General features: G+C 34.6%; 1 pseudogene; it reads left to right on the top strand.

Annotated features, from left to right (window-relative positions):
* Window positions 1-39,063: 39,063 nt before the first annotated feature.
* LOC120622461 (uncharacterized) lies at window positions 39,064-39,182 on the top strand (annotated as a pseudogene).
* Window positions 39,183-72,089: the final 32,907 nt, after the last annotated feature.

Below are 72,089 nucleotides of genomic sequence, written 5' to 3'. Positions count from 1 at the left end.
CATCTGTACTATGTGCAAAGCTTTGTTCCAGGCACTGCAGACACAAAGGTAAATAAAAGAACGAGATCCCTGATTTCTTGAAGGTGGCATTCAAGTAGGGCACAAATATAATAAACATGTAAATACATGTAATACAAATTAATTATTGATTGTGTTAAGTGCCATGAAGTTAACAGAGTGACAAGTAGAGTAACTAGGGCAAATCACGTTAGATAAGGTCAATAAGAAGGCCTCTCAGAGGAAGAGCCATTTAATCCGAGATCAGAAGGATGTGAATAAGCTGAAAAAGAGGATTCCAAGCAGAGAAAGTAAGTGCAGCATCTCAAAGCTTTAAGTGTGCCTGGCATGTCTGGGAAACAGAGGGGAATGGCACCCCTCAAGTGCAGTGAGCCAGAAAGTGGAGTATGAAGTGGAAGTGAGGCGGTCGGCAGAAGACAGGCAAGGCCAGGCACCCGGGCTGCGGGAAGGATGTCAGCTATTTTTCTAAGAGCAGTGGGATGCCATAGAGGGATTTTAAGCATGGCGGCAATATACTTAGTTTCAACATTTTTAAAGATCGTATTTGCTTTTTTGTAGAGAATGACTTCCTCAAGTTTTTAGGTTATACTCCTTTGGACCCAATCATTTACAGAGATTTTAGTAAAACAGTTCTTACAATTATTCAAGCTTTTATACTTTAGGTAAAAAGAGGACTGAGCAAATTTCACATAAACCTAATACAGAAAAAAGAGACAATAAAACAAATTTTATGATAGTTTATGTATGTGTTCAAGAAGCTTTCTCTGACAGAACATCTCTTTTTTTCCAAAGGGCGAGAGCAGAGGGGCACGGTAACTTTAGCAAGATCAAGGAGTATCTTCAACTCAGTTTCAGTTTCTGAATTGGGTTGAGAACTACTAAATTTCATTAGTGTCTTACAATGCTAAAGGTCAGCATTAGACTTCCTGAAATTTAGAAGCACTGTGTCTCATACCTTGAGCTTCAGTTTTGCATGGTGCTTCCTTAGTGCCTGAGTCTTAAGGGACTCCAGCTTCACCTAACTGTGATAGTGGCCCCAGTGCAACTAGGGTCACTCAGCAGAGAATACATCTTCTCCCTTCCTTCCCCCACCCCACCATACACAAGTGTACACACACAGCTATCTATTTTTTATCCCCCAAATTTTGAAAGCCGAACAAAGTTTTTACCAACCCTTCAGGTTTACTACTCCCACTTTCCCCAGACTCCACAATTCCCCTCTAGTTGCTTCTAGATACCCTGCAGAGATGAAGATTTTTTTTCTCCCTTTACTAGCCTGAAGTTAGATCTTTTCTACTATATTTTAGACATGTTCCTATTAGTTTTACTGATCGGTATTTGACAAATATTAAGTGTTAGAAACAATTTTCCACTGGGTCCTTCTAAAGTTATGAAATGAATCAATGGACAAAATTTGATTAGCAACATTTCTATTTGCAATTTTATTGCACCTGGCAATTGGTAATAATTACTACTATTTTAATATCATTTAATCTCAAGCTTAGAACATTTTATCTGAGATAAATTGGTGATGTTTCAAATCTTAACATTTCACAGATTTTAAAACAGGACTATTTAAATGAATTTTCCAAGGCCACGGGTGTGTTTTTTGGAGAGCCCAGGCCCCTTGGTGTTAGTGCCGTTCTCTTGTGACCACACTCCACAAAGTAAAACTGATTCTAAATTGGTTTTCTTCTCATTTAGAGGTTCAGAGTGTCTGGGACTTAGGGAAATTATTATTTATCTCACATTCTGACAGCTCGTTGTTGCCATTCTTATGATTTACTATGGAATGGAGAAAACATTGCCAACCAAGCATGTCAAAGCCACATCTTATTATACATTCCATTTGCTCTCCTAGTGTGTATGTACATGTGCAATTTCTATTGTAGCAATAAAATAAAATAAGCCAGCCTGGCTCTTTTACCTATTGAAAGCTTTTAAATATATGTGACCTCTGGGATACATCAAATGCTTCCCTGGACATCTGGACTATAGATATTTTTTGGATTACATGACCCTCGGATAGCGACAAGGAAATAAAGAAATACAAAATAAGAAATGGTTCCTTACTCATGCTTTATTCTCACTGTCTCTCCAGAGCCTCAGATTTACCTGATGTCTGTCTTCAGAGTTGGATTTATCTCGATTTGGGGAGAGGCTTTCTCCACTGACATGCTTAGGAGAGTATCACTAGCAGTACTGTGCCCAACCTATATGTTTTGCAAATGCAGTGCTAAGGTAGCATTGTTTTATTTTATTTTTTTATCTTCTATTCTTGTTTGGCAAAGCAATCTCAATACAGGATGCTTCTTGGAAACAATATTCCAGATTAGCAAACAATTAAAGAAGGTTATTTTTACTAATATTCTTTCCTGGCCTCGGATGTTATCTACAGATTATGAAAATAAAAGTATATTGGATATACTTATAGGCAGTTCTTCAGGGTATTTCAAAAGCCTTCTGTGTAGAGGAATTCTCAGAGAGTAAAGCTTGCAGTCACTGTGGCTTCATTTCACGCTCAGTACCCACAATTCAGCGTACAATGTTGCATTGCCTTTTGCTGTTTTATTGCTTTGCTACTGAGCATATTATGTATTAACACTTCAGCAGGGAAATTTAAAGAGTGTTATTCTATTTATTTTAAGTGTCATATAATTATAAATTGATTTACTAGCCATTGTAATGCTACAAATGATAATTAATTTATTTGCATAATATGTAGTTTCGTAGAAGTTCAATTATAATAAAGCACTTGCTAAATGTACCATGAAAATAGTATTTCCAAAGAGAGTGTGAGTCTGAAGCTGGAATCTCTTTAGTCTGTCAGTATGTGGTCTTCATCATGGGCAATCCCTTCATTTCAAGACAGAAGGGAGATTTCCTTACCCCATAGTTCACTCATCTATGTTTGTTATTTTTTATTTATTTTAAAATATAATAATCAAGATCTTTGAGATATGGTAAAAAGTAATATGAAGTTGAGGCTGTTGATTCAGTAAATAGCCAAATCCATAGAGCCGAACTGGAATAGATATACAATTACCATTTTCCCTGAGCAATGACCTAGGTCCACTCCTGGACCTTGTACCCATGTCAGCCTCCCATGGCTTGGTAACTCCCTCCTTAAGACAGGAGGTGGGGGGGATGGAAGTGGGAGACTCTAAATCCCAATTTTTGCAAGTTTTAGCTTCCTAGACAATAACTCTAAAAAAGTGAGACAAAAAGCCAGACTTTCTTGGACCAAAGTGTTTTAAGTATTCCTCCACTAAAAATGACACTTTTTCCACACTTGCCTTTGAAAAAGAAGAATTGCAAAGGGAAAAATTCCTCTCCCGGTGTAGAGGTACATTTTGTATGTCCCGCAGAGTGCCATGGCTCCAGCCTCTCTGGGAAATGTCTTAGGTTTTTTTCCCTAAAAAAAAAAGTCTATTCCTCAAACTATAGCGTGTAACACAGTGGAAAATGTCCTGAACTGTGATGAAAGACAGATTGTGATGCAGATAGGATGTATTTAGCACAATGGTAGTAGCCTCAAAGGGAACTACCTAATGTGACGATTTATGTATTATATTTATTGTTTGTCTCTACCTGATGAAAACAAAGTTCCATGGGGGCAGGCATCATTTCACTTTTTTTCATAGTGTGGTATATTGCCTTTTTATTTTCATTTCTCTCAAAGCATTTTCTAATTTTCCTAGTAATTCCTTCTTTGATTCATTGGTTGTTTAGGAGTGTATTGTTTAATCTCCACATGTTTGTGACTTGCTCAGACTTCTTTTTGTTATTAACTTTTAATATCTTTCCATTTTGTTCAGAGGACATATTGTGTATAATTTCAGTCTTTTTAAACATATTAAGACTTGTTTCACGGTCTGTCTTCAATAACATATCATGTGCACTTGAGAATATGTATTTTGCTGTCGCTGCGTGCAGTATTATATAGTCTAGTTGGTTTATAGTGTTCAAGTTGTTGATCTTCGGGCTAGTTGTTCTATCCATTATAGAAAATGAGATATTGACATGGTCAATTACTATTGTTGAATTGTCTTTTCTGTCTATAATTCTATCAGATATTGCCACATGTATTTTGAAGGTCTTTTGTTAAGTCTGTATATGTTTATAATTGTTATGTCTTCTCGATGGAATAATACTTTTACAATTAGGAAATGTTTTTCTTTTTCTCTAGTAGCATTTTTTGTCTTAAACTCTATGTTGTCTACTATTGGCATAGTCACGCCAGATCTCTCTGCTTGCTGTTTATTTGGTAAATAGTCTCCATTTTTTTTAAAGTTTTATTATTTTTTCTACATTTTTCTAATCTCTGCCTTTTATTTGGAGTGCTTATTTCATTTCCATTTAAAGATATTATTGATAAGGTATGATTTATGTCTTTCATTTTGCTATTTGTTGATTTTAATGCCTTATAAATTTTTGTTTCTGTACCCCTCTATGAATGCCTTGATTTGTGTGAAAGATGGTTTTTAAAGAACCATTTTAATTTTCTTGTTTTTCATTTGCTATATTTTAAAAATTAATTATTTCATGATTGCCCAAAGGACTATGATTGTACTTAGTATATAACAATGTAGTTTAGAGTGAAAAAGACAATATGTGTGTATTTTTTTTCCTGTCCAATTTAAAAGACAACCATATAATTCAATGATTATAAATCTCTGTTGAGAGGCACATAATTTAGGTAGATGTAATTTGTGACAATAAGAGCAAAAAAGTAAGGACACATCAGAGTAATTTAGGAACTCTGATTATTGGAGCATGCCTTCAACATTCCAGCAGGCAGTTTACAGTTCTGCCTTAGCTTTAACTTACTGCTTGCTCAAGGCTCAAGGTTAACCAGACTTGAGAGTTTAGCCTCACCTTCTTAGGTCTTTCCAAGGCATACACATAGCCCTGCCCATGTGCAAGGGTTTCTAGGGTCCCAAGTATGTATCAGATTTTTAAAGCACCTTATGGACATCTCAACCTCCAAAATATTTAAAAAAATTTTTAGCATTCTCATTGATTTTGTGGAGAGCATGTTTCCAGAGCTTTTTACCCCACCATTTCTGCTGATATCCTGACATTCAGTATTTAACCCTTTAACTGAATGACTCTGTGCCACGTAATTGCTAAGACAAGTAGCAAATTTCTCTCCCTTTCCCCCTAATGAATGTCAAAGTTACTTAAATGACTACTTCTTATAGGCCAACTAAGATACGTGCTACATCTTGACATCTAAGATCAAAGTAAATGATGGTTGGCTATATACAGGCTTTTACAGGAACATTCCTGTAAATGGAATGTAGAGTCTACATTAGGTTTGATTAGTCTTAAAGTTCCTTAATGTACCCATTTCTTGCAAAGCTCAGTTTTTAATTCTGTTCATTACAAGAGCTACTTTGCACACTTAATGACCCTGCATTTGACTTATGACTGCTTCATATGTTTCCTTAAATAAAATGTTCCAGATATGAAATGCACTCTGACTCTGAATAGTTGAATTCTGCAGACATCAGCTGAGGTTTAGTTATTCTCTGTAAATGAGATTTTTCCAATTAAATTTTCACTGTCCTCAGGAAAGACTCCATCAGTCTCTTAGCATGTAACTCTCTTCAGTGAGTTAGAAATAAAGTTTGAATGTGTTTTTATCAAAAGAAGGTATTGTGATGTTACCTTAACAATCATTTAGCCTGATCTGCTTTTTGGAAACAATGTTGTTTTGGCAAAAGACTAACCAAGCTGTCACTGCTTAATTTGTTTTGACTTGTCACCAGTAGTTTTATTTTGTGATGGGAGACAATACAGCAGAATTTATGAAGTTGCACTTCATCCCACAGCAGTAAATCTCTTTTAAGTAAATGGGATGTAGCTAATCTCTGACAAGGAAGTTAGGGAACACTTGAAAATGCATAGTTAAGGCAGCATCCTTAATAGTAGTTCATATTCTACACTGTAGTGGAAAATGAGAAGTAAATTCATTACAGCAGGTCCTTGATTCATAGTGTTTTTCAATGTTATTTTGTTATAACGTTGATGAGAAATAAAAATCGGTTCTCAGCAGGGCCACTGTCTATGTGGAGTTTGCACATTCTCCCCATGTCTGGGTGGGTTTCCTGTGGAGAGTCATTTCCTCCCATGTCCCAAAGATGTCCACATTAGGTGAATTGGTGTGTCTAAGTCATCCCAGTGCAAGTGAGTGTGGGTACCCCTTAGGTGGAAGGGCATCCTGTCCAGGGTGGATCCCTGCCTTGCGCCCTGATGTTGAGACAGGCTCCAGCCACCCACCACCCTGAACTGCAATAAGCAGATTGGAAAATACTTATCTTACTTGTTTTATTAATCTTTCTTAAATGTCTGTACAGCTCACATCTATTTCAATGGTTAATATTAGAGGTGTTCGGTTCGTTATTTAGAAGTTCGGTGTTTCTGTGACGGGAAATATGCTGTAGGAAATTAACTCTTGTTTATATTAATTAACCTGTGGTAAAGTTGGTTTGACTGTATATCATTTCACTTAAAGTCCGTTTCCATGAACCTATCAATGATATTAAGTGAGGACTTATTTTATATTGCTTCCATAAATGATAAAAAGCCTATATTTACTACAGAGTTACAATTACCCTTTATTTATGCTCCACTTGGCAACATAGTGTTACTGTTGGAGCATTTGGAGTTCCAGTAACACACACACCTCGAGGTCCTTTTCACTGCTGAAGAAATGAATTCCAATTCAGTGAATATGAGAACTATTTGCTTATTAAAAGCACATTATGAGGTAGAAGACAGGTCAAGCCTAAAAGACCAGCTAGCCACAAGGAAATGAGGTTACATACCCCTAAGGAGTGGGTATGGGCTACAGCCAAGGAAGATGGAGAGCTATAATGCTGGGGAAGGGAGAGGTCTGTGCTATATTTGGGGACAGTGATGGGGTAGTCCTAAAGACATTCCTAGGTGATAGGCAAGTGAAGTCACCTTAATTGACACCTGGCTGCTATATAACTTTGCCTAGTGCACAGGTACTTACCCAGAATTCAGTCTATTATAATTAGATTCATGAACTTCCAGACATAGTCATAAGATTATAATGATGGCATAATAAGGCTGAAGTTATGGTGCAGTACTTTCTGTGCGTACATTCGTAGCTGGTTTAGGCCAGCAGCTCTCAGGGCCTTTGTGATCTAGGATTTGGGGTAATTTATAACCCTAAAAGAGAGGTATTTCTGGGAGATGCTTAAGGAAAGTCTTCAAGGGAAGTTTCTATGGTTACAGAGCTGGGCCCCTATTCCTTTATTCCTCTGTCACTCATGTCTATCTGCCCAAAAAGTGTGGTAATAAACTTGAGCAGCAAAGACTGGACATAAAGAGTAGTGTGACTATATATACTAGTCTGCCTGAGATCATCTCAATTTACACCTATTATCCCAGTGTAATTATTAGCGGGGCCCCTGTTAAGTCTCAAAATTCTCTCAAATTGGATGATAAATTGTATATGGCTACCCTAGTTAAAAGCACAGTGTCTGAAACTGGCCTATGTGGATTTTCTGCCTGTGTGAAAAATTTAACTCTTCTATATCTCAGTTTCCTAATCTATAAAATGGGGATGGCAAGAGCATCTGCCAGGTAGGGTTGCAAAATTTAATGTATGTAAAGCTCTTAGAACAGTACTTGGCGCTCAGCATATGCTATATATTTACTATAGATTATCTTGTGGCACGTGTAATGAATGCAATTTCTAGGCCACTTCATTAAAAAGGTTTCTGTTGCCTTATGAGATTAATTTTTTTTGCAAATGAGTTTTTGAAGGGATAAATAAAGACAGGAGTAAACAGCACCAGTAAAATGCTATAAAATATAATGAATAAAGTAATAAGAGCACGATGTATTGTTTTGAGCAATACTGAACTATTATCTTCCCCTACAGGATAGCAACACTTTATATTAAAAATAAAAGTGATATCCTTGTTATTAATTCACAAATTTACAACTTTCTGGATCTGGTGCTATCAGGGTATTCCAAATTTGCCATAACATTATCTGAAAATCTGAGAAAAGGATAACGCTGTTCCATTACTTGGAAGCCTCTGAAGTTAGAGCTATGCCTTCCGGTTGGTCCCAGGAGCACACGAGTTGCATTCTACTGATTATAGTAACACCATTGTACTTAAAGCTTCCCCCTTTGGGTAAATGTAAATCTCTGTCTATTTGATTCCTTTCAGGGAGCTGTTCATTTCAATAGAAAATACAAAAACAGCCTTTTACCTAAAACACACACACTTGGAAGAGTTAACAGGAGATTTGGAAGAATGTAATACAAGAGTATTATTGCCTTGCCCGATTATAAGTGAAACAATACTAAATTGTATTTTTTATTACTTTGTGTTGGAGCGATTTTTCCTGACGTACATATTCAGCTCACGTTCTAAATATGCAGAAGTGCCCGCAACAAGGCTTCAGTAACTTCTCTTTCTAATACATCAATGCCAGTCAAGAATATGGCAGCAGGCAACAGCAAAACCACCTCTGAATTGCAAACTGACAATATCACTTGTCCCTTTAGAAGTAAAAAGGGAGCTCACCGTTCTCATTAGACACATAGCTGATATGTTCATTCAGTGAGAGGTGATTTTTAAGGTGAAATGGTAGTAGAGCTCTATCAGATTCACTAATTTACCTCAATTAAAATTCATACATGATATAGGCAATTAATGCTAGCTGCTCAGGAGAAATGAAGAAGGTAAAATTAAAACAGCTGCAGAGTGGTTTGAGTTTTATTTCCTTACCGAGTCTATTCAGGGATTCCTCAATTCCTTTTGTCAATAAGACTTAAATGTGGTACAAAAGGTAAAAGTTTTACCTTTTTTTAATCTTCATGAGTTCAGAGGAAACTGGCTACTCAACAGTAGTAAAGATGGTTGCAGCTGGCCTCGCCAGAGACATGTGTGGCAGATGGGATATGAGATGTTAATGAGTGTCCTCACTGACAGAGCTTTGGGGATTTTCTCAGGCTGTGCAGAGCCCTTGGCTCCACTCTGTACTTTGCAGCGATAGCCACAGTGACAAGAAAATGTGCCAAAGAATCTGTGTTCTAAGGAGAGTTGTAATAAAGGTATCTAGCATACTGCTTCCTAAATAAACTGCTATTTCAAACAGAAATAGTTATCTTGCATGGCTCTGAGACTTCCTGTCGAAGGAATTAAGACAGTGATTTGTAAGTTAAAGATACTTGCTAGATGTCTTGGGACAGTAATGGGCACTGGGCAAATAGGAGAATCTTAATTCTTTCCTATGAGATAATAGTAAATTTACTTTCGTCACCAATGAATTGGCTGCTGAGCTATTTACATGATTCAGTGGGCAGTGGCATTCATTGTATTTTGGAAAAGCAAAACTAATAGGGGCAGTGAGGAAAAGAACTTGGCAAAAAAACAAAACAACAAAAAAAAAACAACCACCTATACTTTGTCCTATACAACCTGCAGGACAAAAGTTATGGTCTTAGAAAAACAATTATTTCCTCTCTAATTTGAAACAATAGCCAGTCGATTGTCAGAGCAGTATGGTATTATGAATAAAAGCATGACCCCTGGATCTAGGCTGTCCATATTTACATCTCTTCTCCACCTTTAGCTGTGTGATTTTAGGCAAATGACTTAAACTCTCTGTATCTCAGGTTCCTTGCCCGTAAAATGTGGATAACCCCATTACACAGAAGTGTGAACATTTAATCTTGAGATATTAGTCCATGTGAAACACTTAGACAAGTTCTAGGCACATTATAAAATCTCCAAAAAATTATCTTTTCATGTGGTGACTAAGCTAGTTATAGAATATGCATAACCGCGATGCCTTGAGTATTACTTGTTGGTATGTACAGATAGGTCAAAATACCCAAATGTCAATGTTTCCAGTCCAACTCCTTATATCAGCAAGGTAGTATTTTCCAGTAATGTCTGTTCTAGAGAATACTGAGAGTCTTATGACATGTACAACTGTAAAACCATAACTCTACAGGTTCTTTCAGGGGTGGAAGATGGGTTGTCAGAATTCTCTTTGGGGTTCTACTACATTGAGCCCAAGCCTACTGGCCTCTGCCCATCTCTGCCTGCCTTTCCCAGACCTTTGAACTCAGTCTCTTTCCCCTGTTTCCTAAGAGTGAGCATCTGTTGACCAGCTCTTTCTAAGAAGATTCTGATAGCATAGCTGTTGAATCACAGTTCTTTCCTTTATTGCAGAGGGGTCTTCTTCCCAGAGTCCCATACCAAGGGCAAGTTAGGTGTAACCCAAGCTCATAAGGTACTTGGAACTTCCCCTGCTTCCTGATTAGCTAGGCTCTGATAATATCTGGTTCACTCCACCACACTTTTGTTCCTTCACTTCAGTCCAAGGAACTCTTGTGTATTTTCTTTCTGCCCAGTCTCCTTTGGGGTCCTGCAGTCCATCAGACTAGTTAGCACATCTCTGAAAAACATTTCCAGACCAGGCTCAGAGTCTTTCCAACTGATCTCCTAGGACCCCTGATGTCTATTTCAGTGTCCCTTAACATTTCATAAAGTTAGGAAGTAACCTGAAGATTCTAACAAGTAGGGGATTAGTTGGCCCAGAGTACACATGATACTTTTAAGTAATTGCCTGACTCCACTTGTCGGAATAATCTCACCTTTGGCCCAACCAATATATTTTGTATAAACCAATCAAAAATAGTATGTAAAAACAGTGTGTTTCGTGAGTTTTCTTAAATAGGTATATCTGCATGTTTTATGTGTTATCCAGAATGACTGAAGAGAACTGACTAGACCAGTGATCAGAAAGCCAAACACTCACAGCTAGATATGTGCTGTCTCCTGGTGCACACATGCAGCCTAAAGAGAGATGGAAGGAAGCTAGTGGTGAACACACCCTAGGCTAATGGACAGTGAGCACAAAATACAGGTGACCATTGCAAGGAAAGACCTTGAGGAGGGGTACTGAGGAATAAAAGTAAGTCCACGAGAACAAATAACTTCCAGGACCTGTACAATATCAGTGTCACTTTCTACCAGTAAAGGTACCTTTGTGCACAGTCATGTATTGATAACACTAAATGTGTGGATGCAAGAAATATGCATACTTGAGTCAGATTTTTATGAGCTTACATAGTTCATTGAAATTAATAACCGTTTAAGTTAGGATACCCTGATAATTACATTTTATCATCTTTTACTCACTTCAGTGGCTATAGCAAATGATTATCTGGATATCCTATAGGTAAACTCTAATTTATATCTGAGAAATCCCAGAGGAAATTCAAGATTTGTTTGTGCTAATGAAATTTATATAATAGCATTTTAAAAAAAATTATAAATGCCACATTGTCACACTTACTAAAAAAATGACAATGGCGATATTAATAATATGCTTTTCTAAGAACAAATAATAAACATTAATTCATGAAAAGGAAATAATTGGATAATTATTACATATTATCTACTATCCTTTTTTTCCTGGCTTTTTATGAGCCTCTCACATTTCTTTAATTCTAATGGAAACAATACCTTTGATAATTTAAGAATGTCAGTCATCCAGCTGACATCACAGAAACACGTTAGAACCAATATAGATTTCGAGAAGTATTTAGTTCTTCTCTCACGTTATAGGTAAATAAGCTGAAGGAGAATAAGAAACTTGCTTGAAGTAAGCCAGTGAGATCGTTTGTATGTTCCTCCCTCATTCCAAAAAGTAGTTCACTCATTAAGAATTAATAAAAAGGCCAGAATGCTCTTACTCATGGTCATGCACTACAAACTGATTTTTCTTTTTATCACCACCATTTCCACATTTATCCATTTTAAAAATTAACATAGTTGGAGATATCTCTACAAAGAAAATAATTCTCCCAAAAATCAAATCAGGTAAAATTTCTACTGGATATTAATACCTGAGTATTTCAGCTTTCTTAAACTTTGCATCTAGGAGAATTTAAATGTGATCAGTTCCTCCTTGATTATAGAACTTTTTTCTATGTAGTTGATTGCCAGTGATAATTAAATTACTAGTCATCACAGGGAAGGTTGGAAGTTTGCTATTCTGCTGTAATTTTGCTCTTTCCTATTCTCAAGATGTACTTTAGGACTAATGGCTTGAGTTTCTGCAATTCTCTATTATTTTACTGAAATCTAACTTTAAAATGTTAAGGGCATTGAGCCAGTCAATCAAGATTTGTGTGTACTTCTTAGCTACCAGTTTGGGGATCATCTTTGATACCTCTTTCTCTCTCCCTCCCACCATCCCTCCCTCTCTCCCTCATCTTTGATACCTTTTCTTCCCTTTTCCTCTCCCTCCCTCTCCCCCACACCCTCTCTGTCTCTCTCCCTCTTTCTCTTTTCATGTCCAGAATCCAAATACTCTCAAGGCTCCTTTTGGGAAACTCTTTTTGATAAATTTCTTCTCCGCTTCTGTTATTACCCTAGACTGGCATTTATTTTCTCTCACAACTAGTGATTTCTAAACTTGCTTATCTGATTCCCAGATACTATATCAGACTTATGAATCAGAACATCCAGGGGCTGATCCTAGTGATCTCTATTTCTGAAAACATCTTCAGGGCCTTTCTGATATTATCTGTTTAAGTAAAAGCATGTAATTATTAAAGTATTCTCCAAATTGTTTTTTTCCTCCAAGATTTACCCAAAACCAACTCATTTTTTACTTTCTATCAGAAATACTGGGAAAATCACTAGTGATCATAAACTCTTATTTGTCATGCTGCTTCTTATCCAGAAAATTTAGAATGGCTCCACAGTAGATAATCAATTACAAATTCTATAGTTAAAGGGTCTCTGTTTCTTAGCAATGTCAGGTCTTTTTGATCCACTACTCTCCAGCAAAGGCTTTTAATGTACATTACTCATACTTACCTCACACATTTTCTCAATATGTTGTCCCTACTGTGGCTTTTTACCTCTGCCACTTCTCACTTCAGTTGTGTATACATTTTGTTCTTCCAAAGAGACACAGATCATTTTTTTTTATTTTTTGAGGACAGGAACCATATTTTATACTTTTCTTTAGCCCCACCATTCTGATCGCAATGTTTATGGTGAATCACTGTTGAATGATATTAAGTATGCACACAGGACAAAAGTTTGGATACATCAATAGTGTGTGGATTTCATTAAATCATGAATCCTTTTATATTCTCAAAATTTCTCAAACACTGATTTAATTCTTCATTTGGCTTGGTACTCATCAAATCTCTATCCATCTTGGTACCCATCAAATTTTGGGTTCATCAACAGATGATCAATGAAAGCAGTGTTAATTATATAACATGATATGGAATTTTCTGTAAGTTTTGGAAAATAACCGGATATGACTTTTGGAACTAAAAGAAAACCAAAATAACCCAAATTAAGAACTCAATAGATGTATTTAATGCCAAATTAAACAGTGCTGGAAAAAAAATTTAGTGTACAGATAGATCAGAAGAAATAACCTAACCCCTGCTGCTCAAAGTATAGAATAAAAGAGGAATTATTTAAGGTAAGCATAGCTGAAAATTTTACAGAAGGCAGGAAAGACACCTTTCCATAGCTTGAAGAAGTCCAAAGAATTATAATCAAGAAAAGTAAACAAATTCATACTTAGGTATAACATAATATAGAACTGCAAAAAACTAAAGATAAGAACTAGAGTCAGAATGCCTCGGTTGAAAATCTACAACTAACTACATAACTCTGAGCCATTTACTTATTTTAAATACTAACAGTACCTTCCTCAGAGGCTTATATGATTATTAGGTAAGTCAATGCAAATAGAACATTTATTGTAATGTCTGGCATGTAGACACTACTCAATAAATGTTTAGTATTATGAGTATTATTTTGTGACATATTTTAAACAACGTCAAGTCATTTACATTTTAAAGTACATAGATTTTTATTGGTGGTTTGTTAAAAAGTGAGACATTTGTCTTTTTCAATTTGTACATTAGAATCGTATTTTGTTTATGAAGGATATAAATATTAAATGTCTCTGGTGGACATGTGAAAAATACTCTGAAAATTGCAAATCACCATGAAAATCCTAGTCGTAATTTAATTTATGCCACATAAAAATTACATAAGTAGGTACAGTTATAATCTCCATTTTACAGAGCAGGAAATTAAAGAACAGGAAGGAGTCAGTTCATGTCAGAGCTGAGAGTTACTCCATGACCACCTGGCTTGAATGTTTTTGTACTGTATCTCAGAGGAATAAACTAAGCCCTAGAGAGTGTTCCTAGGATATAGTAAATTGGGATTTGATTTCAGTGCTTTCAGTATTCCAGCAGTACTTCAGTACTCTGCTCATCTAATGGTTTATAAATGGTCACAAGGAGCCTAATTAGAACACTCAAAGAAATTACTGCATAAAATGGTACTAAAAATTAGCAATTCAAAGCATTTTAAGTTTTTATATATCTACATCTTCCTCTTTTTTTTGTATACTTATACACCTACTTTTTTCTTTTTTCTTTTTTTGTTTTAAGTATTTACTTTTGATTCCTACATTGTTTTTGTTTAAAATTTAAGTGAGTAGGCCCTGGTAAAATGTGTCTGCTTTAACAAAATCTGAAAAGTTATGAATTAGATAGGGGAGGGTTTCACAGTAATATCTGAATAGTGGAGCAACACTGCTTAAGTTTGATGAACTTTCCACTGTAAAACAATTTTAAAATACTACTTTCAAAGTAGTTTTAAGATCATTGGATAGACAACTCAGAGCGGAAACTAAAAGATTCCTTAGTCCAAGGTTTAGACACCTCTTCCCTGCATCTCTTTGCAATTATCGACTTCGCGAGGATAGGAAGTTGAATTTTTAAAAAATTAAAACAATAAGGGAGAACACGATGGAGGTGGCCAAAAGAAACTTTTACTAAATAAGAAGCATCAGGAAAGAACCCTAGAGAAGTGGCAAGAATAACACAAAAGGACAAAAAAATGAATCGTTAGATGTGTTTTATTAATGGTGCAAAATGCTACTGAAGCACTTTTCTTGCTTATGATTGCTAGCTTTACTACTCATTAAGTAAGTTCTTATTTCTGACAGAGTATGATGGTTCATTATCCTCAAATGGCAGGGATGGCATCAAGCCCGATGTGTCCTGGGCAGTGAGAAAGTTGGCAATTCTAGAAAGCTAGTTAGTCCCTCCCAGGCAGTCATTGGGCCATTAGAGAATGAGAAAAGCAATAATTTCTGCTCTACTTGGCATCTGTTTTGCTTATTCTGAAAGGAAAAATGTTAGCTAAATTATAATCTGACTTGGCCTTTATTTAACATTTGTGGGTGGAGAAGAAGAGACAGTAGTTTTAATGGTAAGCACAATTGATAGATCTGATAACTTTCTTTTTGTAGTTTTTTTCCAAGTCATTAGTGAGAGCCCTTAGGACAAAATACTAGGGTATAAATTTAAAATGGCAATGATTCATAAAATTTGTTTCTTGTAAAAAGGCCATAGTTTTGTGGAGCTCTCATTTTACTTTCATTTATGCCTAGTTGGCAATCTCTTATTGAAACATTATTTTGAAGGAGAACACAGTATCAAAACACTTTAGAATGGCAAAAAGAGAAGAGTAATGCCTTGTCTCTATTCTCTACATTTGTCGTGGAGTCTAAATTTTTAAGGCAAGAAAGAAAGGGATGAGTAACAGGCACCCTAAGGATTCACTTAACTTATAGACTCAATTTATTCACCCGTATGTATTTACCACAGTGAGCATCTGTTTTATGCTGTGTACTTTGCTGGATACTGAGTAGAAAATGACAAATGAGCCACATAGCACCTAATATTAAAAAAAACTTCACGAACAGGGAAGCTGCTGTGTAGGCAAGCAGTTGGGATGCTTGATCCAGTATGCAGTATGCACCAACAGTGATAACTCTCTAGTAGGGGAGCAGAAAGAGAAGGGAAGACTGAGAGGTGGCCCAAGAAGAATTTCTTTACATGTTTGCTCTTTCTCACCTCCCTGTAAATTGCCTAATTTTCCTTTGAAATCCCAGATCCCTCTTTCTCCCCACCCTTAATGGCATATAGACCTCAATTGCCCACTGTGTCTTCAGGCCTTAGGTTCTCATGGCACCTCCCCACCCAATACATTTTGGACATTTTCTCCTGTTAATCTGTCTCATGTTAATTTATTAGCCCAGCCAGAAGAACTTAGATGGTGGAAGGAAAGTTATTTTTTGTGCTCCCACAACTTCCTATAAGAGATATCCTCTACTGGTCCCCTGAGGGAGGATTTGGAAGGTGGTTGCTAGACAAGCAAGGTGAAGTGGGGAGACATTTGAAGCATAAAGCAAGAGCTCATAGAGTCAGGAGATAACATCTGGAGTTCAAAGCAGAGTGAGCAGTGTAGTATGGCAGTAGCAGAGAAAGTCAGGGCAAACGGTGGGCAAAGAAGTTAGAGAAATTGAAGAGGGTGAATGTAAAGACCTGTCTAATTTTGAAAAAATAGAAAGTAAACGTGTTTATTTTTAAAAGGGTGTTTGACAGAAGACTTCAGTCCAGGTAGATAATGTGATGTTTAAAAAGCTATTGTGTTTTTCTCTTAGAAAAGATTATCTTCATGCATTATCTTGAACAGCATTCTGTAAATCCTGACTTGTTCGAATCTCAGTCTGACTGTTCTTAAGGACTCTGGACCCCTAAAGTTTTTTCTGACCATCCCAGCCCATACTTTTCCTCTTTTTTCTCAACCCCTAATTGTCTAAGGCACTCCTTTGATACTTCAGAACCCTAAGACTTTTAAACAAGTCTCTTAAGTTTATGGATCAAGAAATTAAAACCCAGAGAAATAAAATCACTTGTTGAGGGTTTTTGGCACTCGCCTTACATTTTTAGTTAACATTGTATATGTATAAATCTTGTCTTCCCAACCAGATTATAAACAAGTAAAGAGCTGACTTCCATTTTGATAATTTCTACTTTCTTTTCTACAATCTTGATCTAATTGCCCAGATAACAGGTTCTCAGTATGAGTTTGCAGATTGATTAGCGTGGGCACTTACTTGCTAGAATATATTTTTCTTAAAAGGAGAGAGGGGACTCTGGGCACTCAGAAAAAATAAGTTAATATTTACTGTTTAAAAAAAATGAAACCCATCAAACTTTAGTCTGCCTTCAGAACCTCCTCTTTGTTCTTACACTTAACAGAAACCACTGTCTGGGTGGGGGGAGGGGCAGAGAGAGGAGATTTTTGTTACATCAAGCACCCACTATCTAGAAAATTATTTTTCCCTCTTCCAAAATTACTTCTACAATATATCATCAGTATCAAAAACATGACTTCAAGACCATTCATTATCCACCTGTAGATTACTGTCAGGTTTTCTATCTCTTGATTTCACATTGATTGAATTTCATTTGATCATTTCCCATCTCCAAACTGCTCAGTAACATTTTCTGAGTCTCCCATGTCACTCTCCTTGAATGAGCTCTCCTCTTTTGAAAACCTCGACTCTACATGTATGTTCTCCTCAAGAGATATCTTTTACATAAAACTAGCTCCCCCAGCCTGTTTCATCAGAGACATGAAAACATCTGTCTTGTAAGTTTTGCAAGTATAGTTGTCTCATTATTGAACTCTTTGGAGCAAGAGATGACCAAGTCCAGTGAAACCACTATATACTGGCATTCAGGGAATGATGCTCTTCAGGTCTTAACTTCGGCCCTTGTGTTATTTATTTCTAAGTCTATTTTCCTAACTAAGCTGGCTCCTAAAAGGTTAGTTAAGACATCTTCCACTCCTGCAGATATTAACCTGGAATCCACATCGTTTCTCTTGCTGAGCATTAATATTTCTTTTATTTCCTTGAACATGAACGTATGGTGCTTTCTTGATAAAGAGCTTTTATTTTGAAGAGTTAATCCTCAAATGTGAATGGATGTTTAAAAAAGTAAAACTTTAATTAAAAAGTTGTTTCCAGGAGGAACTAGGCCTCCCTTTGTTTTGCTACGTTGACCGGTCTCTGGGTTTTAGATCAACAGACCTGGAGACCTGATATTGTCATTCACTAAAAGTACCTCATATCTCAGGGGTAGACTCAAATTAAGCTCACAGACCAGTGCATAAAACCAGAATGCTTATTTATTGATTTACAATGAGAAAAAATAGCTGCTACATGGACTGGAATATTAATGTCAACTTTCTATTCCAGGAAACCATATAACTCCTGCACAGGAAGCTAAAGTGTAACACAAAGATTGCTTGGTGAGCATGGGGTCAGAACAGAACATGATTAAGACCTTTCGAGGCCATAGCATTTTAGTTTGCCTTCTTACTTCTCTCATGTTATCCAAATTATAAACCATACAAAACTATAAAAACGTGAAAAGTCAAAGTTTTGATTTTTCCCATGGTGCATACTTTTATACTTTCATTGAAATATCATATATCATATTCTTTCAAAACTAATTTTTTGTGACCTTGCTTTGTTGGCATCCAAAATACTAAATTCATCCGCTTGGCTCAAAACGAGAGGAGCTAGTTCTGGTACTTGGAGTATTGATTGCAACAAGCCTGGATGCAGGCATTCTAAAGGATACCAAACTCTCTCCTCTAAACCCTGCTTTGGTAGATGGCTGCTAATAACTGCAAAGTGACTCTTCTCTGTGCTTCCATGCCCAGATTCATTCCTGATTGACACCTTCTTTTTTTGAGTATGCATTCAGTTAGTTTACACTTAAGAAAGGCTGATCAGAGAATATTCTGTCTGAGGAGAATTTTCATATCTCTGACCTGTACATGGATTTTATATTATAGGGCTCATTCAGAGGGCAGCAAACCCCACCCCCCACACCCTATAACAGTAACTATTGAGAAGGGAGAAAAATCAACTATATCCCCCTGCCAAAGGCAAGTCCAAAGGACTTCTTCAGGATAAATATTATTATAGATGTTATGCAGGGTGGGGCCAAATTTATATCGGCCCAGACAAGGCCACAGTCAACAGCATAAGTGATCACCGGCCTGAAGGTAGAATTTAATGTAGTTTACTGAATAATTAAAAAGATACTCATTGAAAGAATAAATGAATGAATGTTAAGAAAAATGTAAAGGGCATCAAATGCTGAGAAGTTAAATAACAAGGATTTTTATGTACTGCGCATTTAATGACAAATTGTTAGATTTTAGACCCGTCCCCATAAAATATTAATTACACAGAGAATAATCATTATTGTGGAAAATTCTGGCAGATAACACTCTAACCAAGTAAAATCACCTGTCAGGAGACACATGGACATCATAGTCTTTCCGATATGATACAATGAGAAGGGCACAATATAGCTTTTGTGATACTCTTGTCAAAAATGCATAACCTTAATCTAGTCACAAAAGTACAATAGACAAACCCAATCTGTGGGGCATTCCATAGAGTGGCTGGCTCTTCAAGAGCATAGAGATCATGAAATTCAAAGAGAGAAAAGAGAACTTCATGGGAGAATTGGTGGTATTTAGATGAGATCTATAGATTAGATTTAGTGAGCTAGTGTTAATGTCCTCGTTTTGAGGCGTGTACTATGGTTACATAAGATGTTAACGTTAGAGAAACTGAGTAAAGTGTGTGTGGGAGCTCTGTGCTATTTTTGTAACTTTCCTGTAAATCTAAAATTATTTCCAGATAAGTTAGAGGAAGATGAATTTCACAGATAAACAAACACCTTTATGTATCACATAACTGAAGTAACTGTATCTAAAAAAAATTTTTTTTGGAAGTAACATCTCAATGATATTTAAAATTTGTCATATGTTAATGTCAAAAAGCTATTCCCACCCCCACCCCGCAATGCCTACAATAGCTTCTGGAAGCCTTTTCCACCTCTGCTCTTTCACAGTTGTCATATATACTTTGTTATTTTTCATGAAAAACCTTCAGCAATCTTAGATTTGTTTTAACCATGTGCATTTTAATCACAATTTGAAAAGTACATTTTTGAAAATGCATTCTCCTTACTGCAGACATACTGGTATTCAGGGAATGGTTCTCTTTAGGCCTTAACTTTGGTCATTATGTTATTTCTAAGTCTGTTTTCCTCAGTAAGCTTACTTCTAAGAGGTTCAGACTTCTTCCACCCCTGCAGATATAGACTTAGAAGCCATATTGTTTTGTCTTGCTGGGCATTAATATTCTGCTGCCTCTCAGACTTCATCTCCATACGTAATCATTTGAACTTCTGTTGCATTTGCTACAGGTAGTCCCTTCTTATCTCTAAATTGTCTTTTACAATATTTATTTTAATGCCATTTTGATGCATCTTCCCCTTTATTCTGGAGATCTCTGCACCAGGACCATTAAGCTTCCTGTTTCAGTCTGGGTCTCTAATCCTGCAGTACAACTCTCCTTCTGGGGCATCTCTCCCTAGACATCTGCATTAAACCCACTGACTCCTGAATCTCATAACATTACAGCTGAGTAATGATTTGACTTGGTTTAAAATTATAGGTTAAGGATATTTTTTCTTAGTACTTTGATGAAATAGTCCCATTATTTTCCTAGCATGCAGTATTGCAGCTTCCCGCCCTTTATTTTTTCTGCCTTCCAAGTTAAGAGAGTCCCCACTTGGGTGTCCTGAAATTTTATAGTCATGCATGTAAATGTATTAATTACTTTGGCACTTGATATAATATTTTAATTTGGAGAATAATGCCCTTTCCCTCATTATTTCTGTCTATAACTCAAAGTCAAGTATTCTGTTTTTAACTTCTGTGCTCTTTCCATCATATAACATTGACTCATCCTATAACTTCCCCACCATTTCTGGTGATCTGCCATTATCCTGTTAGCAATAATTCAGGCTATAATCTGTCATGGAGGCATAACACTGTCAAGCAAGCATTTGCTTCTAAAATTTCCAATTATGATAGAGCTTAGAGGATCAATCAAGTTCACAATTAAGTATAGAACTTGTAAAGGGTCAGCTCATCTGTTTCAAATGCCTGGTTGATACTCTGCAGATTCAATTTCTATGAACCTCTTAGCAATAATTCCCAATTCTTATTTAGAATCCCAAGTTTCAGAACATCAGATTAGGTAGAGACAGTTTAAACCTCCATATTACAGTGAAGCTCATGACTCTATGACTAAATGAAGTTGTAGGATATCTGTCTTTGCTTACAAATCTTTAGGTGCAAGTCACCATGATAAGTTTAGAATACTATCAGCAGTCACAGGTTATAATAGACAACATCATTAAATATTACCTCATTTAGGAATAAGGAGGGAATAGCATTTTCATTATAAAAATAAATCTTAACTTCCTAGATTCACAATTATAATTTGCAGATTAAAATAGAAAAATTATGGGTCTTTTTCCTATATAAAGGAAGAGCTGTCAAATAGAAGACAAATTGCATCTCTAAGTATATGGTAGAATAAGAACCAATGGGTAGAAAGAGAGGCAGATTTTGGCTCAGTACAAAGAGAAAGCCTCTCACAGCAATAAAAAAGGCTCTTAGTGAAATGGTGAGTTTATCACCACAGATGTTCTCTCAAAGGTCTTTAGAAAGACTAGGTCATAGTGTGGAAGGTTTGGTTAGACCCTCCGACTCTGTGATATTGTTTCCAATATTATTGCCTTCACACCAAGTAATCTTAATGATTGGAAACTGTTTTGCCCCTTCTATCTTCCTCTCATAATTACTGATAATAATTATATGTGAGAACAATCCTTGATATCAAAATTTTTTAAAACATCAATGGGATATGAGTGATTTTGGAGACTTTCTTCAGTGAGATTATCTTGGGGCAGGGGTTGGGGGGAGAACCAGATGTCCCTGTCTTCCATCTGTTGGTCCCTATCATCTCTCAGGGATCTCCATCTTGTCAGTCAGTCCCTGCCTCAGTCTCCACTCGGCTCTCTATCATATATATGTTATGTATACATATGTGTGTATGTGTGTATATATGTATACACACACATATATATAAAATCACGTTTTCTTGATTCTCAACTGTTAATGGACACCTAGTTTTTTATACCTGAAATATTATGAATAATGCTGCAATGAACATGCAAGTATAGATATCACTTCTTAATGTTTTTTCCCTTTAAATATATACCCAGCAGTGGAAATGCAGGGTCATATGGTAGTTCTATCTTTAATATTTTGAGGAAACTCCATATTCTTTTCCATAGTACTTACACCAATTTACAATCCCACCAACAATGCACAAGGGTTTACTTTTCTCCACATCCTCACCAGCCTTTGTTGTCTTTTCAATAATGGCCATCCTAACAGGTGTGAGGTGATATCCCCCGTGTAGTTTTGATTTGTGTTTCCATGATGATTAGTGTTGTTGAGCCACTGATTCATGTACCTGTTGGCCATTTGTCTTATTTGGAAAAATGCCTATGCGGACTCTTTTATTTGTATGAGTTTTACATATTTTAGATAGTAACTGCTTATCAAACACGTGGTTGGCGAATACTTCCTCTAATTCAAGGCTGCCTTTTCATTTTCTTGTAGTTTCAAATGCTGAGCAGAAGCTTTTTTTATTTGATATAGTCCCACTTGTTTATTTTTGCTTTTGGTGTCAACTCCAAAAATATATTGCTAAGACCCATGTCAAAGATTTACCTTATATGTCTTTCTCTAAGAGTTTTATGGTTCCAGGTCTACATTCAAGTCTTGAATTCATTTTGAGTTTACTTTTATACATAGTGTAAAATAGGGATCCAGTTTCATTCTTTTGCATGGGACTGTCTAGTTTCCCCAACACTATTTATTGACGAGACTATTCTTCCCCATTGTACACTCTTGACAACTTTGTCAAAAATCAATTGACCCTATAAGCATGGGTTTACTTCTGGGGAAAATAATTGTCTTAAAGAACTCAGTGATTTACAAAAGAATACAAATAGAGACATGAATAAAATGGGCTCAAGTAAGAGATGGGAACAAAAATTGGAGATGAAAAATACAGTAAGTGAACTACAAAATTCAATATAGGGTTTTGAAAGGAGACTTGATCAAGTGGAAGACAGAATCAATGAACTTGAGCAGAAAACCATTTGACATCTGCTTGGAGGAGCAAAAAGAATGAAAAAGTGTGAAGAAAATGTAAAGAACATGTGGGATATCAAGTGAAACATTGTATCATAAGAGAATGAGAACGGGGCAAAAAGCCTATTTAAAGAAATAATGAATGAAAACTTCCTAAATCTGGAGATGGAAATTAACATACATATTCATGAAGATCAAAGAGAATGCTTAAATTTCAACTTATACCAAGACACATTAAAATTAAATTATTAAGTCAAAGAGAAAATTCTCTTTAGTCTGAAATTTCTGTATTGAAATTGCTGAAAGTGAAAACTACTAACAAAAAGCATTACACCTAGCACAGCTGTCCTTTAGAAATGAAGGATAGACTTTTCTAGACATAAATATTAAGGAATTTTTTTTTTAACCGCTAGGAGTTCTTCGTGTAGTAACAAGAGAACACTAATTAGCAGCATGAAAACAGAGTATAAAACTCATTAGTAAATGTATAGTCAAATAGAGACTAGTTTAATACTGCAATAAATAGGCACAAAACACTTTCTTCTCTAGTATAAAAGTGAAAAATAAAATTATTAAAAGTATCTACAATAATTTGTTAATTGGTGGACACTGTAAAAGAGATGTAAATTGTGGCATCAATAACAGTGTTGGGGAAAGAACTGTAGAGATTTGGTATGTAATCAAAATTGTTTTCAGCTTAGACAGTTATAAGTAATTTCAAGTAAGCCTCATGGTAAACAGAAATAAAAATCCTGTAGCACATACACAATATACAAAGGAAAAGGAATCAAAGTATATCACTGAAAAAAAAAATTATGAAACCACAAGTGAAGACAGCAAGAGGAAGATAGTAACAAACTATAATATAGCCAGAAAGCAACTACCAAAATGGCAATGAGTCCTCATCTGTCAATAATTAAAGTGTAAATAGATTAAGTTCCCCAACCAAAATACATAGTCACTAAATAGATTAAAAAAGAAAATGAACAATCGATTATATGCTGTGTACAAGAGACTCATGTTAACTAACTTTAAGGACATATGTAGGATGAAATTGAAGGGTTGGACAAAGTTATTTCATGCAAATGATAAGCAAAAGAGAGCAGAATGACTAGTCTGATATCAGACAAAATAGACTAAGTCGAAATCTATCAATAAAAACAAAGAAGGTCATATAATGATAAAGGGATTAATTCATCAAGGGATTATAATTATAAATATGTATGCATCCAGCATTGGAGCCCCTAAGTACATAAAGCAAATGTAACCATTTATGAAAGAATAATCAAAAATACAATAATAGTAGGGGAGTTCAATACCCAACTTTCAACACTAGATAGATCATTCAGCCAGAATAGCAATCAGGAAACACTGGACTTGAAATTATGCTTTACATCAAGTGAACCCAAAAGACGTATAGTACATTCCATCCAATAGCTGTAAAACTCCCATTGTTCTTGAGTACACATAGACCATTCCCTGGCATAGATTATATGTTCAGCCAGAAAACAAGTTTTCAAAAATACAAGAGATAGAAATCCTTTCAGGTATCTTTTCAACCACAGTGATTGGAAACTGGAAATCGATATCAGGAAGACTACTAGAAAATTCACAAATATGTAGAAATTGAACAGCACACTCCTGAACAATGAATGCATCAGAGAAGAAATCAAAAGGAGAATAAAAAATATCCTGAAACAAAAATGGAAACACAAAATATCAAAACTTATGGAATACAACAAAAGCAATTAATTAAAAGAATGTGTACAGTGCTAAATTACATTAAGAAAAAAAAAGATCTCAATTAAACAACCTAACTTCACAACCTAAACTAGAAGAACAAACTAAGCCAAAGTGAAAAGAAGTAAATATAAACTAGAGCAGAAATCAAATAGAAATATGAAGGAATAGAGACTAAAAAGAGAACAGATCGATAAAATTTTTTATGAAAAGATGAAAATGACAAACTTAGAAAAAACTCAAAATGATAAATGAAGAGACCTTAGGATGATACCGAAATACAAAGGACTGTAAGAGACAGTTATTAACAACCATATGCCAATAAAGTGGATTACCTAAGAAAAAAAAAAAAAGACAAATTTCTAAAAACACAACCAGCCAAGACTGAATAGTGAAGAAACAAAAAAATCTGAACAGACCAATAATGAGTAAAGAGATCGACTTAGTATTCAAAAACCTCTCAATAGATGAAATCTCAGGAGCAGGTAGTTTTATTGGTGAATGAAATCAAACATTTAAGGAGGAATTAAAAGCCGACACTTCTTAAACTCTTCCAAAAAATTAAAAAGGAGGAAACACTTTCAAACTCATGAGGCCAGCATTACCCAGATACCAAAACCGGACAAGGGTAGTTCAAGAAAATTACAGGCCAGTGATTCTAAAAAACAGAAATATCCTCAACAAAATCCTGGTAAACCCAATTCAACAGTACATTAAAAGAATCACACAACACAATCAAGTGGGAGTTCTCCCTGAAATGCAAAGATGGCTCAATATATGCAAATCAATAGGGGTGACACATCATCTTAACAGAATGAGAAAAAATGGAATGATCATAGTAATAGATACAGGAAAATTATTTGACAAAATGCAATATCTTGTCATGATAAAGACTCTCAACAAATTATGTATAGAAAAAAAATGTCATTTACATGATACAAGCCAAATATTACAAAGCCAAAAGAAACATGATATTGAATGGTGAAAGCTGAAAGCTTCTAAGATCAGGAACAAGACAGGGTTGCCTATTCTTGCCACTTATATTCAACAAAGTACTAGGAAGTCCTAACCAGAGCAAATAGGCAGGAAAAAGAAAATCCAAATCATAAAGGAAAATGTTAAATTGTCTGTTCACAGATGACATAATTTTATATTTAGAAAACCCCAAAGATGCCACCAAAAAAACTATTAAAACTAATAATTAAATGAATTTGGTAAGTTGCAGGATACACAAACAATATGCAAAAATCTGTTGTGATTCTATAAACTATCAGAAAAAGAAGAAAAAATTTCCATTAACAATAGCACCCAAAAGAATAAAATAGGAATAAATTTAATCAAGAATGTGAAACATCTGTACTCTAAACTATGAAAATATTGATGAAACAAATTAGACAAATAAATGGAAAGATAACTCGTGTGAATAGATTAAAAATTAATATTGTTAAAATGTTCTTACCACCCAAAACAATCTATAGATTTAATGCAATCCCTTTCAGAAAGCCAATGGAATTTTTCACAAAAAAATGGAAAAAGCAATCTTAAAATTTATATGGAACCACAAAAGACCCAAAATATCCAGATGAGCACAAAGAACAAAGCTGAGGGCATCACACTGCATGATTTCAAACTATACTACAAAGCTATAATAACCAAAGCATTATAGTTATGGTGGCATAAAAACAGGCATATAGACCAGTGAAATGGAATAGAGAGCTCAGAAAAAAATGCACACATTTATAGACAACTAATATTTGATAATGGTGCCAGGAACATACAATGGGGAAAGGATTGTCTCTTCAATAAATGATGTGGAAAATTGGATATCCACATGCATGAGGAAGAAATTGCACCTGTAACTCACATTATACACAAAAATCAACTGAATTAGAGGTTTAAATGAAGATCTGAATATGTAACATAACTAGAAGGACATATAAGGAAAAAAGTTTTCTTGACATTGGTATTTTTGGATACAACCCCAAAAGCACAGGCAATGACAGCAAAAATCGGGAAAAAAAAAATAGATTGAATCAAACTAAAAAATAAAGGGAACACTCAACAGAGGGATATTAGGACTAATATCCAAAATACATAAAGAATTCAATAAGCAAAAACAAAACAAAAAACAAAATGGGCAAAGAACCTGAATAGACATTTCTCAAAAGATATACAAATGGTAAACAGGTATATGAAAAGGTACTCAACATCATTATTAGGGAAATGCAAATTATAACCACCATGAGATAAAATCTCACACTTGTTAGAATGGCTACTATCGAAAAGATAACAAATGTTGAAGATGTGGAGAAGGGAAACCTTGTGCAATATTTGGTGGAAATGTAAATTGGTGCAGCCACTATGGAAAACAGTATGGAGGTTCCTCAAAAAATTAGGACTAGAACTATCATGTTATTGCACAATCCCATATCTATATACTATACATTGAAAGAAAACAAAATCAGTATCAAAATCAGTATCTCCAAGAAATATCTGTACTCTCATGTTTATTACAGTAGTATTTATAATAGTAAAGATGTGGAAATATCCTAAATATCTGTGGACAGATGAATGGATAAAGAAAATGTGTGTGTTTGTGTATGTATGTTAAACGCACGCTATGGAAAATTATTCAGCCATACAAAAAGGGAATCTTGTCAGTTGGGACTGCATGGATGAATGTGGAAGACGTGAAATGAAACAAGCCAGACACAGAAACACAGATACTGCATGATCTTCTTACTTTTATTTGCGATTTTAAGCAGAGAGTAGAATGCTAGTTATGAATGATGGAGGTTGAGGTATATGGGAGATAATGTACCCTTTGACCAAGCTTCGGATATGTAGGATGAAGAAATTCTGGAGATCTAGTGCACGACGTGTTGACTGTAGTTAACAATATTATATTGTATACTTAACATTTGCTGAGAGATCTTAATTGTTCTCGCAAAGAAAAAGAAAAGGTAACAACATGAGGTGATGGGTATGTTAATTATTTTGATTGTGATAATCATTTCATAATGTATATGTATGTCAAAACATCAGATTGTTCACTTTACAGATAGTTTAGAGGTCAGGTATCCTACAAGAACTGAAAAAATTGCTCTAATAAAATACTGGTTTTAAAAGAGTAAATTATATTGCAAAATAATTTTTTCAAATATTTACATGTACAAAATGCTTCTGCACAGAAAAGAAAACCATCAACAAAATGAAAAGACAACCTATGGAATGGAAGAAAATATTTGCAAATTATATATTGATAAGAGGTTAATATCCAAGATATATAAAGAACTAACACAACTCAAAGAAAAAAAATATCTGATGAGAAGACAGGCAGATCTGAATAGACATTTTCCAAAACAAGACATACAGATGGTCAACAGACACTTTAAAAGATGCTTAACAACACTAATCATCAGGGAAATGCAATTCAAAACCACAGTGAAATATCACCTCGCACTTTTAAGAATGGCTATTTTTGAAAAGACAAAAAATAACAAGTGTTGGAAAAGAGGTGAAGAAAAGCGAACCCCTGTGCACTCTTGGTGGGGTCTGAATTGGTGCAACCACTATGGAAAACAAACAGTATGGAGTTTCCTCAAAAATAGTAAAGATTGAATTACCATATGACCCAGCAATTCCTCTTCTAGGTATTTATCTGAAGGTAATAAAATCACTATCTTGGAAAGGTATCTGAACTTCCATGTTTATTGAAATGTTATTTACAATAGACAAGACATGGAAATAATCTGTGTGTCTCTATGGATGAATAATTAAAGAAAATGTGATATACACACAATGGGATATTATTCGGCCATAAAAAAGAAGGATGTTCTGCCACTTGCAACAACAATGATGGACCTTGAGGGCATTATGCTAAGTAAGTAAGAAGTTAGGCTGAGAAAGGCAAATACTATATGACTTCATATGTGGCATCTTAAAAAAATTGAAATCATAGCTACAGAGAACAGAGTAGTGATTGCAAGAAGCAGATGGAGGGACAAAATAGATGAAAGGAGGTCAAAATGTACAACTTCCATTTATAAAATAAATATGTCATGGGATATAATGTATCACATGGTAACTATTAACAATACTGTATTATATATTTGAAAGTTGCTAAGAGTAGATCTAAAAATCTCTCATCACAAGAAAAAAATGTTAACTGTGTGGTGATGTATGTTAAACCTACTGTGATAATAACTTGCAATATATACATATATCAAATCATTATGTTGTACACCTCAAACTGATACAGTCATGTTTCACTTAATGATGGGGATACATTTTGAAAAATGTGACATGAGGCAGTTTCATCATAGTGCAAACATCATACAGTGTACTTACTCAAACCTAGATGGTATAACCTACGATATTCCTAGGCCGTATGACACAGCCTATTGCTCTTAAGCTACAAAACTGTACTGTATGTTATTGTACTGAATACTATAGGCAATTGTAACAATTATTTGTGTATTTAAAAATATCTAAATGTAGAAAAGATGTGGTAAAAATAAACACCATAAAAATAAAGTGTGTTTGCCCGTGTGTGTTGGGGGACAGGAAAGCTTTGGAGAGAGGCACCATCAGAGAAAGAGTAGATGTCAGGAGGAAGGGAAAGAAGGGGCGCAGAGATCAAAAGAGACCCAGAAAGATAATGCTTGAGATGAGAAATAATAACAAGAGAGAAGGGGAGAGTCAGGGAGTATTTGGGAGGGAGGAAAGAGAGAGGAAAGAGAAACACAGGGAATCTGTTTGTGCACATGAGTATGTGTGCACGGGCACGCAGGGGCGGGCTCCCGGGCTCTCCTTTTCCCCGACCTGCTCTTCTCTCTCCCTCACCAACTCCTGGCCTGTCTCCAGAGGGCACAGGATGGATGGACAGCATGCAGAGCCTTCTTGTCTATTTAAACAACCCAGAGCTACCGGTAAATTCAACATCATAGTAAAGTCCAGCCTTTTCATTCAACATCACTAACATTTTTGCTTATAATCCATTGTAAACTGCTGGGACCAGCATTCAAAAGCCATATGCGTAGCCCCATTGATGACCAAAATGTCATTATGCAGCTCATGACTGTATAATATTGTATGCCAGTTTTTAAAAAGTAAATAAATTTTCAAAAGACCTTAAGTGTTTATGCATGGAAATAAAAAATTTACATCACAAGAAAAGACATGTGGAATTTTCATTCCATTATAGCATAAAATCTATTAATATCATATTCATATTATTTATTCAAAGATGGGGAGAATATGATAGAATTACTACAAGCAAAGTTTTGAAATTTGAGAGAGTTAAACATAATTATGAGAGAAATAGAAAACAAACTGCTAGAATACTGTATATTCACTATGCTAAAACCTAAAGCAGACATGAATCTTCATGAGAAAATTTAGTGCTTTTCAATGCAGATCAACAGATAAATAGGCCCCGAGTCATTGTTTCTCATTAACATTGTTTTGGCAGACATCGTGCTCTCAGGAATATAAAATTAGTCCAGCATGTCATTTTGGAAGTCACAAGCAAATGGTTTCATTATCGGCAGATGATCTGATTGTTTACAGAGCAAATCTAAGGAAAAGTGATAAAAAACCTGTTAGAGCGGGATTTTTCAGCAAAATTATGGGGTGCAAGATCAATTTATGAAAATCACCTATTTTCAATTAATTAAAATGATTTAGCAACTATATGTCAATATTTTGAGAATAAACCTCAGAAAAGCTGTGCAAAGGAAACGTTATGAAGAAAATTATATTTCTAGAAGTCTTTAATATTAAACAAAGTAGTGAGTGACCGAAATCCATATTTGGAAAAATGTCATGAAAATATAAATTCTCCTTCAACTAATGTGTGATGCAACCTGCTCCAATCAACGTATCAATGAATTTTGGGGGGACATGACCAGACATTGAAAAGTTAACAAAAATATAAGGACAAAAATGTAGGTGAGAAAGTTGAAGAAATACAACAGAAATACCAGATACCATGATTTGTTTTAATGAAATAGTAATAAAAAAGGTGGTGATGAAATAATATTAACCCTCAGATTAATGAAACAGAATGTGTAGTCCCTAAACAGACATTCATATATAATATTGAAATATCCGAGGTGATTTTCTCATCAGTAAGGACAGTGATGGATTATTAAATAATCATGAATGGATATAACTTTAATATATCCTGACATTTAATAATTTCTATGAATAAATGCCAGATGGATCACATGACAAGCATGAAACTGGGAAATGGTCAATGAAAATTTTTAAATGAACACTTTATGATTTTAGAGCAGGGAAAGATTTATCTTTAGGAAGATAAAACATACAAACTCCTAAGGAATAGATTAAACTGATATATTAAATGCTGCCTGAAAATAGAATTTAAAATAATCTGTAAAATGGAAGGATATATTTTTGATTCTCATCACCCAGGATAAAATCGTATCAAGAATGGATTTTTAAAAATACCATTCCATAAATAAAACAAAAATAACCCACAAAAATAGAATTATGACCATAACGAATTTATAGATAAGTAATGTCAAGTGGTGGACAATATACTATAAAAACAGCATCATCAGTAGTCCAAGAAATGCAAATAAAATCAATAATAATATATCACATACATACAATTCATAAAAATGCAGACACTCCCAGCATGGGGTTGATATGGGGAAATGGGGAGTCTCCTTCAAGGTTAGAGAGAGTGAAATGGATTGAATCATTTTGAAGGACAGACGAAATGATCACATGAACATGTACAAAAATGGCGGTGCAGCAACTTCATTCTTCACATTCTGTTTGTAACAAAAAGATGTGCCCAAAAATGTATAGCAGTATCACTAGTCAAGGGAAATATTCACCAGTGTGTCTATCTGAAGAAGTTTTAAACAACAGTGAAATTCAGTGACCTAGAGATACATATGTCAACATGACAATTTTTCAGAAATAAATATTTGACTGAAAATAGAAGATATAAATGAAACAATGTATATACACGTGCACGAAATGAGCATTAACTGGGGAGAAGAGCAGAAGGTTGTGGGTGTTGTTTAGTAGTTAAGTATTCCTTCTCATCCCCACTTGGAGAAATAGGCATTTGAGGGACTTATGTCTCTACAGAGGTCTACATAATATTTTTTGGCTTTTTCTTGTACCTCAGGAAATCCAAAGATTAATGCATGAAAGAGACCGACCAGAGGCCCAAGGACATGAAACAGATATCAAGGCCATCACGTCAAACATCCCCACAGAAGCAACAGAGAGGCCAACTGCATTACAAAGGACATGAACCATATATTCTCCCTGCAAGAGTGTATCAAAGGGCTTGTTTCCACTGATTGTAACTGGACACTACAAAGGCCCTTCGAGTTTCCAATATGATAGAAAAAACAAAAAGTATCACACTGGCATTATAATTTGTTTTCCTATAACCACCATTGAAGTTGGGTGCCTCTTCATATGTAAAATGACCATTTGTATTTCTTCTACAGTGAAATTTAATTTCATATGCTCTTAAGTATTTTTATTTGGTTACTTCTATTTTTTCTCTTCCACAGCATTCTTCCAAGCCAATTTTTGTCTAGTCAATAAAAAAACTGTCAAGGACCTTGTTTTCATAAACCATCCACCCCTCAAGACACCTGCTATGAGGCTCGTCTGCCTTGCACAGCCTCTCATCAAAAGATCTGAACAGAGCTTCTTGCAATATTAATTATGGACCAGACAAAGGACAGGAAATGTATATCATTGTTACCTCACACCTTGCACCCAAGCACATGGGCCAACCCTCAAGCATCATCTTTGAGCTGACAAACAACAGGCCTAAAATCTTCTCTCATGATATTCCTCAGCCTGCCACCAAGACACTTGGTCTGGGCCATGTCCTCAACCACAAGGCACAAGCCAAGTGACCTGAAGTGAACTCAATGCAGCCCAGAGGCTGTCAAACAGATGAGTGCAGGACTCAAATCTCAGGCAGCCAGGGAAGAGATCTGCTTAGGTCTCCATCCAGACTTGCTAGAACCTCCCCCACCCCAACTTCCTACAAAAGAAAGCAAGGCTCAAGTCCTTTCCATCCTTTGGGAAGAACACTCAGAGACCTGATCTGAGGGCTTTTCCATATTCTCCATCCTCTCCCCTGTACAACTGGACTTGAACACAAACAGGCACACCAAATGACCATGAGGACACCTGCCCTAATGTCAGGCATTGACACCAAGCCTCCACCCAACTCGCCTCACCTTGAGCCCAGTCCAGCCCTGCAGTGTCTTCCAACCCCCACCATCTAGGCCGGCCCTTCAGAATTGTCTTCATGAGAAGTGACAAGGGATGGCAGAGCTCCAGGTTCAGAATAGCTCCCTCACCCCATCCTCCTAAGAAGCCTACCACTAGTAGTCAGAGGCCTCACATCTTAGAGGAGTTTGAAGTGCTACTGACTTATGTCCCAGTCCATGTCCTCTATGAGGACTTTCTGGTCTCCTCCTCTGCAGAGAGTGACCTCATTGCAGAAAAGACTCAGCCTGCAGTCTAACATGTCTTTGAGGAAACTATTAGATGGAGGAGGAGAAAGATGAAAGGAGCAAAATGTGTCTTGTAAATCAACTCTCCCTTAGATATGGTGTGTGTTAAAATTCCAGGACATCAAATAATATTTCACAGTCCATTTCAGTTATGTAAATTTAACTTATGTTTTAAATAGAACTCACCAAACTGCCAGATAATGTATTTAGTAAATTAGTAAAATTTAAACTTATTATGGTAATCATTTCACAATATACGAAGTCGAGTCATTATGCCATACTCCTTAACTGTCTACACTGCTGTATGTCAATTATATCTCAATAGAATGAAAAAAGAAAGGAAAAAATTAGTAAATTTTGTAGGAAACCAAGTTAACATGACATTGGAAAATATTAAGCTATAATGTCAGTAGGAAACATCCCCCTACCACAGTAGTGGTGCGTCAAGACTGAGGTGACTCAGACACAGTGGGGACATCCAACACCCTGGTCAACCAGGAGTCATTTTCCATAAAAATAGTGAACCCCCCACATATACACACTGCAAACCTGGAGGTTCAAGTAGTGCAGGGAAGAGAAAAGGAAAACTTATGCTATAGCATCATCTACTGGAAAACAAAAGAAAGATCTGTAATTATTAACCAGCTAAATTGTTAAAATCAAAATAGTATCTAAATAAGAAAAGAGTCTACAGACAGAGGAGCAATCCATTAAAAACCATGAACAACCAGGTAACATAGTAACACAGAAAGAAAATTCAAGTCTCTAGAAACCAGTCTCAAAGTCAATAAGACATTTAAATGACAAAGAATGCAAGACTGTAGTAATGAAAAAATGCAACGAAATACAGGAAAACTCAGAAAGGCAGTTCAGTGAGCTCAGGAATAAAATGAATAAGCAAAAGGAGCACTTTACCAGAGATTGAAACTATAAAAGCAAACCAAATAAATTCTGGAGCTGAAGTACTCAATAAATGAGATGAAGAATGCCTTAGGATTGGAAAAAGAATAGACCAAATGAAAGAGAATTAGTGAACTCAGAAATAGAAATCTAGAAATGATTCAGGTGGAACGAGAGAGGAGCAAGAGTTTAAAAAATTAAAGCATTCTACAAGAACCATCTGACTCCATTAAAAAGAGCAACATAAGGATAATGGGCATCCCAGAAGGAGATGAGAGCGAGAGCGAGAGCGAGAGCGAGAGAGAGAGAGAGAGAGAGAGAGAGAGAAACAGAGCCTATTCAGAGAAAGAATTGATGAGCACTTCCCAAACCCAGGGAAGGAGTTAGTCATTCAAGTCCAAGAAGCTAGCTGTACATCTAATTATATCAATGCAGAAAGACTTTCCCCACGACACATTGTATTAAAGTTGTCAAAGGTTAATGATGATAAAGAATTCTCAAGACAGCAGGGAGGAAAATACAGTAAACTGCAAAGGAAACCCCATCAAATTATCAGATTTCTCAGTAGAAATCTTACAGTCCAGGAGCAGGTAAAAGACTAAATTTGTATAGGCAAATTAGGATAAGATGCGATCAAAAGCAAATGGACTACATTATCTTCAAGACGTTACCACAGACCTGATGGTAACCGCAAAACAAATCCAGAGCTGAGACATGAAACATTAAAAAAAAAAGGAAACAGAAAAACATAATTGAAAACCATCAAACTAAAATAGCATGTAGAAATACAAGAGAAAAGAAATAATGGAGTCAGAGCAATCAAAAAACAAAAAATGGCTGTAGTAAGTCCACATATATCAGACTCTAAATGCAATGGACTGAACTTACTAACTGAAAGGCATAAGGTTGTTGGACATATTAAAAAATAAGACCTAACTATATGCATTCAAGAAACTCATCTCGGTTCCAAAGAAACAGGCTCAAAGTGAAGGGTGGAAGATGATAATCCAAGCAAATGGTATCCCTAGAAAAGCCGGTGTAGCCATACTTATATCAGACAAAATAGATTTCAAGGCAAAAAAAAGTAACAAGAGACAAAAGTGGACATTTTATAATGAGACAAACCAAGAAAATATGTTTATTAATATATATAAACCCAAACTAGAAGCTCTAACGTATATAAAGCAATTATTAACATACCTCAAGGGAAAAACCGATGCTAACACAATAATAATAGAGGACTCTAATACTACTAGTACATAAATGGATAGATCATCCACACAGAAAGACAACAAAAAAAATCAACCTTAAATGACACATTATATCAAATGGACTTAAATTATATTTATAGAATGTCCCTTCCCCAAACAACAATTTTTATATTCGTCTCAACTACACATGGAACATTCTCAAGGATAGACCATATGTTGGGATACAAAACAAGTCTCAATATATTTAAGAAGACTGAAATCATACCAAGCATCTTTTCCAACCACAGTGGTATGATACTAGAAATCGGCTACAAGAAAACTGAAAAAAGTTACAAATATGTATAAACAACATGCAACTGAACAACTATTGAATCAAAGAAAAAATAAAAGACAATCAAAGGATACATAGAGATAAATTAAAAATGAAAGTGCAACATACAAAAATCCATAGAGTGCAGCAAAATTAGTACTAAAAGGAAAATTTATTGCAATACAGACCTGTATCAAGAAACAAGAAAAATCTCAAATATTACACCTTAAAAAACTAGAAAAAGAACAAATGAAGCCCCAGTCAGAAGAATGGGAACAATAAAAATCAGAGCAGAAATAAATGAAATAGAGAATAAAAAGACAATAGGAAAAATTAATAAAACAGCTGGTTCTTTAAAAAGATAAAATTGACAAACCTCTAGCTAGACTCACTAAGGAAAGAAGAGAGAAGACTCAAATAAAATTATAAGGGAAAGAGAAATTATAACAGACACCTCAGAAATACAAAGTAGTATACAAGAATATTAAATAATATATGTCACCAAATTAGACAACCTAGAAGAAATGGACAAATTCTTAGAAGCAAACCTTCCTAGACTGAATCATGAAGACATAGAAAACCTGAATAGACTGATCACTAGTAAGGAAATTAAAACAGTAATCGAAAACTTCCCCAAAAACAAAAGTCCAAGACCAAATGGCTTCACTGGTGAATTATATCAGACATTCAAAGAAATGTAATATCTATTCTTCTCAAACTCTTCCCAAAACTTGAAGAGGAGGGAGTGCTTCCTAACTCATTTTATGAGGCCAACATTACCATGATATCAGAACTAGTCAAGAATATTCACACACAAAAAAAACCAAAATTATAGCCCAAGATCTCTGATGAACGTAGATACAAAAATCTTCAACAAATTATAGCAAATTGAATACAATAATACATTAAAAAGATCATACACCACAATCAAGTGGTGTTCATTCCAGGGATGCAAAGATGGTTCAACGTCTGCAAATAAATCAACACGCTATATCCACATTAACAAAATAAAAGATAAAAATTATATGATCATCTCAATAGATGCATAAAAAGTATTTGACAAGATACAACATTCATTCATGATAAAAACTTAATAAAATTGGTATAGGTGGAAAGAACCTCAACATAATAAAGGTCATATGTGACAGAGCCCCAGCTAGCATTATACTCAATGGTGGAAAACTGACAGTTTTTCCTCTATGATCAGGAACAAGACAAGGATGTCGTTTCACTGTTGTTATTTAACATAGTTCTCAAAGTCCTAGCCAGAGTAATCAGGCAAGAAAAATAAAAAGCATCCAAATTGGAAAGGGAAAAGTACAACTGTCACTATTTGTGGATGACATGATTTTATATACAGAAGACCCTAAAGACTTTACCACAAACTATTAGAAATAAACACAGAAAGTCACAGAAAAAAATTAATATACAAAAATCTTTTGCCTTTCTATATGCTAATAACAAACTATCAGAAAGAGAAATGAAAAAAATTCCTTCTTACAATTACACCAAAAAGAATAAAACACCTAGGAATAAACTTTAAAAAGTATACGATGGTAATTACAAGACATTATTGAAAGAAATTGAAGAAGACACCAAGAAAATGGAAAGATATTCTTTCTGTGTTCATGGACTGGAAGAATTAACATTGTTAAAATGATCATATTACCTAAAGCCATCTACAGAGTCAATGAAATCTCTATCAAAATCCCCATGGCATTTTTTACAGAAATAGAACAAAAAACCTTCAAATTTGTGTAGAATCACAGAAGATCCTAAATGACAAAAGCAATCCTAAGGGGAAAAAAAAGCCAGAGGGATCACACTCCACAGTTTCAAACTATACTACAAAGTTATACTAATAAAAACAGTATGGTGTATTGAAGAAGCAAAAAACAAAACAAAACAAAAAAGACACAGAGACCAATGGAACAGAATCAAGAACCCACAAATAAATCCACGCATATACGGGGAAATTGATTTACAACCACAAAAAAGCCAAGAATATGTTAATGGAGGAAAAAAAGTCTCTTCAATAAATAAATGGTGTTGGAAAAACTAGACAGGCATATGCAAAATAACGAAACTAGACCACTGTCTTACATCATATACAAAAACTAACAATATGGAATAAAGACTTGAATGTAAGATCTGAAACAATAAAATACATAGAAGAAAAGATAAGCACTAGGCTTCTAGACATTGGTCTCAGAGATGTTTTTGTGAATTTGATACACAAATAAGGAAAACAAAATCAAAAATAAATTAATGGTACTACATCAAACTAAAAACTTTCTACACAGCAAAAGAACCATCAACAAAATAAAGAGGCGGCCGATTGGGAAAAGATATATGCAACTGATACTTTTAAGGGGTTAATATCCAAAATATATTAAAAAACACATACAGCTCAACAACAACAATTTAAAAATGCGCAGAAGATGAGTAGACATTTTTTTAAAAAAAAGACGTACAAAAGGCCAACAGACACATAAAAATATGTTCAATATCACTAGTTATTAGGGAAATGGAAATCAAACTACAATGAGATATCACTTCACACATGTTAGGATGGCTGTTATCAAAAATACAAGAAATAACAAGTGTTGGAGGGGATTGGAGAAAAGGGAACCCTCATACACTGTTGGTGGAATTGTTAATTTGTGCAGCCAGTATGAAAAACGGTATGGAGGTTCTTAAAAAAATTAATAGGACTACCATATGATCCAGCAATTCCTCTTCTGTGTGTTCACCCTTCCTCCAAAATAAAAACACTAATTTGTAAAGATATATATCCACCCTATGTTTATTGCAGCATTATCTACAATAGCCAAGACATGGGAAAACCTAAGTGTCCATTGATAAAGAAGATATGATATATACATACAATAGAATATTAGCCATTAAAAAAAAGATGAAATAGTGCCATTTGCAGCAACGTGGACGGATCTTGAGGGTATTACGCTAAGTGAAATAAGTCAGATGGAAAATGGCAAAAACCATGTTATTTCACTCATGTGGAATATAAAACAAAAGAGTAACAAGCTAACAAAAACAAACTCAGTTACAGACAACAGAATGGTGGTTACCAGAGGAGAAGGTTGTTGAGGGATTGGTAAATTGGGTAAAAGGGGTCCAATATGTGGTAATGGAAGGTAATTAGACATTCAGTGATGAGCATGCCATAGAGTATACTGATATAAAATTACAATTTACCCATAGAAGGTCTGAGAAAGCCTCAGAATCACTAATCCTAGAGGGCTGATGGAAGGTATTCCTTTTCCAAAGAGAGTAAAGACAGGAGCAGATGAGTGCTACTTCAAAAGTGAGGACAGATTTACAGCCATGTTACGCTGAACTAGCCCGATCCCATCTGATCTTGGAAGCTAAGCAGGGTTGGGCCTGGTTAGTACTTGGATGGGAGACCACCTAGGAGGACCAAGTGCTGTAGGCGTAAAAATTTAAAAAATAAGGGATTGTAAGCTGACAAGGTCCTTGCAATTTGTGAGGTCAACCAAGGGTTGTCTCACCTAAAAATTTATTTAAAAAATAAATAAAAATACAAAAGTAAAGACAGAAATGTAAAACTTCAGGAACATAAAAAATAAAAGTAACATAACACCAAAGTATTAAAAGTCTTCCAGTAACCAATCTCAAAGGCTTGGAAATCTGACTGACACAATAAAGAATTCAAAATAGCTATTTTAAAGAACCTCAGTGAGCTACAAGAAAACACGAAGAAAATTTGATGAAACAAGGAAAACAATACATGAACAAAAGAAAAACAACAGAGAGAGATATAGTAATAAAAAAGATTCATGAGCTGAGGAACACAATGAATGAAATGAAAAAGATTGCATTTTTCATTTAATAACTAATAACTATAGCTACTATATCTTGTTAGCAAATATGCAGAACAAAAAGATATTGTAACATCAAAATATAAAAGAGTAAAAGGGTGGAGCCTCTATAGAGGAACAAATATAAGTTGCTATCAGCATAAAATGGTCTGTTTTATTTCTGAGATGTTCAATGTAAGCCTCCTGGTAACCACAAAGCAAAAATCTAGCGTAGAATCACAAACATAAAAAAATAAAACAGCATAGCACTGTGGAAAATCACCAATTCGCAAATGTAGGCAGAAACAGAAGGGAAAATAATAGAAATACAAAACAACTAGAAAGCAATTAATAATATAGCAGTAGTAACTCCTTACATATCAAAATGTAAATGGATTGAATTCACCAATGAAAGGCACAGAGTAGCTAGATGTATTTAAAACAAAACAAAACAAAACAAAACTATATGCTGCCTAGAAGATTTATTTCAGATTTAAAGACACACATAGGCTTAAAGTGAAGGGATGGTAGATTATATTCCATGAAGTGGAAAGCAAAGAATTTGGGGTAGCCATACTTATATCGGACAAAATAGCCTTCAGGCCAGAAATGGCAATAAGATACAAAGGTCATTATATAGTGATACAAGGGTCGATGCATCAAGAAGATATAACAATCATAAATACATATGCACTCAACATCAGAGCACCTAAATATACTAAGCAAATACTAACAGACCTGAAGGGAGATACATACATTACAATAATAGTAGGGGAGTTTAATACCCCACTTTCAGCAATGGATAGATCATCCATACAGAAAATCAATAAAGAAACACTAGAATTGAGCCATATTTTAGACCCAATGGACTTAACAGCTATATAGAACATTCAATCCAACAGCAGTAGAATATATATTCTCCTCAAGTACACATGGAACTTTCTCTAGGGTAAATCATATGTTAGGCCACAAAACAAGTCTTAGCAAGTTTAAGACGACTGAAATCATACCAACTATCTTTTCTAACCACAACAGTATAAAACTATAAATCAACAAGAGGAAATCTAGAAAATCTACAAATATATTGAAACTGAATAATACACTTCTGAACAACCAGTAAGTCAAAAGAGAAATTTGAAAAATCTTAAATGAAAACAAACAATGTAACTGATAACTACATGATGCGAAGAAAAAGTTGATAGGTATAAATGCATATGTCAAGAAATTGGATCTCAAAATAACAACTTTGCATCTCAAGGAACAAGAAAATGAAAATTAATCCAAATAGCAAAGGAAAAGAAATAATAAAGATCAGAGTGGAAATAAATGAGACAAGACACAATAGAAAAGATCAACAAAACTAAAAAATAGAAAATTTATTTCATTGCCTCCTAGTCTTTTTAATTTCTGCTCTGATCAGAATGTCCTATATAACTATAACTTCTCTTCTAATTCATTCTGGTAATGTTCCCTCCAGTATCTGTATACATTCAGGAGAAGCGCAAATGTCCAATATGTAGCTGTGCAGTCCCATGAACCCTGTTGCACGCTCTCTGGGGTGCCATTAGTTAATAGTTTAAAATCTGTAAAGGATTTTTTCTCCTTACTGACTTCTACTGGGTGTGATGCTGATGGTATCGGTTGCTTGTAGACGCTGAAATTTGAACTTAGTTTGCAGTTTCAAACTACTGAAGACTTGTTTTGCATACCTTTATTGATGGAGTGTCATAATCTAGGGACATTATTCAACATGGAGGGTGGTTATCTTAGTTTGGACTTCCCCAGTAGCAGACACTGTGACAAGGATTCTAGAACAACAGTTCATTTGGGAAGTGATTCCAGGAAGCACCATTAAGGGAGGGGATGAGTGAAATAAAACATAAGATAATATTCTTCATCCACAAAGTTACTACTGAGGACAACTGGAGTTTAACTCCCCTGGGAAGTTCTGGGGGGTGGGGAGGACAGTGCAGAACATGCCTCAAAGTTATCTCACCTAAGGGTGACAAAGCTGGAGTATTTATACACCAAATCCCCTCCTGTCATTTGTCGTGAGCTGATTCCAGACCTTAACTCTGCCACTTCTGGTTTGCCCTGTGTTTGTGGGTCTGCTCCCATAGTTGAAAAAATGCCTTCAGGCAGAGAGCCAGTTGTTCTCCGCAAGCAGGTTTCAGGCAGGTAGAAATGAGTGCCAGGGCACTTGACTGCACCTGTCTCAGTGGCCTATTCTTTGGTCTAGAAATTAGTTTAAATCAGAGATCTCATAAAGCAGAGACTGATTTGGAGTCATGATTGCACGATACTTGAGAGATGACCCATGTCTCACTGAAATGGTCTGTGGGTATGAGGAGCACTGACTGCAGTACATAGGAGCAAAAACAGATACAGTAGTCCAACAGGTTAGAAAAACACTGATTGAAACGAGCTCAAACAGCTTTAAGAACTGTGTCCTAATATACGCAGATTTTTAAAACAGCTTTTTCTAAACTTGATATGCAGCATTTCCCAAACTAATTTAACCACAGAACCCCCCTTTTTCCGGCTTATTTTGGGCTGATGTTCTATGAAACATACCTTGAAAAATGCTGATCTAGCCCAGTCCTCTCATGTCACAGGTAAGCTCAGAGCCCTTGTGACTGGTCAAGATCATGCAGATTAGTAGTAGTTAAACTGGGCCTGGCTTAGTGCTTTTCATTCTACCCTGTTTTCTCCCATTTCAATTCAGGAAGCCTCTGGTGACCCATCTCTCCTGCTTCTTGAGCTCTTTTCAGAAGGGCTTCTTAGGGGATATTGATTGTTTCTGGACGTCAAGGGTACCTATAGCCCTCCAGTAAAAACAAGTTCATGAAGCCCATTTAGTGGGCTTTTCAAGATATAGAATCATATGTGTTTGATATTGGTCAAGAGGTTTGGCATGCTTACTCCAAGATTGTTCAAAATAGTGCATTTTCTTGCCATTCTGCTCTAGGAAGAAAGACAATGATATAAAGTATCTGTTAGAATAATTCGATATGATTTGAATCTACTGGAGGTTATTCCTTTTCCCTGATGCAGCCTAAGAACAGGAACCTACTGGCAGATCCCACTGCAACCAAGATTCCTGATCTGATCAACAGCTTGCTTCAAGGTGCAGGCATGGAGGGACACCCACACCACTTGGTCTTGTCTGGGATGTACAGACCAGTAGAGGCTGTGATGTCCTCAGTATTTCCTCAGAGTGCACAATCTACCCCAGAAAGAGATTTTGATGAGATGAGATGTCACTATTCCTCTCTTCTCCTTTATTAACCTTAAGAGCTGTCATATATTTGGGGCACTTTCTTATGGTAAGGATTATACATAGCATGTTATTTTACAGAGATCATTTAATTTTCACAACAACGTGAAAAACATGCTATTTTCTTATGTGAGCAAACTAAATAGGCTTAAAAAAGCTATTTGACTTGCCCATGGCTGCCAGCATGGAGCAGGAGAACCCATTCCAGAAAGGGAAGCCTAGGAGACTGCATTCGTCTATACTCATTAGTGTCACATCCTCAATAAGAAAAAAATAAATCAAGATAAAAATGAAGCAAATCCAGTTGGTAAGCTTGATAGAAATTAATCGTGGTTAGTGATGTGAACAAGCTAGCCCTTGTCAGAGAGCCAAACATCTACTATTCCCAAAGTTATTTGATTCTACCTCTAAGAAAATCATTGCAGTTTGAATTACCAGATGAAAATTATAATGGCTGCATTGTATTCTCCTTTACAAAAGTAAATTGAACCCTTTAACTTAAGGAGAGTATATATCCTCTGCTTATTGTCCTAGGGAATAGCAATAATGGGATGCAGCTTTTTTTATAGCTGTTCTATAAAAATGAAAAACAAAACTACACCCAGACAAGCTTTAACCTGAACAGGTACAGTCAGTGTTATTAAAATATGAAGCCATATGTTTGGAGACTAGAGAAATAAGAGGACAATAAATCAGACTTTCAGGTTTGCACAGAGAGCTGAAAGATGAAGCACTGGTATCGAATGTGTGCCTCCGATGCCCTGATTGTGCTGGGTACTGTTTCAGTTGGTGAATAATAGATACTGGACACAGGGATAAAAAGTAGGGAATAGAAAATAATTTTTAAAGAGTGTAACAATTTCACAAAACTCAAGCAGAAGCAATGAGAGTTCTAAGAGGAAGGGTAAGATAAATGTCAACTTCGGGGTATTCTTAACCATAAATGATACTCTCCTGCAAAATGGGGACAGAATCAGGCTCGATAAATGCCATGACAATATATAACTTTGCTCTGGTTCTTTGGCTGCCAGGGGAGCAAATGAGTCCATGTGAGATGTTCTCTAAAGACTCCCACAGTGCCTTATGCCTAATAGATTCACTAGATGAAGCTGAAGTTTTTAATGACTGGGAACTAGGCCCCAGAGGGCTGGCTAGAATGAAGAGATATGGTTTGCCCTTTCCCCAGGACATTCATGTTTCAGAGATCAGAAGAGGGTCTCTGACTAGCAGGCAGATGGTGATGCTGTGGTAGAGTGTAGGAGGAGGAGGGAGGGCGGGTAATGGAAATGTATTATAAACCGTGATTTTGTGGGTAACTAAAAGGCCTTGCATATGGCAAATGGGCTGTACAAGGGGACCCGAGGTCATCCAGTAATAGCTGAGGAAGGAGATTTTGGACTAGAGAACAGTGGGTGAAATGGAACAGATGGAGGCTGTATTAGGCACTGAGGTCACACCAGCCCTAAGGAGAGAAGTTGGCATGAATTATGTAGCCACATTCTAAGTGCAAATATGTGATTGCTTAGCAAATTAAAGAGGTAATGAATGAAGGATGGATTGGAAGGTGACAAGTCAGAGTTGCCAGAGTTATCATATGTCATTTAATCACACTGACATTTCACGGGCAAGAAGAAAATGTGACCAAGAGACAGCATATATTAATGCAAAGAACAAATGAAGTGAGGCACAACTGACAAGTTTACTCCAATAATAACTATAGGAAATTGGGCAAATATCCCCTTTGTGTCTTTTCCCCATTATTTGTAAATGATGATCTTTGTGGCACCAAATATTACACAAAGGTTCAGAAATAGAGGATTACTCTAAACTCAATTCAGTTATCATTAAAGTAAATAATATTTATAAGCAGAAGCTGTTATTATCAAAGTGGAATTGTTTTTAATGTAAGAGAAGTGAATCATATTTGCCAGTATGTAAAATGTAATAAAAGTATATGAAAATTATACCAAGGGTGAGATTTACTGTGAAGAAAGCAGAGGTTTAAAGTCCTGAGTTTTAAATTCTGATAGATCTGTAATTGAATCCAAGTTTTTCATGACAGTGATACAATATGTATCAATAGCTACATGTATTGATGTATGTCGAACTTTTATGAGTCTTAGTTTATCTGTAAAATGAGAATGAACCAAACTCCATCAGTGTTTACATTTATATCTTTAATCCATTTTGAGTTCATTTTTGTGAGTTGTGAAATATAGGGTTCCAATTTCATTCTTTTACATGTGGATATCCAGTTTTACCAACACCATTAATTGAAGAGACTATCCTTTCCCCCATTGAATATCCCGGCTCCTTTGTCAAATATTAGTTGACCATATATGCATGGGTTTATTTCTGGGTGCTTGATTCTGTTCCATTAGTTTATGTGTTTGTTATTATGCCAGTACCACACTGATTTGATTACTCTAGCTATGTAGCGTGGTTTGAAATCAGGAAGTAAGATGCCTTCAGCTTTGTTCTTTCTCCAGATTGCTTTGGCTATTTGGGGGTCTTTCATGGTTCCACACAAATTTTAGGTGTTTTTCTATTTCTGTAAGAAATGCCACTGGAATTTTGATATGGATTGCATTGAATCTACAGATGGCTTTAGGTAATATGAACATTTTTAACGGTATTAGTTCTTTCCATCTATGAACCTGGAATATCTTTCTATTTATTTGTGTCTTCTTCAATTTCCTTCATCGAAATCTTCTAGTTTTCAGTGTACACATATTTCACCTCTTTGGTCAAATTTACTCCTAAGTATTGTATTGTTTTTGATGCTATAGTGAATAGGATTATTTCATTTTTCAGATATTTTGTTATTATTGTATAGAAACACAACTGATTTCTGTATGTTGATTTTATATCCTGCAACTTTACTAAACTTGTTAATTAGATCTAACCATTTTTTGGTGAAGTCTTTAGGATTTGCTATCTATAAAAACATATCACCTGCAAACAGAGACAATTTTACTTCCTCATTTCCAATTTGGGTACAGTTTATTTCTATTTCTTGCCTGATTGCTCTGGCTAGGACTTTCAGTACTATGTTGAATAGGAGTGGTAAGAGTGAATACCCTTGCCTTGTACTTGATTTTAGAAGAAAAGTGTTCGACCTTTCACTATTGAGTACGATGTTATTTGTGGTTTTTTCATATGGGCTTAATTATGTTGAGGTACATACCTTCTATATCCAATTTGATGAATTTTAATTTGTGAAAGGATGTTGGATTTTGTCCTTTCTGCATTTCTGCTTTTCTGCATCTATGGAGTTTATCATAAGATTTTTATCTTTCATTCTATTAATCTGGCAATTTAACATGTACTGATTCATGTTAAACTATCCTTGCATCCCAGGGATAAATCCTACTCGATCATGGTGTATGATTCTTTTAAACATGTTGTTAAATTCAGTTTACTAATAATTTGTTGAGATTTTTTTTACATATATATTCATCAAGAATATTGGCCTATAGCTTTCTTTACTTGTAGTGTTTTTATGGTTTTTATGTGGCTTTAGAATCAGGATGAGGCTGGTCTCATAAAATTAACTTAGGTATGTTCCTTCCTCTTCAATTTTTAGAAGACTTCAAGAAGGATTGGCATTAATTCTTTTAAATATTTGGTAGAATTCACCATGAAACCATCTGGTCCTGGGCTTCTCTTTGTTGGGAGAATTTTGATTACTTAATCAGCATGTACTGTGGTGAGCCAAGAGCCCAGGTTCACAGGCCTCAGCAGAGAGCCACCTAGGGCTGCAAGAGTAGTTCTGGTGCTAGGTTGGGCTGGCTCTGGGGTCTTTCAGTGAAGGTGGGTGTTGACTTCTCTCTCCTTCTGCCACAAGGAGGGGGTCTTCCTTTGCACTGAGCTGCCTGAGCTTGGCATGTAAAGCTGTAATGATGGAATAATGTGAATCTGTCTTTCCTACAGATGTTTCAACCCATCTCAATGCGTCTTTTATTTCTGTGTTTTACCCAGGTGTTATAATCTTTCACTTGCAATCCTTAGTTCTTGTAAACGTATTTTCATACGTAGATAGTTTTTCAAATTGATGTTCCCGGGGAGATGATGAGCACTAGAAACTTCTGTGCCACCACTTTGCTCTCTTTTTTAAATGCTTGCTTACTTCTTTTCATACCTTCATTAATGTATAAAAATCAGTCTCACTTTGAATTTTAATTCACAGTTATTTTACTGTTACTGAGGTTATGGCAAATCTTTCTCTGAATTATGTTTATATCTTTATCATCTATTAAATATTTACAGTTTTTATTATAGTCTTTAGAAATTCTCTATTATTCATATCAATGTATTAGAATATTTATTTTACATGATATTTAAATTGACTATATATTTGTTGTGATGAAAATGTATGCTTTTGAAATAAGAATACAAGTAGAGAGTCTATAAAGAATGTATGTATACATAACTGTATAGATAGATCCAGATGTATAGGAGAAATTAATATGTGATAAAGTGGTATTTCAACTGCAAGAGGAAAGATAGCTTATGTAATGTGTCCCTAGTATAAAGAATAATCTCTAAGAAAATAAATTTAGACTCTTGCATCACATCGTAGAAATGAGTATTGGATCAAGAATGAGAAATGAGAAATAAAATAGAAAAGGAAAAAAAATCTTCACTTCTCTAACTCAGATTTCTTAGTTGAAAAATAAGTACATATATACTCTCACAGTGAAGCAAAGACATAATGGAAGCAAAAGCTCTCAAAACAGTATAGTCATCTGTAAATACAAAACAGAGATATTATTACGTTTTAACCAATGAGTTGGTCTACTTTAGTGAGTGCTTTGTGGCTAGAGCTTGCTGTTCAATGGTGAGACATAGGCCACTGACTGAGGACTATAAACATATCCCTCAAAGAGAATTTACAATGAAGGATAGAAAAAGTTGCTAAACCTCTGTGATAATGCAGATCAATTGCACAAAAGAAATCTGTGTGAGAAATTTCTCCAGCAGATTGTAAGACATAAGTAAAGCTGAGGAAATTTGTTTTCTTCTCATTAAACCAGAAAGAATTATTCATCTCCATGAATGCAAATGAAAGCTTTCCAAATGGTGTGGTCATAACATGGTAATTAAATGCCTGAGTGCCAGCCAGATTCCTTCATTTTTCTAAATTATAATAATTACGATTGACCATTACTGATAATTATAGTGATCAGAGAGTCAAATCTTAATTTTTCATTCTCTTTTCTATAATAAATGTGTAATTCCTTCCAGTAAAATCCACCAAGTTTTCCTTCTCCTTAACCAATTCCTTTCTGACTTTTTACTTCATCCCCATGGAAAACAAATCTCTTTCATCCTCTCCTTTGTTTTTATTCACCTCATAATAATGGTTTCTTTTTATTTTGGATTTCTCCCAGGGGCTAATCAGGAGATATCTGGCTATATAAGCATTATATCAAGGTAAAATTAAAAGATTAAATATGTAAATTATTGTTTTTAAAAAGGGTTTTATGTATTCTGAGTGCCTGAATCATTTTATATCCACTTATTATCCCTGTAATTAAAATAGGAGCTAGCAATCAAAGGCCCTATCCAATTCCTTGAGGAAATCATACCAGTTAAAAAAGAAATCATTAGCTAACTCTTTCAACTTTACACTAACACCGTATTTCTCAGCCCATTAAATGTATCACTTTCCTAGCTGGCATACATAGCATAAATGGTGGTTTCTGTTATGGGACTTTAGAAGGACTCCTACAAATCATATCCTTAGTGTTTCTTTCCCTTTGAGTTATTTAATTCCATTTTCCAGGTATCTCCTCTGAGTTTGTCAAGCTGCCCTTAATCATCCATGGCATTAAGTTTATAAATTTGCATCTTTTTAGAAGCACTAATAGGTAGGAAATTCTGAAGGCCATTTTGACACTCTGAATCAAAATTTCAATACATAGAAATTTTGGCCCTGCAGTAATAGCTATAAAAAGGCAAAAATAAGTGGATATTTATTGTAGTATGATTTCAGTAAAAATATACATATATATGTATGTATATATATATAGTAAATAACCTATATTTATATGTGTATATATATGTATATATACATACATATGTGTATATATATACACATACGTGTACATATATACATATACATATGTATGTGTATATACGTATATAGTAAATATATGTGTGTGTATATATACACACATATATAGTAAATAACCTGCATATCCATCAAGAGATAACTAATCATTTAAATTATGGTATGAATACATAATGGGAAAATATTTAGATACTGTGATTATACATACACATACACACCCAATACACTTATTGCCATGAGAAGTTGCCCAAGAATTGACTCCATTTGTATATAATTTAATGTGTTTATGTATGTGTGTGAACATAGAGAAAAGACAAAGAATCAAAACCAAATGTTAGCAGGATTTTATCTGAATAGCAGGGTCTCAGGTAACTTTAATGTTTTATAATTTTTATATGCTTTGTATATAAGGGTATAGCATGGATTAGAACCATGCCATAAAGAATGTTTGAGTATCTGCAAGTAGATTTTATTTAATTCTGTCATTAAAAAATATGTAACTATTATCATTTTCTGGATTGGCTGAATCACGTCCCTGTAAAAATCTATAATAGTCATAGAGACCAGAACAACAACAACAAAAAAAACCTATTTGTGTTCCCTACCTAGAACATTCTAACATATTTATCCAGTGACACAAAGATATATTTAACTGGAACACTTATTCATAACTTTGAATTATGCATAGCTTTGCCTCTTACTCAGAAACCTTACTATCTTTATCAGATCCAATTCTCTGGGAGAAAAATTGAAGGGACCTGTAGCAGAACGGAAAAGTTACCCCTCTTAGATAAAAAGAAGTTTCAGTGAAGCTCTAGCAGCAGACCTGTGGAAATTTACCGATTACTAAGGATCCCTGCAACAAGCTGCTGATGACAAGTTCTCCTATATGTCACACAATCCTTTGCATATTCTTCTATTTTTTTCTTGTCTTTGTTCGTTAAGATTTGGCCCTTCAGGTTTAGCCTATAGTGGTCCCTCACCTAAGGCCAAGGTTCACTAGAGACACTCATCTCAGTACATTAATGGTTTTTACCTTAGCAATCTTGCACTGCCTCCCCAACAACACCGGGGACAATTGGCAAAGTCTGGAGACATTTCTGGTTGTCACAACTGAGGGAATACGGTACCACTGATAGCTATTAGGTAGAGGCAAGAAACACAACCTCCCCACCACAAAACACACACAACAAAGACTTATCTGATCCCAAATATCAACAATGCTGAACTTATAAAACCCTTCTCTTGAAGGAAACAGCTATGGATGAATGAGAAAGAAAATAGAGGACTGAAAATAAAGAGGTTTCCACACTTCTAGGAAATGAATGATTGTTCTGCAGCCACATTAGCAAGTTGCCACCAGAACCAGTTTTAAACCCATTTATCCATCACTAAAAATCTGTGAACACACTTATATAAGCCAATCAGTAACAGCCTTTTGTTTTTGAAAGTCAGATGATCAGAAATGAACTCATTCCAATAAACACTGTACTCAAGCCAAATGATCAACAGCTGGTACACATATATAGATGTGGTCAAACCCTTTACACCTCTGAAAATATACCTATTCCAAAACTCCTTGCTTCTCAAAACTCTGTATAAAATTTCTTTCCTTGGGCAGACTGTGCCTGACTAATGTAGTTCTGCCTTACTCTAATAAGCAGTGAATTTATCTTTGTCTTTATATTCCAGATAGTGGCACACCTAGAATTGTCAAAAGATTATGACACTATCTGTCAATATCTGAAATAACAAAGCAAATTATTTGTATAATAAGTGAGAGCTATGCTGATCAGGAACAAATGACTGCTGACTTTACATAGTGATGTGGGGAAGCAGGGAGTTCTTCCAACAGGAGGTTGTGGCTTTGATATGGACAAACCAAACACAGATGAGAAATGAAAGTCACTATTATCGGCCAACAGGATGTGATTGCGGTGTCTTGGGTTCCCAAACCAAGCAGAGGCTGGGAAGGGGCCATATGACCAATAACCTGACTGATTTAATGCTGGAATGCAGACTAAACAAAAGAAATTTCTTTCACAAATTGAAAAAACAAGGAAGGGTCTCATGAAAGATTTTTAGGGCACCCAGGGCCAAGTTTGGCCAATTAACTTTTCAGGAATTAGTCACCAGTCGAACAAACGAATAACTCTCAGAGCTGCCTTGCATTGGAATTTAGACTTATTTGCATATGTCTCCATTTATTCCCTATGAAAAATCCTCTTATACGTTCAAAAGAAAGAATAAAATCCAGAAAACAGCAAAAAAAATATAAAACCAGACTATACATAGATAGACAACAACAAAAGCAAGGCAAGCAGCAGGAAAGGAACAGGTTAATGGCAAAAAAAATATTTACCAAGTGGCATAAAGCTCTAATGACTTTATATAAAAACCTAAGTCTAAGTATTTACCATATACAATATTCGTATAAATAAACTGTACAAAGACCTAGGTCTAACAACCTTATGCAAAGCCCTATTTGATCACAAATCCTAGGATAACAAGGTAAATTCAGCAATAAGAGCTCAGTGAAACTACTCAGAACTCAGGTTGCTGTTGAGACTGATGTGGCTCAAAATATAGAGTTTGCTCACAAGGGCCCAGTGAGAACACCTTTTGCTCTGAGCAACCTCTATAATTCTGCTAAGCCAAGGTCTTGAAAACAGTCTCAGTAGAACCTTGTAGATTTCTGGCGCAGTTTTGACAAAACTGTGGCTGTCAAAACTCAAGAAAGAAGTGGTGCCTCTATCTGCTCCTATACTAGGAGAATGAAATATTTCACTTTATTTTAAAAGCCCTGACTTTCAACCTAGAGCTTCTAGGAAATAGATTTCCTCTTTTCTGGTCATTTTGCTATAGTTGTTCAAAAACCATATCATGGGGCTGTCCAGATTTCGTAGCACATCTCTTGGGAAGCTTACTTCATGTTTTTTATTCAAAATGTTTATTAAACGGTAATTATGTGCCAGGCATAATTTTAGGTGTTGGATAGTCAGCAATATTTGTTCATCTATAGGTCATCATTTGTCTGTGACTGGACTATGTACAGCATGCACTGCGTAACAGTGTTTCGGTCAACAACAAACCACATGTGGAATGGTGGTCCCATATGATTATAGTGGAGCTGAAGATACCTATTGCCTAGAGATGCCATAGCCATTGTAACATCATAACACAGTGCATTTGACTCATGTACTTGTGGTGATGCTGGTGTAAAACAACCTGCTGCTCCGCCAGTTGTATGAAAGTGTAGCACAGACGATTATGTATAGTACATAATAGTTGATAATGATAATAAATGACTATGTTACTGGCTTATATATTTACTATACTATACCTTTTATTGTTATGTTATAGTGTAGTCCCTCTGCTTATAAAAAGTTTGCTGTAAACAGTATGTCATGTTTACCGGGATCAGCCTCATACATCTCGTGTTTACCATGTCTCCTGATTGCATAATGATGCAATCAGGAGACATGGTAAACACGAGATGTACATACAGATGGCCAACAGACATGAAAATATGCTCAACATCACTGATCATCAGGGACATGCAAATCAAAACTGCAGTGAGATATGACCTTGCATCAATCAGAATGGCCATTATCGAAAAGTCAACAAATAGCATGTGTTGGCGAGGATGTTGAGAAAGGGAACTCTTGCTCACTGTTGGTGGAACTGCAAATTAGTGCAGCCTCTATGGAAAACAGTACAGAGATTCCTCAAATAACTGAAAATAGATCTACCATATGACCCAGTAATTTCTCTACTAGGTATTGATACAAAGAAGATGAAAACACTAATTCAAAAAGATATATACACTCCTATGTTCTTTGCAGCATTATATTAAATAGCCAATATATGGAAGCCACCTATATGTCCATTGATAGATGAATGGATAAAGATGATATAACATACTTATACACACACACACACACATATACACACACACACATATATATAGATGGTGGACTATTTTTCAGCAATAAAAAAGAATGAAATCTTACCATTTGCAAAAACATGGGTGGACCTAGAGGGTATTATGCCAAAAGCAAAAACTTTATGGTTTTATTTATATGTAGAATCTAAAAAACAAAACAAACAAAAATAGACTCATAGGAACAGAGGTCAAACTGGTGGTTGCCAGAGAGGAAAGGAGTGGAAGGATGGGTACAAAAGGTGGAGGGGAACATAGTCAACATTATAAGCTTGCATGGTGACAGATGATTACTAGACTTAGTGTGATCACATTAAACTGTATAACTGTCAAATCACTGTCCTGTACACCTGAAACTAATCTAATATTGTATACCAACTATACTTAAATTAAAACAGCCTCAGTGACATCTCCATTGTCTTCCGATCCTCTGAAGCCTCCATTAATTTCTAAGCTCATCAGTGAAAGAAGCAGACAATTAAATTCATCTTCTTTGGGTCATGGTTGGCTTAGGAGATTCTGAGGAGACAATGACTCTGGAGTTGAACCCGAAATTATGATACGAATGAGAAGAGAGTGAATTAAATTGAGTTTCCATAAAAGCAGGAAAAGAAATTAATAATTTACATACATTTTCTTTCCTGCTTTTTTTTTTTTAACTAAAGCAAAATGTTTATTAAGTTCTAGCCTACTATGTACGTGTATCTTTTATCATGCTAGAATACACACCCTAGGTCACCATTCAGTACTGCAAAATGGTCCATGACCTGGAAATTGACTTGTGCCACTCTAGTGTATGAGACTTCAAATGTGGGTGCTCTTGTTTTCACTCTCATTTACTGGGCTTCCTATGGCTTCTGAAATGTTATCACGTAGAAACCTGCTTTCCAGGAAGCCCTTGCATTAGGGAGCAATTAGGATCAGCTGTTCATTCACAGCAGTTTGAGGCCCACTGGAATCCATGCAGATTAAGAATTTAGAGACTTGGTGACTTTAATGTGCCCAACTTTTTGCTATGATAGTTGAAAACAAGGCTATTATAAGGATTCCCTTGTGCACTGAAAGCTGAAAGAATACAGAAAATACATAGAACCTGCAACATTTTTAAAAACAAAACAGTTGCATTTTTAAAAAAATATATGGAGAAACTGGAAAACAACAGAATCCCAGCTGAGGCAATCATTGCATTTTATGGATACTCAGTCTAAAGCACTTAAATTTAACAATTAAAAAGACACTGGGGAAGAAGGTAATGTTCCATTTTGGTACTTTAAACCTGTTGTTTAGGTTTCACTGAGTGAGTTCTCAAAATTTCAGCTGTTCCTGCTTAAAACCAGAGGTGCAAATATTTGAGATCTGGAACAAGATTATGAATCAAAACAAACACTCAAAGAAAAAGAATTCTCAAAATTTCAGTGGGCTGAGATGGGAAAAATCATTTTAAGTAGTGATTCACACCATGAAACATGACAATTTATAATATAATACTGTATCACAAGATGGAATCTCAGAGATGCCATTCTTTAAAAGAATAATTCAAAATAAGAGCAGAATAATGCCTACTTCTATTTCTTTGGATTACATTCTCTTTATTAGCCCCACCAAATCCAGCTATATATAAATATTTTCATATATATAAAATATTGAGCCCAGACACAGAATTTTTTTAAATTATAATAATAAAATCATGAAGGAACTAAAATGAAAAGCTAGGCATCCAATCTCTTCAGTAATACAACACTTCTCATTTCAAATATATCCAGTATATATTAATACCACAAATTATCTGTTAGGCACATGGCCTCATAGTAAACATATATAAATAAGTTAAACAGACATACTACCTATTTATTGGAAAACTATAAAGGAAAGTAAACAAGTATGTCAAATTCTGCTTTCTATTTATATTCAGTCCTGTTTTGCTTCCACATTCTGTCTACCATATGTACTATCAAACTAAATGAAAACAAATATTTTTAAAAAGTAATAAAATCTCTATGGTAGTGAGAATGTTAGCTTGATGTGTCAATTTTAGCCACATTTGCTAATACTGGATAAGTACAGAAAAGGTATTAGCTTAAACCTTTTACTTTGACCAGTGATGAGTAACTTACAAAAGCCATTCATGTAAATAATATTTAAGAAGCTCTCATATGCCATGCTCTGTAATTGAGGCCAAGAATATGGCAGTGAACTAGATGGTCAAGGTCCTCAGTTATCATTTTATCATTTATCTCAAATATAGTAAGAAAAATTAAAAGAAATACAAACCAGGATAATATGAGAGGAACTAGAAGCAAGAAGGAATAGAAGTGTTTGGATGGTCAGGGAAAGCTTTTCTGAGGAGGTAACATTTAAGCTAAGGCCTGATTGTCAAGAGGCCGCAGCCAAGAACATTCTTTGTAAACAGAACTGCAGGTGCAAAGGCTTAGCTGGATGGAGGAAAAGAAAGAAGAGTGCTATGGTTTAATGCAATAAACACAGGCCCCTAAATTCATGGTGCATGCCTGTGACATTTCAATCAAAACAGTCCAATCAGTTGTGTGTAGACACAGTTCACTGTGGGGTTTCCACCCCCATGGAATACCAAATGGGTCTAGGATAGGAAACCTGTTATAGAAAAGGCTTACTTGATAGCCATAGCAAAACCCTGCTTAGTTCCTCTTTAGAAGGTTCATGGTCTGTCTTTGCATCTTGACTCTTAAACAGTGCCTCTGTACAGTCTGCAGAGATGAATATCAACACTTGGCATGCCATCTGCATAGAGCTAATTATATACACTTTGTTATGTGTCACTATAAGATATTTCAGAATGAAATGTGCGAACCATCTGCCAACAACTTTATTCACATTTCTTAGATTATGAACAAGAAACTTTATACTTCTTTTCCTCCCAGGGAACACAAATTATAATGTGCACAAGGTGGGTATATTGAAAAAAAATTCTAAAAATGGTTTTGGCACGTACCAGAAAATAGGAAGTATTTTCAGTAGAATGTCCTAGAATCATTTGTATCCATTACTCTGCCATGTGTCCTTGATACAGTTATACAAACTAAACCTAACCCCCCAGACAGGCACCAGTGCTTTTGGCATTATTTACATGATTGTTGGGTAAAGAAAAACAAAGAATCCATGAGCTTAAAATAAAATGCAGTTTGCCATTTGATTATGTAAATATGTGGTTGCATGATCTCCAAATTCTCCAAATCACATTTTATGCACAAAAGCAAAACCAGCTTTTGTGTTTTGGAAAGCAGGTGTGCAATTATTCCTGCAAAGAAAAAGAGAGTCATTTGCAGTGATTTTGGGGGAAGATGATTGAGCAATCACAGACGTACATGCTAAATTTGTTTCACCCTCTGACCATCTTCTGCTTGTCAAATGGATAGGCCCTTCCCACTCCCATCAGAGAAGGAAGCTGCAGAAACAAAGATAAGGAAGTTGGAAAATTCGCAGTTGCCAGTGGACATCAAACAGGCACTACTTGTTCAGTCATTTCTCACTGAGTACTTGTCCTGGCCCGGCGTTTAATCAAACAACCAGGCAAAGTTTAATACCTATCTTACTGACAATAAGTTATCCAAACACCCCCACAGAAAGCCAGGAGTTCAGTATAACTTGCAACATAAATGATTTTTAATTTTACTTTCTAAGAGTCCATTTTGAAAGAAATCAGGAGGTGCAGGTAGAAGATTAAAACAGGCTGTACTTTGATTTGGAAATTCAACTCCCTCCTTGCTATCAGAGCTTCTTTCAAAAACATAAGGGCCATGTATTCATTATGATATAAGACTAGAACCTGGATGATTCCAAAAGGCAGAAAAGTGACAGGAATACTGTTATTCGCTTGAGGTCCTTTCACTACTTGAGTTCTAAAAAATTTCCAGGATTGGACAATAATTAGTATTATAAATAGCCTAATTTCTGTGTACAAAATTAAAAATTTATAAAGTTGGATTAAGTATATACATCTAAAGTTTTTATACATATAAACTTATACATATGTATATGTACATGTACATACGAACACACTTTACTATATTTTTATGGCTGTATTTTAAGGATCAGATGAAGAAACTCTAATTGTAGAAAACTATTTTACATAATTCAAAATCACTGAATGTCAATCGCCTTTCAAATTATCCCATTGAAACTACTCAGGAGATATTCAAGTATAGGTAATTTTACTCAAATAATTTGATAGGGCTACTGGTAAACCATTAGAATAGAAACACTTGGTATAAATGAATTACAGCCAAGTACTAGAAATAATCTTAGTACCCTTGATAATAAGATGGACAAATATATCTAGATACTAATTAATTCTAGATTACCTTAAAATAAGTAAATGTCCTAATCTAAAGGGTATGGACACATGAAACAGTATCACTTGGAAAAAAGGCTCAGAGCATATACCACTGTATTCCAACCTTGAACATTCTGTTCATCAAGTCCATGAATGCTTTAGATAAGGAAAAAGTGATATGCTTATTATTTGCTTATTAAAAGAAACTGAGAGAAATGGCCTACACTGGGGTAAGTTAGGATTAAAAATGACAGGATAAAATAATGGGCCAAGTTTATCAAAAAGAGAATGAATACAGTAAAATATAGTCTGGATTTTATAAAAAGTGCATTTTATCAAAACTGTGCAAGCCAAAGCACAGGATTGGCTGGAATCTTTTGTTGTGCTATTTGTTCGTTGTATACACAGGAGCAAGGTGCGTAAACTCTTTGTTTCTATTTCTTTATCTATAAAATAGATACAATGAAAAGAATGCTGATCTTTGATGAATGTTGTAGAGTTAAATGAGTTTAAAGGATATTCAGGCACAGAGTCAGATCTCAATGAATGTTACAGTACTACTGTGTTTGTTTCAGAAAAAAAGAGGGAGTTTATTCTGGTTTAAAGCTCAATGTGAGTCAACAGTGTTATGAGATTGCCAAAATACATTGACCAGGGGCTTCATTAAAAGAAGGAAAATATCAACACCGGGAAGTCTATGGGGACTAGGCACCGGCCAGCCCAGCCCCTGGTTACACTCTTCCTTTCTGGTGCATCTGCCTTCTGCTATCTCTGTCTCTTCATCTGTTTCTCTATATGCATCTTTCTTGTGTATCTTTCCCTGTCATCTTCTTTCTCTCTACGCCACTTTTCTGCCACTTTAGAGGAAAACTCAACATTCTTGAATGCATCTGGGGAAGAGCAAAGACTAGCTGGTGAAGACTGAAAGTGGGGCACTAGGATGGCAGCTCTATAAACTGAAGGCTATTGGCTCAGGGGGAGGAGATGTGCTGAGGAGCAAAGCAGGCTATTTTCAAGACTACCAAAGTCACGCAGTTTAAACCAGGTCTGTGCAGCTTAGCAGAAAGCAAGAAGAATGAATGGAGAAGTCACAGAGAAGATAATTTTGATTAAAAAATAAATAACTTTTAATCTAAAACTGTCTGGAATTAAGAATAGTCCCTTCAAAAAGGGAACCCTGCACACCGTTGGTGGGACTGTAAATTGGTGCCACCGCTAAGAAAAACAGTATGGAAGTTTCTCAAACAAAAATACAACTACCATATGATCCAGCAATCTCACTTCTGGGTACGTATCTGAAGGAAATGAAATCTATCTCTTGAAGAGAGAGATATCTCCACCTCCATGTTCACTGAGGCATTATTCGCAATACCTAAGACATGGAAACATCCTAAGTACAACCAATAGATGAATGCAAAAAGAAGAAAATTCTGCAATATGTGACAAGATGGATGGACCCTGAGGGCATTATGTTAAGAGAAATAAGCCAGACAGAGAAAGACAAATACTGTATGATTTCATTTATATGTGGAATCTTTTAAAAAGTCAGACTCACAGAAACAGAGTACATTAGTGGTTGCCAGGGGCCGAGGTGGGGTAGGGGGACTGGAAAGATGTTGGCAAATGGGTGTAAACTTTCACTTATGACATGAATATGTTCTGGAAATCTAATGCATACATGGTGACCATAGTTAGTACTGTATTATGTGCTTGAAAGTTGAGAGTAAATCTTCGACGTTCTCACTACACACACACAAAAAGATAATTATGTAAGGTGATGAATGTGTTATTATTATTGTGGTAATCATCTTGCAATATATACATGTGTACCAAATTATCACATTGGATACCTTAAACTTATACAATATGTCAGTTTTATCTCAATATAGCTGAGGGGAAAAAAGATTGTCACATCATGAAGCAATGAATTTCTGCTCACCCAAAAGTTCAGAAAGTGGATTGCGAGCCTGTGGTTACACAGCAGCTGGGCTTGGATGTCCTGGAAAAGACTGGTCAGTTTAACCATTGTTACAAACAAAACAAATGATTTTGTATTTGCTGTGATTTGAGGCACAACAGAAGCCCTCGTATAAAACAAACAAGAAACAACAAACAGCACTTTGACCCAAAAATGGAACAAGATTTGAATTTTTCCACTAGATCGAAATATTGAAGGCTCTTGTCAAAGTGGAAAATACTATCTGGGAGTGACTTTTAATCATTATCGTTTTACTGTAAATTTATTTCCTGACTGGACAAAGAAACAGGTATGTAAGCTAAAATGGGATTCATTGTTGTATATAAAATAGGCAATTGATGAGAAAATATGAACAATAAAATCTACTGGGTTATGTGCTTCTTTTTGTTTTTATGACCTTCTACTCAGGAAGGCCTTGGTTCTTTATGTAATAATTGAAAGACATACCTCTGCACAAGACATAAGCCCCAGAGGCATTATCAACTATTTGACCACACAGACACGAGGAACAATGTGTATAATTAAATTAAAATATTGCTATTTACAATATACCCAATGTTATTGATTTGCTAAGTATGTAAAAAAGGAAAAATAAATACTTGGTCCTTCACTATTATCTGTAACTTCAGTGCAATTGCCAATGTATACAAGAAGAAAAGGGGCATATACACTCAGGATTCCAAATATAATTCTAAAACAGATTCCAAATGAAACACACAACATATTTGCATATAGATACAATCACCTTGAAATTTTACTACCTACTTGCTAACAAGGATATAAAGATTATTCATTTTATATGATACCTTAGGAAACAGCACCTTGTTATAACTTAATATTTATCACGAAATATTTTAGTTGAGTTAAAAACTGCATTTTTCTCACTTGCCATTTAGAAAACTGACAAGGCAAACATTCCAAGAGAAAAGGACATTTGAGAGCAGTGACACAGCTCTTGAATTCTGTAATACCCTCTTCCTGTTTCTCTAGAATACTGAATTACTAGAGAGTTTTTCAGGAGGAATTTTGAGAAATCAACTTTAAGGTTGTGTTCGTGAAAAGGGGAACAGCCTAAGCATGAGCAAGGGGTTTGTAGTAATGCAGATAAAAAGTTAGGAATGGATTTTGAAGATGTACTGAACAGTAAGAGATACAGAGAGACAGAATACAAAGATGGTTTAAATAGAAAGGAAAAAAGTGAAATACACTATCCAATAATGCTGTTATATTTTACTGTGCCCAGTGAAAGTGTATGAGGAATATCTTGAGTAGTTCCCAGGAGTTAGACATGTTTTTCTGTATCTGCAGCCCATGGCTTCATTTTGTTCAGAATAAACAACTGAACTTTTCGAAGATAATTAATGAAGAAACCTTTAAGGCCTTAGAACTTCAAGCCTGATCCTGCCTCCTCCACACATGGTGATACTGGAGTATATCTTTTATTTCTTTGATTCCAAAGGTCACTTCTGCAAATTCAGACATCAAAGGAAAGAAGAAACTGATTCGTGGATTCTAGTAGTTATTTCACAAGTCCCATTTTGCCTTTTTTCCTCTCACAGTAAGACCGAACATTACACACTTACTAAATCTTCTGCCACGCCAGGAAATCAGTTCTTTTCACGTGGCAAGCTTTTGGATTATAAGAGCAAGTGGTCAAAACATAGTGATAGTCAAGAAATGGATACAGTCCCTCTCACCACCAAAATCATGTGCTTTGGGGCAAGTGATTTCCCCTCTCTGGGTTTCTGTTTTGTCCATAGAAAAATCAGAATCCTTAAATCAGTGTTTGCTAATGTCCCTTGTACTTATAAAATTATAGTATTCCTTAAGTAACCATGTGACATGCTAATGAAATGATTTTTTAATAATAGTCATCCTATTCAATTATTTGACTTAGCAATTCATATATGTGCATATTTAATATATTTAAATATATTTAAATACAGCACATACTGTAATCTTAAATAACACTTTCCTGATGGTTTTTTAATGCATATAATTCTACTTTGCTTTTATAAGAATAGTTATGTCTTAATTGCTCTATTAAAGTAGAAAGTGTAACAATCTATTTCAAGAATCTTTCTCTCTCTCCCCCACACACACACACACACACACACACACACACACACACACCCTAAACCTATTATTTCTTGCCATCAAAATAATTTATTTGTCACACAAAGGGAGGGAGAGAGATGGTGTCATCTTAAGCAATAATAAAAAAAAAACATAATTATGCATGTTATAGCATCAAAAATCTAGGTCACAAAAATTATGAAAAATTCTTAATAATTAAAAGATATAGTATAACTATTGGTTATTTTTAAGAAGGAAGACTGAGCTTTGGGTTATTTATGAAGATTTAGGAAAAAGCAAATGATCCCTTTAAATAAGCGCATTTCTCCTAGCCACAATGATTATATTGGGGAAAGTATAAGGGTGATCTCATGGCAATAATACATGGGAAAACTCCTACAAATCCTAGTATCAAATTTTTAAAATGATGTCCAAGTCTTCAAATTATGGAAACTACAAACTAACTCATTGACTTGTTTTCTAGCAAAAATCTGGAGAAATTACTAAACATGAAAGTCTTCACCTTTAGAAAAGACTATAGTGATCTGTATGAGCCACCAGAGTGATACTCCTGCTAAATTAAATTTGCTTGTTTTCTGAATTGTCTATATAGATTTCCAAGCCAGATTTTATTACACATGGTTTATTGCAATATTGCCTTGGTTCTACTGAGTGTAACATTTTTATCAAAGAGCTGAATAAACACTTATTTGTAGACAAACATGATAACTATTATAATAGGTAAAAGAATGAAAGGTATATATAATATCAAAGGAATCCGAACAGAAATAAATTGAACATGCCTAAATGTATGCTCTGTATTAAATTCAAGAAAAAGTATACATATATGTGGTCAGATGAGCATGCCTCAAAAGTTATTCTAGTGAAAATTACAGTGAGGAGCACCTCGAGCTAGAGCTTGCTCTATATCTGCTTATAGAAATATGTGTTCAGTTGAATGCTACCTAAAGAATCGGAGCCAGTGAGAATGAACTAATTTCTAGCAAGTGTTCAGAGTGCCAGGCAATGTATTAAGCAGTTTATACACATAATCTCATTTAATTTTCACATCAATTTCATGAGATAAAAACTGTCCACTCCTATTTAACAACCTAGAAAACTGAGGCTTAGAGAAGTTAATTAAAATGTCCAAAGTGCTCATCTGGTAAGAGGGTAAGTCACGACTTAAAGCCACTTTAGCTGCTCCAAAGCCAATATTCTTATCGTTATAATATACAACCTTCCTACTGTGGACATTACAGAGTTAGAAACCCTGAGCTAAGTTTTTAAATTAATTGTGTATAAGATCTGATAGGAATACAAAACAAACACTTTCTTTAGTGTTAAGGATATGACTTCAATAGTGTCACCTAAAAAATAGCTTAAAGAAACATTGCCCACCGATATCATAAAGAACTCATTAGTAATTAAATTCAAATAAAAGTATTTTTTGGCTAATACATTTAAAGGTTAGTTCGACAATGATAAAACAATACTACCTCTTCTAGAATTACATTCTAGAACACCTAAATTTTGTACAAAGGAAATCACTAAAAGATTTCATTAGACTATTGCTGAAGTTTAAAAAAAAAAATGCTAAGATTTGGGTAACTGTTAGAAAGTGGACATACATAGACAAATGTCATTCTAATAGTCAAAAAGGAATAATTGAGTGTACTTCCTGAAAGAAGAACTAAGTAATAGAGACTAAAACCCTCCTGCTGAAAACAAATAGAAAAACTGGAAAAAATATCATGGAAAAAGCCAACAAAATTTTCTCTAGAAGAAAAAAAAAATCATTCTAGGCCTCAAATTGTTTTCACAATTTTTCAAACATATTATCCAGAAAATATGAAAACAGGACAACATAAAGGAAAATTAGCAAACAAATTAATATCAGATATAAAGAGGAATTTAATATGTTCTAAATATCAAACTTGGCTTTTTAAATAACTGCTTATCTATTCAAGAATCAAAACAAAAAGAATTTTAGCAGAAAACTGGAAAAATCGCTTTGGAGATTTGAAAAAGATCCAAAAATCTCTAGATTTTAAAATAGTTAAAATCTTGAACTCAGATATATTTGACAGTAAATTAGACAAAGCTGGAGAGAGAACGAAGAAAGTAGAAGTGAGCAAAAAATTATTGAGAATTAAGCATAGTGGGAAGGCAAGAATAAGAACAGGTAAGAGACATACTGCAAACAGTGAGAAGTTCTAACATATGTGTACTTATAAACCCAGAAGGAAAGGAACATATGGAGCAAAAACAATGTCTGAGGATATAATAACCAAGTGTTTTCTAAAGCCGATTAAAGACATCAGTTCATTGATTCAGACATAATTTGTCTCACAGCAGACTAAATTAATCTACACACAGATACCTCATGGTAAAACTGCAGGAAAAAAAAAAGAAAAAAAGAAAAAGGAAAACAAAGAACAGCCAAAAAAAAGAGAAAGTCAAATTCTCTTTAACTTAACAGAAATAATGGAACCAAGGGAAAATGGATTAATATCTTCATTGTACAGAAAGAAAATAACTACCAATGTTAAATTCCATAATCTGAAAATAAGAATGCAGGTAAAACAAAGATGTTTTATAATTGAAAATTATAAACTCTAAGAAAGTTTATGCATATAAACCAAGAAGACTCTAAGAAAATATATGCATATCTATGCATATAAATATATATTGACATATCTTCACATACACAGACATACATATATATGAATGAAAGATAAATTTATTTAATGTGTTCGGAGGTCTTTGCATTGTCTGAGAGAAGGATAAAAGTACTAAATAATATTGGACTTGGTAAGTCAAATGTGCAGTTAATGACTTCTAGCATAATCACAAAGAAAAAGTACAATAATATGTAAATTCCAAATAAATAGTGAACAAAATGGAATAATATAAACTAATCTACCCATACAAGGAAAACAAGAAAGACATGAAAAGAGAACAAAAAACTGGTGTATAAAATAGGTCACGCACACACACACACACACACACACACACACAAAGTTATTATAGATTAGTAATTATATTAAAATTAATTAAACTAGAATCTTCAATTAAAATACAAAGATTATAAGATTATAATAAAAAAGAACCCACATGCTTGCTTCTTACAAGATATGCATATAAAATATACAGAATGGTTAGTTGAAAGTAAAAAGATGAAATTTAAAATGTACTGTGTAAAAAATAACAACTATTAAAACTTAATAGCTATATTAATTCAAATTGAGTAAACTTAAAGGTTAGTCATTAAAAGGAATCAGGTGAGACTCATCTTTAGAATAAATGTTCAATTTACCAGTAGGATAAAGTAATTCTAAATGTATATGCAACAGTACATAAAATTGACATAATTACACAAATACATAAAACAAAATACATAAATACAAAAATACATAAAACTAAATTTACATAACTACAAGGAGAAGTTGGCAAATCTACAATAGTATTAGGAATTCTTAATTTCTCAAAAACTTTCTCAATAACATATAAAAGACAGGAAAAAATAGTAAGGGTATAGAAGATTTGAACAGAATAATTAACAAATTTGACCTGATATAGATGGAATGTTGCATCCCACAATCATAAAATGCAAATTCTTTTAAAGGGCACCTGAAACATTTACAAAAATTGAAGTGAATCTCAACATATTTCTAATTATTAAAATCATACAGGAAATATCAGATCACAATAGAATTAAGATAAAAGTTAATATATGTTTCCATGATTTTTGGAAATTAAGAAATATAATTCTTTAGAACCCATGGGCCAGAGAATGAATTACAGGAAAATTTAAAAAATTTTTTAAACTAAATGACACCTAAAATTCCATATACCAAAGTTAGAATAAGCAGCTACAACTGTACTTATCAGGAAATTTATAGCCTTAATTTTATACATGAGAAAGAGATGAGATGGAAACATTTATAAACTCTGCATCCATCTCAAGATGTTAGAGAAGGGATAAAAAAATTAAAACATTAAAAAAAAAGAGGTAATAACACAAAAGACACGAATTAATGAAATAGATACCAACATATAATAGAAAGAAAGAATTGGCAAAGAGAGAAGTTGGTTCTTTGAAAGGAATAATAAAATGAATAAACTCGTAAGGAGAATAATCAAGAAAATAAGAAATAAGACAAATATTTTTTAAATCATTTTCAGAAAGAAAAAGAAACTCCATCAAGGATTCTACAAACATTAAATATATATGTAATATGTATTATGAAAAACATTATACTAATAAATATTAATTTGCCAAACTATGAATAGTCTTATAACTTTTTTAAAAATTGAATTGATAATTTGAAATATCCATACAAAGAAAACCAGCCCCAGTAGCCTCAAGGATGAATGCTACCAAACATTTAATATTAGCTCAACTAGAATGTCAAGATTAAAGATATTTTGAGAAAGAAAATTTATAGAAAGTTAGAAAACTAATTTAGAAATATATTAAAGAGACAATAAAGATTAGTTTAGTTTAGGAATAAAATATTGGATTAACATTAAAAATCAATGCCATATTAACAAAAGAAAAAAATGTATGATCATCTCAGTAGATGCAGATAAAACATTAGATAAAATTCAACATTCATTCATGATTATAACTTTTAGCAAACTAGGAATAAAAAGAACCTTAATGTAAGAAAGGATTACAGAAAACATATAAAATTTAAAATTGCTTTCATTTAGCAGTGAAAGTTGGTAACTTTTCCTTTGAAATTAGATTCGAGACAAGTATGTCTGCTATGAACACATCTATTTGAACTTGTACTGCAGAACCCAGCAGGAAAATATGTAAGAAATAGAAATATAAGAATTGTAAGTAAATTAATAAACTGCCATTATTGGTAGAGGGCTTGATGGTCTAAGCAGAAAGTTCAAAAGAAAATTCAGAAAAACTATTAGATTTAATTAGTGATCCATATAGAAAATTCAACTGTATTTCTATATACCAGCAACAAAAAGCAGAAAATATTAAGAGATAGACACTATTTATATTAGCACCAGAAAACTCAAACTCAAAATATAAGTTCTCTATGAAAAACTCTATAAAACATTGAGAGGAATTTAAGAAATTTTATATAAATTGATATGTAGCATTTAATTGACCAAAAGACTTTATATGAAAAATCGATTTCTTCAGATTGAACTATAAACTCAATGCAATCACACTGAGGATTGCAGTGAATTTTTGTGGAATTTGACATGCCATTTCTATTATTTGTATGAAAATGCAAAAGATCAAGAATAGCCAAGACTACCTACTTTCAAATGTTTTGTCTTCTGAAAAATTATTGAAGACCTTAAAGGGTTTTAATTTACATATTGATATTTGCTATATTAGATGTTAAAACTGGGAACACATTAAAATATTTAAGATTAATTTATTTTTTAATTCATTTTAAAATGAGTACATTGTTTGAATATAAATAACACATAATAACATGTAAAAAAATACTGTATTTTTTCAAGCAAATACCTAGTAAAAACTGCACATTTACTAACTTCTACTGCTTTGTCATATCTCCTTCAGAATTAAATCTGTCTGGTTGAAATACATAAAGAAAATCCAGCCTCACACATACATGTAGCTGGAAAAGATGGGTTAACGTGCCCCAGAAAGGATCTTGGGGAGCTTGTGGGCCACAGACACACTTTGGGAAGCACAAGCCAAAAAAATTTTTAAATAAAATAACTAGGGAGTGATGACCTGGTCTATTTGTTATAAAGTGTTGATTATGAAAACAATATGGTGTTGGCAGAAAAAGAAGAAATTAACTGATGAGACAAAACAAAGATCCTAGTGGCAGACATACAGGTACATGGACTCTTCATTGATAGATGAACAAGTGACAAGATAGAGCCATAGCGAAAGAATGGTCTTCAACGAATGGTGCTAGAGAGAGTTGGATATCCATGTGAGAAGAAAATGAGACTTTACTCCTCCCTGCTACCCTACAAACAATCAATTCCAGATGGATTTTAAGCCAAAATGACGAAGGTTTTAGAAGAGTAAAAGAATATTATAAAATCCTCAGGGAAGGGAAATGATTTTGTTTTCGACAGGAAAGCAAAAGCATTATCCATAAAGGTAAAGACTGATATTTTAACTGTGTTGAAATTAAATTCTTTTTCTTCAGAAATAGTAAGAGTTGAAAGTCATAGAAGGAAGATGGTGTTTGCAATTTATAGAACTAATAAAGGAAATGTAACTGCAGAATATAGACACCACATAGTAAGATATATTCAAATGGCCTACGGTCAAAGGAAAAGCTGGTCCTGGTCCTCTTCATTAATTATCAAAGAAATGCAAATTAAAACTGTAATGATATATCACTAAACATCCACGAGAATATCTAAGATTAAAAAGACTGACAGTGTAAGTCTTTGGATAAGGAGAAATGGATTTTCTCATGAAGTTTGGCATTATCTACTAAAGGTAAAGACTCACCCTCTATGATGTAGCAATTTCATTCCTATGTAGACACTCAACCAAAATTCATTCACATGCACCAAGAGATATATAAAAGAATATTTATAGCAATCTCATTATTAACAACCAAAAGCTGGACTCAACCTAAATATCCATTCATAGTTGATTGGATAATTTAATTTTATTACATACATTCAATACAACACTGTAACAGCAATGAGAATGCATAGATAATAGTTATAAGTAAAAAACATGGATGAATCTTACAAACCAATGTTGAGCAAAGCCCTACACAAAAAGAACACATTAGGAAAATTCATTTATACTCCAAATTTTTCTTTGTATGTATTATATTTTATTCTAAAGTAGTTTTTTTAAAAAGGATAACTTTGTTATGTAGTAACATTTATAATCACACATGTACCAGAAGGCTTTCAAAGTACTTAATATGTATTATCTTATTTACTCTTGAAAACCACCTCTATTTTATAGATGAATAACCAGAGGCATAGAAAGGTTAAATAATGTACCACAATCACAAGTGACAAAACCAACAATAAACATAGTTCTAATTCCGGAGCTTAAGGAGCAGTCTGTCTTAGGTGCCTTCCTTCATTTAATCTTGTAGACTTGCAAGGAAGGAGCTATTATTTATACCCTCTGTGAGAAAAATATGAGCCCTGAAAAAGTTAAATCATGTGTCCAGGGTCACAGAGGTCAGAGTGGCCCATGCTTCTGCCAGCTATATTACGCCACTTCTGCTTGATAAGACAAACAGGCACCTTTTTTATTTTTTACTATGTTCAAGTCCACTGAAATAAATTAGCATCCTTGCTTATACTAAGTAAGTTGGTGAAACAAACATCCTATACTGAGCCGTATGATCTATTTTTCCCAAAATACAAAGTGATTCCCTGTTCCCTAAATAAGAATGGAGAAATAACATGTATTTGTTTCTGGCTTTCCATGGCAGCATGTGATTAATAATTTCACATTTGTACTTTGGACCCCTGGGGCCGAAGTAGGACTAGTTTCGATTCTTAAAAAAAGAAAAACAATTTGAAAAAGAAAAGTGCATGATAGCTAACCAGGAAGAGAAACAGTTAGTGCTGCTTTTGGGATATAAGAGTTAATTCCTTGAGATAGAACAGACCATGGTTCTTAGTGTCTCTATCACAAACTGCAAATATGACACAGCAAGAAACCATGTGGGGAGGATCGAAAGGGAAGAAGTAAAGGACACTAGGCAGAGAAAAATGGAGTAAAAGGGGTAGTAAAGAGGCAAAAAAAAGAAAACAAATTAAGGCCAAAGAGACAGAGAAGAGTTTTAAAACAGAGCTTCCATTCCTTGATACACTCAATAGGAAAAGAAGCGGGGGGGGGGGGGAACTCTCCACTCTAGGAAAAAAAGATAAAAGTGTGATGATGAGCTTCCTTCTGAATTATCAGTTTGTGAAATCAGTTAACATTCTCAGTGACTCCCAGCATTTAATCACCATTCTTTTCTAACTTTCTCAGCCTGAATTGAAAAATACCATCCCATGGTACAATAAAGTGACTTCCAGCAACTTGCTTTGCAAATTGGGTGAATTACAATTGGCTCAGCCAGTAAAATAATGTGATGTCTACTGGTGACCTAAAGGCTTAAAAGCACCGTTCACTTGCTTCCCTGCCCTGAAAATAAATGATTTGCCACCAAATTTATTTCAGAAAGTCCTATCCCTATTTGAATCACTACTGCACATAGTAGTTCTCATAAAATTGACATCAGAATACTCAATGTCAATTTTTAAAACAAGATGAGATTTTTCCAACATCTCTTATCACCTTCCTTTTGAGCTCCTTTAACTTGCACTAACAATCTTTTAACATCCCCAGAAGGGGATGTTAAATCTTAGCCATCAATTTCATGCAGAATCCTATTCTAAGAATCCTATTCACCTTGCTTACAAACTCTATCCTGTGACATTTGTAAATTGTATTCCCAAAGGGAAAAAAATGTAATTCATATCCTATATTTTTATGATGAAACATAGGAAGCTCAGCTGTTTTCTGAAACCTGTAAAATGGTAGAAGTATCTATCATTTCTTTGTCATGTAAGAAGAAGATACTCCCAGTCTTCTCCAAGGGATCCCGGCAATGGAGAAATAAAAATCCTTTAAAGTACTGTTATGTTCTAAAATTTATGGTCAGAAATAGGAAGTAGATATATTTGTAAAAGTTGCCATGGATATCATAAACTGAAAAGAATAACACTAAACGATATCTATGGTGGTGATTATTTTACAAGTATTTCCCTGCCTCAGCTTGCCTTCCAAATTTTCTGTATTATTTTTTTATAACTTAGAAAAACTTATTTATACTTTGAGCTAAAACTACACAAATGCTCTCAATTAGGGGTCAGATAGCCTGTACTCAATCTGAAGTAAAGGATCAGAAAAAAGTCATATCCAAATTAGTATCAAATATATCTACTAATGGAAAACAAGAGAATTGGGTGACTTATGAGGTAGAAAGTCACTATGTCCAGAATGAGGAGTACTAGTAAACCTAGTATTCTTTGTGTCTACCACAAGATAGGACTCACATGTATTTCTTATATCCAATCCCATTAAAGTAGAGAATGGGAAAGGGAGCCCATTGGAGAATAACTTAGTGTGTAGTTTGGGGATCCGTTTACAAAGGCATAGGCTCAGAGAAGGGCCTCTCTTTCTTGCTACCATTGGCCAAATCAAGGAAGAAAGAAACATTACTTTTGTGGGTTTATCATCTGTCTTTAAGAACAAATCGGGCAGCTTGGTGCAGCCAGAACCAAAATCAAGCCCATCAGTGCAACTAGGAGTGATTTTGCTCCCCAGGGGACATTTGGAAATGTCTGGAGACTTTTTTAATTGTTAGCACTAGAGGCTTCCCCTGGAATCTAGTGGATAGTGGCCAGAGATACTGCTAAACATCCTACAATGCACAGAATAGCCCCCATGACAAAGAATTATCTGGCCCAATATATCAGTAGCAACAAGGTTGAGAAACCTTGGCCTAGGGAACTATGCATGTGTAAAAATGATAGGAAGCTTAAAGTTAAGTGCACAATATATTAATTAAATTTAATGAGATTTCTTTAGAGGTCAAAGTCATATAAAACTAACCAGGTTATAGTTTAATTCCTGATTTGTATAATATTTCTATGTTAAAATATATCTTAAAGAAATCAGTGCTTCTTAATTCACCATGTCACTTTAAGATTAAAAATATTGTTCTGATACAACACCAAAAACATGATCTATAAAAAAATTAAATTATATACTGGACTTCATCAAAATTAAAATTTCTGCTCTCCAAAATATACTGTTAAGAGAATGAAAAGACAACCCCAAAACTGGAAGAAAATATTTATCAAAAGTTTATCTTATAGAGGACTTATATCCAGAATATATAAAGAACTCAAAATTCAATAAGAAAAAAAATTTAATATGCAAAAGATTTGTAAAAACAGTTCACCAAAGATATACAGATGTCAAATAAGCACATGAAAAGATATCAACATCATTAGCAAAGAAGGAAATGCAAGATAAATCATAATGAGATACCAATTCATATCTTTTAGAATGTCTAAAATTAGAAAGACTGACCACACAAAGTGTTGGAAAGGCTATGGAGCAAATAGAACTCTCATACACTGCTATTAGAAATGTAAAATGGTACAATCATTTTGGACAACATTTTGGTATATGTCTATATAAAGACCTGGACACAAATATACATAAAATATTTATTTGTAAAAGCCAAAAACCAGAAACAACTCAAATGTCTATCAACAGGGAAATGGAAAAACAAGTTGTAGCACATCCATACAATGGAACACTACTCAGCAGTCAAAGGGGCTGATGAACACAACATGAATAAATCTCAAAATAATTTTGCTGAGTAAATGAAGCCAGACTGAAGAGTACTGAATGATTCCATTCATGCAAAACCCCCAAATCTGTAGTAACAAAGATCAGTAGTTGGAGAACCAGAAAGTAGAGAGAAACTCTAGAGCAGCTGGAAAGAAGGATTACCAAGGGCCATAAGGAAACCTTTGAGGTTTATGGATATGTTTACTATCTTGATTGTGGTAAAGATTTCATAGGTAAAAAATAAAAAAAAATTGTTCACTTTAAATATGTGGAGTATATCAATTATATCTCAATAAAGCAGTTTAAAAAATTTAAAAAATATTTTTCTGAAAAAGCCACATCAAAGCTTTTATCACGTAAGGTTCTGAGATTTTTAAGATTAAAACCTAGAACTTTATTTGACACTTCCTTAAATGCCATGTAGTAGCAAAAACTCTTGATCAGCCAACCAAGCCAACAAAGAGTCCTTTTTAAAAGCACAGATTGAGGTAATTTAGTTTTTT

Source organism: Pteropus medius, unplaced genomic scaffold, assembly GCF_902729225.1.
Source record: "Pteropus medius unplaced genomic scaffold, Ma_sr-lr_union100, whole genome shotgun sequence".
Lineage (NCBI taxonomy): Eukaryota > Metazoa > Chordata > Mammalia > Chiroptera > Pteropodidae > Pteropus > Pteropus medius.
Note: the sequence above shows the minus strand (reverse complement) of the source record. Positions and strands in the feature narration are given on the sequence as shown.